This window comes from Conger conger, chromosome 16 (genome assembly GCF_963514075.1).
Source record: "Conger conger chromosome 16, fConCon1.1, whole genome shotgun sequence".
NCBI lineage: Eukaryota > Metazoa > Chordata > Actinopteri > Anguilliformes > Congridae > Conger > Conger conger.
The window spans coordinates 41,591,463-41,663,551 of NC_083775.1; the positions used below are offsets into that span (position 1 = coordinate 41,591,463).

At 42.2% G+C, this 72,089-nt stretch overlaps 2 protein-coding genes across 3 annotated transcripts; one reads left to right on the forward strand and one right to left on the reverse strand.

Annotated features, from left to right (window-relative positions):
- The first annotated feature begins 8,134 nt into the window (after window positions 1-8,134).
- On the forward strand, window positions 8,135-9,041 carry gemin7 (gem (nuclear organelle) associated protein 7). The gene is made up of 2 exons (XM_061225059.1): window positions 8,135-8,246; window positions 8,478-9,041. The coding sequence occupies exon 2, from the start codon at window positions 8,487-8,489 to the stop codon at window positions 8,892-8,894; it is 408 nt and encodes a 135-aa protein (XP_061081043.1). The 5' UTR covers window positions 8,135-8,246; window positions 8,478-8,486; the 3' UTR covers window positions 8,895-9,041.
- Window positions 9,042-11,979: 2,938 nt separating this feature from the next.
- LOC133115454 (beta-1,4 N-acetylgalactosaminyltransferase 2-like) lies at window positions 11,980-34,573 on the reverse strand. 2 transcript variants are annotated; one of them, XM_061225363.1, is made up of 11 exons: window positions 33,933-33,950; window positions 32,991-33,273; window positions 32,265-32,414; window positions 30,418-30,524; window positions 23,701-23,738; window positions 22,966-23,146; window positions 19,756-19,842; window positions 18,652-18,833; window positions 15,820-15,963; window positions 14,398-14,620; window positions 11,980-12,260 (listed from the first exon to the last, which is right to left on the reverse strand). In XM_061225363.1, exons 3-11 carry the CDS (start codon window positions 32,399-32,401, stop codon window positions 12,079-12,081), a joined length of 1,281 nt encoding a protein of 426 aa, XP_061081347.1. In that variant the 5' UTR covers window positions 32,402-32,414; window positions 32,991-33,273; window positions 33,933-33,950; the 3' UTR covers window positions 11,980-12,078. The 2 variants fall into 2 exon arrangements, with proteins under 2 accessions (XP_061081347.1, XP_061081346.1); XM_061225362.1 differs by lacking the exons at window positions 32,991-33,273; window positions 33,933-33,950 and adding an exon at window positions 34,440-34,573.
- Window positions 34,574-72,089: the final 37,516 nt, after the last annotated feature.

Genomic DNA, 72,089 nt, shown 5'->3' on the forward strand with positions numbered 1-72,089 from the left:
AACGGGGGGGATGCCAGGAGACTCCTCTTGAGTTCAGAATGTCTGTTGCTGAAGTCATGTGTGTCAAATCTGACATAGAACCTGTTGAGATCCTCTGCCAGTACTGAGTCAGATTTGTTGTTAAATTCTAACTTTCTCTTTCCCCTTTCCTTAAGCCCTACAATAGTCTTCATACTATCCCAGGCTGAACCCAGGTTGTTCATTCTGAGCTGTATTTCTAATTTATCTTTATACTTAAGTTTGCCTGCCCTGATTTCCCATTTTATATCTTTTTGAAGTTTGTGCGATACCTGCAAGTTACCCTCCTTAAAGGCTCTTTTCTTTTCACGCAAAAGACCCATGAGAGACTTAGAAACCCACGGTTTACTGTTGGGGTATACTTTCAAGGCCTTAGTTGGAATAACAATATCCTCACAGTAAGACACCCAACTACTGGTAACATCAGTCAATTCATCAATATCAGAGCATGAGTCCTTAAACATATCCCAATCTGTGCAGTCCAGACACCCCTGAAGAGACAGGCAAGCATCCTCTGACCAGTCCTTAATATATACAGTCTGTACCTTGCCCCTCTTAAGAGCAGTTTGATATGAGGGGATGAGGTGTACACAATTGTGATCAGATGAGCCTATAGGTGGGAGGGGAATGGACTTGAATGCATTTTTTACTGAACAATAACACAAGTCCAGTGTTTTATTGTGTCTAGTGGGGCACGTAACATACTGGTGGAAGTCTCTGAGTGTATTAGACAAAGAGCAATTGTTCATATCCCCAAGAATAATGATCGGGGCATCAGGGGATCGCATTTGGAGTGAGTGGGCTACTTGACTTGTTACTGTTCGCCTTGGGGTGTATGTACACAAGAGTGACGAACAGCTGGGGAAACTCACGTGGGAGGTAGTGAGGACGTAATTCAACGTCGGCCGTGCAGATTTTCTCTCGAACATTGACCGTTTTGCACCAGCGCTTGTTCACGTAGAGACACACCCCCCCGCCAGTGGACTTGGCGGTAGTTGTTGCGTCCCTGTCCAGCCGGACAGGCGATCCGAAGCCGCATAGTCCCAAGTCACTGTCCGTGTCCCTGTCGGACAGCCACGTCTCCGTAAGCGCCAAGATGCAGGAGTCTCTGAACTCGTGGGAATACCGAGCCTGTGCCTGTAGCTCTTCGGATTTATTCCGAAGTGACTGCACATTCGAGAGGATGATTGATGGCAGAGGGATACGTGAGAGTGACTGTTTTTTCACCCTAAGACAAACACCTCTTCTGCACCCCCGCTTCCTGGTCTTGGTTCTATGGGCCGAACCCGATCCTTGATATTGTTGTCCGACTGGCCGCGCTAAGTCCCATATTGGCGAGTTTGATGACAAATGAGTAACGTGACTCCAGCATAGGAGAAACTCCCTGGAGTACTGGATCCTCGTTAAATGGCGTGAAGACGAGTCACCGAAACTCCAAACCAGCCGAAACACCATCCACAACAGAAGCAATGCCCAAAGTTCCATTATAGTTCACCGATCGACCCCGATATCAGTAGATTAAAGCTTACAGTCGCATGCCGGTACTACTACTTATCCAGCTGATAAGTTACAAAGTTAAAATGACAAAACAAACATCAAACAACGCTCAGCCACAGCCTGCTGCCGGTCGCTGCATGAGTTATGGCCCACCGAGGACTGGAACGGCAACGTGATAATGAGAGACACACAAAACACCCTGTCTCTGATTCCACAGCAGAAATACTGGCCCTAACACTAGAATACAAAAAACAACCTTAACAATCTAATTCACTGACAAAGCAGGATTACTTTAAAAAGAGTTGGTATTCGGAATAGGGGGGTTCGGTTGATGTTGCTACCATCCACACAAAGAATGCACAGGAGTCGAAGGTGTTGGTCAGATGCTTTATCTTAGAAAATAATTGACATAAAAATATTGTATCTGAAAGGAATAACACAGATGGAGAGATGTAAGTATAACATGTACATAAAACATGCATTACAATGGGTATGTAAATCCAATGGGTTGGACAGGCAAGTACTAAAATAAATATGAATGTCTAATAACATGGATATGAATATGCACAAAGCACGTGAATGAACACAGAAGGCAGACTATGGTGGCCACAGAGGGATACAAGGAAGGGAAACGCTAAGGATTTAGACCGTGTAGACCGGGTGGCTGTGGATGAGAAGGTGGTCGGCTAAGCCTGGAGGTGACAAATGGCTTAACCCAGGAGATGTGGAACTCAGGGTGGATGCGGCGTAGGGGAGGTGGGAGGCAAAGTCTAATGGCAGATGGGGTCAGGACAAAGGTGATGGGAAATGGGCCAATAAACCTGGGGGTGAATTTGTGACAAACTGAGCAGAGGGGAATGTCCCAAGAGGAGAGCCATACCTTCTGACCCACAGAGTAGTGTGGTGCCGGGCGACGGCTGTGGTCTGCAAATTTCTTTGTTTCCGTCATGTGATGGTAGTCCTGTTCCAGGCCCTTTGGGGGCAGTGGACCAGAAGTCGGGTTGCAAGGACTTCCACGTCCCTCTCCACCTCAGGAAACAGAGGTGGGTCGTAACCCAGGCAGCTGGCGAAAGGCAACAAGCAGTGATTTGTGGGCATACTCCACCCAGGGGAGTGAGTCGACCCAGGAGAGTGGCGATTTCTCTACCAGGCAGCGAAGAGTCTTTTCCAGCTCCTGAGTCAACCCGGACTAGAGCTGTGCATTGGCGCTGATGAGCATGCAGAACACTCCAGAGGCAACTTCAGAATTGTGGACCACGGTTCGTGGTCACCTCCAGGGGAGGAAAACATGTAGGAACAGGAGTTTCTTTAGAAAAGGGCAGCTTGGGTGAGGACCACGGACAATGGTGAGGACAAGGACATGCCCTTGGACAATGGTGAGGACCACGGACATGTCCTTGGCTGGAGAAGACCCTGGGGCCTTTCCTTGGGAACACTCGGGACAGACGGCTGAGAATTTGACCGCATCTTTCTTCAGAGAAGGCCACCAGAAGCGGCGGCCCAGGAGGGCCAGTTTGTGGCTGACCCCAGGATGGCAGGTGAGGGGAGAGGAATGAGCCCACTCCAGGTGTGTTGTCCAGAACAGGACAGGCCTCAGGGCTTCCTCCACTTTGCCAACGATGTGGAGCTGTGTGGCGGTGACCAGGGTACAGGGAGGCAAGATGGTGGCGGGCTCTTCGTTGACGTGGGCAGGTGAGTACAGACGTGAGAGGGCATTAGGCTTGACATTCTTGGAGCCAGGGTGAAATTGAAATAGTTGAAGAATAAGGACCACCGGACCTGGCAGGGGTTAAGTCTTTTGGCTGACCTCAGATATTCCAGGTTCCAATGATCAGTCCAAACAACAAACGGTATGACAGCCCCCTCCAGCAGGTGGCGCTACTCTTCGAAAGCTTTACTGGCAGGAGCTCGCGATCACCAATGCTGTAATTTCTCTCAGTGGTGGTCAGGCGGTGATAGAAGAAGCTGCACGGGTGGACTTTGTTGTCGGGGGATCTCTGGGATAGGACTGCTCCAACGCCAGTGTTGGAGGCGTCTACCTCGAGAGCGAATTGTTTCTTGGGATTGAGCATGGTAAGGACAGGAGCTGAGAAGAAGCATTTCTTGAGTTCTTGGAAGGCGGAGTTAGCTTCAAGGGTCGAGCGGAACGTGATCTTGCTGGAGGTCAGGCCGGTAAGAAGGGCGGCCATCATACCGTAATTGCCTATGAAGTGGCGGTAGAAATTGGCGAACCCCAGGAAATGCTGTAGTTGTTTTTGAATTGAGGGGGCAGGCCAATTGGCAACAGCAGTGGTTTTCTCAGGGTCCATTTCAATTTGAACATGGGAGACAACAAAGCCCAGGAACTGGATGGAGGAATGGTGAAATTCACACTTATTAGTATATCCAGGTAGAAGAAGGCAAATCTTGGCATCATGTCTCTGAGAATGTTATTAATTAGGTTCTGGAAGATGGCTGGAGCGTTTGTGAGACCAAAAGGCATGACCAAGTACTCGTAGTGGCCCCTCGGGGTGTTGAAAGCTGTCTTGCATTCATGTGGATGAGATGGTAAGCGTTATAGAGGTTGAGTTTTGTGAAGTATTGGCAGTCTTGGATAGAGGAGAAGGCGGGGCAGACCAACGGGATGGGGTAGTGGTTCTTGACAGTGATGTCATTGAGTCCACGGTGGTCGATGGAGGGATGGAGGGACTTGTCCTTCTTCTCCTCAAAGAAGAACCCGGCACCAAGGACAGACAGATCAAACCGGCGGTCAGGGAGTTGTCAATGTACTTCGCCATGGCTTGGTCCTCGGGAGTGGACAGGGAGAAGATGAATCCTCTAGGGGGCGTGGTGTCAGGGAGCAGGTGAATGGAGTAGTTGTAAGACCATTGCAGGGGAGGTCAGAGGAGCAGCCACTGTACTGTAATTGCTCTTCAGCAGGAGGAGTAGGAGCGGGTAATAACATAGGCGACCCTGGAGCGTTCAGTCGGGGCAGTGGAGGGCTGTCGCACGAAGATTAATGCACACTGGGACAGGAAAGATCCGCAGGACTCAGGATCCCCAGTGTAGCACTGTGATGGAGGCAGACAGGGCTCTGGACAGGAACGGACTGGCTCAGGTGCAGGAGCAGCCAAGGGATGAGCTGCTTGGGCGCTGGTCAGAGAGTTAGACAAAGACGGCATCTGGTAATCCAGCAGGTAGTCGAGGTCACAGGCAGAAGGTCAAAAACGAGAAGGCAGTTCAGACAGCCAGATAAACACAGTCTGGCGGGACTGGCGGACAAAAGGAAGGAGGCAATCCCACGTCAGGCCTCCCCAACCAAAATAATGGACCCTGCCATCCAGACCCAGGCTGGTCCCCATGGTCTCCTGTGCTCTCTCCTCCCCACACCGGATGTAGCTGTTGCTCACAATCCAGATGTTTTTTTCATGGCACTATGGTGCATGTTGTGTTACACATTTGAGTAAATTATTTCACTCATTTAACTGTGGGTACTTCTAATAATGCTATTTATTTTAACATGCCATTGCACATAGGGAAAACTAGTCGACAGCTAAAGGTTTGTATTTGTGAACATAAATCAGCCATACATGGGCAAGATAATTAGGCCCTTACCTCTGTCGCTCAGCAAAAATATTCTACAACCTCACTGAGGTGGCAGCATAGACAGAAAATTATGTCAAAGAGAAACTTAGTGGATTTACAGTCTGTGGTGCACATTGTAAGTATTGTGGCATTGGCTGTAATGCATCCTGCTCTTTATGACGGGCCTGGAACTTTGCACAGTTTGTGCCAAACGGTATTTAATCTAGATTAGAATACCATTGACTTTAGGCACCACTTTTTAGCGGTTTAGCATGATGTTAGTTGTTCCTCTAATATGGAGATGAAATTAAATCCGTAAAATCTGTTTTAGTCACCAAGAACACTTAGTGAAAAAGACAAGTTACACCACTCAATCACTTTAGCTTTTGGCATAACCTGCAATAAAGGTTTGTTTAACCTGTGAACCTGTGCTCATATAAATGACAAATTAGCATATTGCAGATCTTTTATATTCTCTGAGTGTGCATGCAGAAAATGAACAGTACAAGTTGAATTATTTTTAGCAAAGGATAATCAACTGCCTTACATAAAAAATCTATTTAGGGGAGAAGTTTTATGCCTCCCAATTATTCAGTTCAGCAGCCGTCACTGCGGCACAGACTGGTTTATAATAGGCACTGGTACGTTACCAAGCTCGCTAGCAAGCTATGTGATCCCTAAGCTAGCCAAGTCAGCATATTAGCTGATGTTTAGTGGAGAAGCATAAACTAAGTATAATTCACTTCACATAATTATATAATTAATTGGATCCAATGCGATTAAATAACACAGTAACTACAGTCATTGATTTTAATGAAAATCTGAAAAGATTACATTACATTACATTTACAGTCAGGTCCATTAATATTGGGACATCGACACAATTCTCATCTTTTTGGCTCTATACACCACCACAATGGATTTGAAATGAAATGCTTTAACTGCAGACTTCCAGCTTTAATTTGAGGGTATACATCCAAATCAGGTGAACAGTGTAGGAATTACAACAGTTTCTATATGTGCCTCCCACTTTTTAAGGGACCAAAAGTAATGGGACAATTGGCTGCTCAGCTGTTCCATGGCCAGGTGTGTGTTATTCCCTCATTATCTCATCTACAAGGAGCAGATAAAAGGTCTAGAGTTCATTTCAAGTGTGCTATTTGCATTTGGAATCTGTTGCTGTCAACTCTCAATATGAGAGCCAAAGAGCTGTCACTATCAGTGAAGCAAGCCATCATTAGGCTGAAAAATCAAAACAAACCCATCAGAGAGATAGCAAAAACATTAGGTGTGGCCAAAGCAACTGTTTGGAACATTCTTAAAAAGAAAGAACGCACCGGTGAGCTCAGCAACACCAAAAGACCCGGAAGACCACGGAAAACAACTGTTCTGGATGACAGAAGAATTATTTCCCTGGTGAAGAAAAACCCCTTCACAACAGTTGGCCAGATCAAGAACACTCTCCAGGAGATAGGTGTATGTGTGTCAAAGTCAACAATCAAGAGAAGACTTCACCAGAATGAATACAGAGGGTTCACCACAAGATGTAAACCATTGGTGAGCCTCAAAAACAGGAAGACCAGATTAGAGTTTGCCAAACAACATCTAAAAAAGCCTTTACAGTTCTGGAACAACATCCTATGGACAGATGAGACAAAGATCAACTTGTACCAGAGTGATGGGAAGAGAAGAGTATGGAGAAGGAAAGGAACTGCTCATGATCCAAAACATACCACCTCATCAGTGAAGCATGGTGGTGGTAGTGTCATGGCGTGGGCATGTATGGCTGCCAATGGAACTGGTTCCCTTGTATTTATTGATGATGTGACTGCTGACAAAAGCAGCAGGATGAATTCTGAAGTGTTTCGGGCAATAGTATCTGCTTATATTCAGCCAAATGCTTCAGAACTCATTGGACGGCGCTTCACAGTGCAGATGGACAATGACCCGAAGCATACTGCGAAGGCAAAGAAGTGGAATGTTATGCAATGGCCAAGTCAATCACCTGACCTGAATCCGATTGAACATGCATTTCACTTGCTGAAGACAAAACCGAAGGGAAAATGCCCCAAGAACAAGCAGGAACTGAAGACAGTTGCAGTAGAGGCCTGGCAGAGCATCACCAGGGATGAAACCCAACGTCTGGTGATGTCTATGGGTTCCAGACTTCAGGCTGTAATTGACTGCAAAGGATTTGCAACCAAGTATTAAAAAGTGAAAGTTTGGTTTATGATTGTTAGTTTGTCCCATTACTTTTGGTCCCTTAAAAAGTGGGAGGCACATATACAAACTGTTGTAATTCCAACACCGTTCACCTGATTTGGATGTAAATACCCTCAACTTAAAGCTGAAAGTCTGCAGTTAAAGCACATCTTCTTCGTTTCATTTAAAAACCATTGTGGTGGTGTATAGAGCCAAAAGGATGAGAATTGTGTTGATGTCCCAATATTTATGGACCTGACTGTATATATATATATATATATATATATATATATATATATATATATATATATATATATATATATTAAGCCTCGTCCTTGACTAAATTACATTTTGAATGGAGATTTGCCAAACAAACTTCAGTTTAACCTTGTCCTACGCTAAGATATACAGATAAGTAATAACCAAATAGATTGGTAGAACGACTCTTACTTGTCTGAAACTGAAACATTTTTTTGGTGCCAAGTAAAAATTTCTGTGTGAATACAATTGATCTTAACCAGTGCCCTTGGACGTCTGGAATTTAAAACAGCCCCTCCGAAATCACTCACCGACCACCATATTTCACCGCATGTATCAGGTTCCTGTTTTATGCATCTCAGTTTTGACGCCAAACATGCCGATGCTTTATCTGGCCAAACTGGCCATAGCACGTAAAATCATCATTTAAATGACCAAATGAGACAAAAATGAAACGCTTTATTCAGATACAGCATCGGCATGTTTGGCATCGATACTTCGTAATGCCAAACATGCCGTTTGTTTTCATTGAACTTATAATCGAGTAATACAATTGTTTTACTATTGGGATCAATAGTATTTACCACTTGAGGGCGCCAAAGACTGCCTAGTGCCTGGGCACATTTTATCTGGGAACTAAAAGCTAAAAGTTCATTTTGGAGGTGGAAGGATTTTGGTGAGACACACCAGCGTACGTTCTGAAATCGGTATGAGTTTTGCTTATGTTGTTAGTTAACGTTAATCCGCATTTTTATTATTATCTTCATGTTAACTGCCACCTTCGGGTCCTGATTGTCTTCTATACGTAGTTGATTATACAGGCAGTTGGTAAAGTTGGAAGTTGATGATTTGTCAGCATTGCTAGTTAGCAAGCAAGCTAACGTTACCGCTCGAACAAGATCGTGGCTATAACTTGGTATAACTTTGTTTGTGCACAGGCGGGAACCATGAGAATGCCAGTATGTATATTGCGCTTGCCAAGAGGACCAGACGCCAACAGCCGCGGATTTGACCCGAACTCCCCAAGATACACCTCCCTGTGTCCGACCACAATTTCTGCCGCTTCTGAAACGCGAACCGACTGTCGTTCCCTACGTAATGAACAACGTACACGCTCCGTTCTGAGGGAACGGTATCTGAGAAGTCTTCTCGCTATGTCCCTAAAACAAACCCGTTTCAGCATGTACGAAAGGGTACTGGTGGAAGCAAAGTTCGGAGCCGCCGACATCGACGTTCTTAACTTCCAGGTGTCTGATTTGCTAACTCCGTTAGGCGTTCAGAAGGAAGCTTTGATTCGATGCCCTGATGTTATTTCATATTCGTTTGAAACCAGTACATTGTCTTTTCTGGTCTAGTCTCTGTGGCTTGTTTTCGTTTTTTCTTCGGTTAAATGTTTAATCCGGTTTCTGATAGTTGGACAGCCCCAGTTTAACATGCTAACGGGCTCATATGCAAACTCATATCTTTGCTGTCGCGCAAATAAACTGAACTGGTGAAATTTGTGATCCGTGAAACATGGCTGTCTAGATTTAGGTTTTTTTCTGTGGTTAAAAAAAAATATATATATGTAGTGGTGATGATGATGATAAACCTGTCTATTACAAAGATGAAAACTAAAATAGTGCTTATTTGTTCAGTCCCTATGGTTCCTATTAATATACACACTGAACTTATTCATGCGATTATCTGATCAGCCAATCATGTGGCAGCAGTGCAATGCTTAAAATCATGCAGATACAGGTCAGAAGTTTCACATCAATGTTCACATCAAGCATTAGATTGGGGAAACGTGATCTAAGTTAATTTAACCATGGAATGATTGTTGGTGCCAGACTAGGGTGGTTTGACTATCTCAGAAACTGCTGATCTCCTGTGATTTTCACAACAGACTCAAGAGTTTGCAGAGAATGGTGTGAAAAACATCCAGTGAGCAGCAGTTTGTGGGCAGAAGTACCTTGTTAATGAGAGAGGTCAGAGGAGAAGGGCCAGACTGGACAAAGCTGACAGGAAGGTGACAGTTACGCAATTAACCACACAGTGGTATGCTGTTGTGATCTCAACACAACACGTCAAGACTTAGTATGTCTGAAATACCTAATAAAGTGCTCACTGTTTGGGGTGACTGACAGCTCGTTCAGCTTTTAACAATACTAATCGCTATATAAGTAGTAGGAATGTAAACATGTTTTGGTGAGTTTTCAGTCTCACTGCGTGTATTTCCTGATGATACAAAACTAATCGGCTGTGACAGGTTCCCCATACTAATTATAGTGTCACCCAGTTGATTTCTCTCCAAAATAGGGTAATTCACGTTCACTGTCCACAGGTTCTATGCATTTCCGTTTTTAGCTGTAGGCTATTCGTATCATAGTAGTTTAACCCCATAAGTTGCACAGGTTTATTTGCATTCATTTCTTTTTTTCCCCACTGTGAAATTTTCAATCAATACGATCACTTATTTAAAAGAGTTCAAACCTGAGAAAGGTCAAATGGTTTCATCTGTATAAATTATTTTACGATGCCTTTGCTTTAATGACAACGGTTCCTAATTTTGTAACGTGGGGTGGCAAAAAAAATGTCAGGGGACCTTACTGTCTCTGCATTTTAAAAATCCACAGACAACATTAATCAGGGTAAATTAGGTAAATATGTGCTCAATAGGAGAAACATCGATATAATATCCATGTTTACTTTCTCTGGAAAACTTTTTTGTCTGTTTCGCCATTGCTTACTTTTAAAAGTACTTTATAGGAAAGCTAACATTATCTTTTGTATCGGCCCTCTGGAACACGACCAGCCCAGCGGCGAGGTTCTCTCAGCAGTCCCGGTAAAACTCCAATTGCCATTAAATAATTTTACAGAGCAATTAATCTTAATGAGGTGCTTTTCATCTTAAAATGGATTACTTACCTTAAACTGCATTATGTCAGAAATAGCTTTGCAATGGCATGAATAGAATTAACATGTTCATATTGTGCTTATTGCACCGGCTTGCACTGTCTTACATAAGGACAGGTCACAAATAAAACACTGAGGTTAACTCGGGTGCACAGCTCTTCAGGATTTTGTGCTAACTTTTGCTCTTAATGATTTAATTAGCTAAATAATTTGTATATGCACCAGTTACAGCTGCAGACTGCAAGTGTATCCTAAACATTTTACTGTGCTCAAGTACAGGAACCAGCATCATTTCTAGAGCTGTCAGAAAAATTAAGGTAATTGGGTGGAACAAAAACTAGCTCGTAGACCTCCAGGACCAGAGTTATGCACCCCTGGGTTAACTAATAGGCTCATAAGTCATTCATTAGGTAGTTAAAATAAAATAAAGTTAATTTCTTTCCTTCAACATATCAACACAATGCAGGTTTGCTTTGCCATTGAATTTTATTTGCCTTTGCCATCATCATCCAAGTGGTTAGTTTTGGCGGCCAGATTCTGCCAAAACTAGGCTTCTAATTGGTGAAAGTCAACACTTTCACTAATTAGAAGCCTACTGATTCACTCCAGTTTTTTTTGATCAGTTAAAAATAATTCACCACTTTTTGTGCATTCTACAAAATGTTTTGAATTTAATTAATTTAAAATTAAATCTACAACACAATGAGTGTAAAAAGTGAAGGGGTCTGCTTTCTGAAGGGCGGTTCTATTGCATTTTTGTTTCTCCATCATCTGTCCTCCCCTGCAGAGCACCTGTTAAGCTTACTTGTTGTACTTCATGAAATTAGTCAAGAAATTCCTCTCTCTAGGGAAGACGGCAAGAGAAGGAAATGTGTTCAATGTGGAATCAAACTCTTACTTGTCTCTGTTCAGATGGACTTCACACAGACAGAAAAAATATGCATCAAAGACAGGACAACATGCACAATTAAAGGTGGTGTCTATTTATCTAGCCAACTTTTTTTTGTGAGAGAACTCAAATATCTGAACATAATATTTCCATCACCACAACAATGTCTGTCCCAAAGTCATTTTACAGGCTGATCACATGGGTAGAATCCTGAGTCCCAGTAACAATGTATGCAAGCAACATGAAGGTGGGTGACATGGCTCAGGCAGTAAGAGCAGTCGTCTGATTGGCTCAGGCAGTAAGAGCAGTCGTCTCATTGGCTCATGCAGTAAGAGCAGTCGTCTCATTGGCTCAGGCAGTAAGAGCAGTCGTCTGGCAGTCGGAGGGTTGCCGGTTCGATCCCCCGCCCGGGCTGTGTCGAAGTGTCCCTGAGCAAGACACCTAACCCCCAAATGCTCCTGACGAGCTGGTCAGCACCTTGCATGGCAGCCAATCGCCGTTGGTGTGTGTGTGTGTATGAATGGGTGAATGAGAAGCATCAATTGTACAGCGCTTTGGATAAAGGTGCTATATAAATGCCAACCATTTACCATTTACAAGTAAAAAAGCATTGCAGCTGCAAGCCAAAATAGCACAAAGCAGTCCTACATTCATAATTTTTACATTTTATTTCAATAATCTATTTCATTTCTACCAATTTAATACTTCCATAGTACACTTATGTATGTATGTCAATTTTTGAATCAATGTTTTCACCACTTCATACATTTAAGATGATTCTTGAAGAAGTGTTGATAGAGTTTGCCATTGGTATCAGTCTTAGGTGGCTTCCGAAATTTTTTATATTTGTCATTTCTTTTCTTAGACTGGTGCCCAATATTGATCTCAGGACAAATGGCCGCCAATAACTCTCCCAGCCCATCCATGAAGAACTCTGTAGAAAAGAGACAGTGAGAGAAAGCAGAATGTCACATCCATTTTCTCTCCTAGTTTGTGAATCATGCAGCCACCAAAAGACAGAAAAATCTCTGAACAGTGTGATGCACATGCAGCAGGGTTAGCTTGGCTAGGTCGCAAGTTACATATAATCAGAGAAATGAGCATGTGTGTTTGTGTGCACAGCGTGTGTGTTAGTGCGCACAGTGCGTGAATGTAATGTAATGATGGATAGTAATGGAGTACAGGAGTAATATAGTCTCTACTGGATGAAAACTCTGTAACCATCAGATCCAGGCCTCAAGGTCTGGGCACTTGGATTCAAGGGCCAGATTTAATGATCCCTGCTCTCAAAGATGCATTCTGGACCAATAAAGTGTCAGAACCTAGATCACGGGTGTCAAACTCCAGTCCTGGAGGGCCGCAGTGTCTGCAGGTTTACCTCCAGTCCTGAAGGGCCGCAGTGTCTGCTGGTTTACCTCCAGTCCTGGAGGGCCGCAGTGTCTGCTGGTTTACCTCCAGTCCTGGAGGGCCGCAGTGTCTGCTGGTTTACCTCCAGTCCTGGAGGGCCGCAGTGTCTGCTGGTTTAACTCCAGTCCTGGAGGGCCGCAGTGTCTGCAGGTTTAACTCCAGTCCTGGAGGGCCGCAGTGTCTGCTGGTTTAACTCCAGTCCTGGAGGGCCACAGTGTCTGCAGGTTTAACTCCAGTCCTGGAGGGCCGCAGTGTCTGCTGGTTTACGGGTTGTTCTCAGGAAGCTGCGGTTCATTTAAGTCATTGATTGGCTAAAGAATCGACACACCTTGCAAGTCCTTGAGGCCTTAATTGACAGCTGATTGAAAGGAAACCACAAAAACCAGCAGACACTGTGGCCCCTTGGGAATTCAGTTTGACACCTCTGATCTAGATGAACTCCTGCCAGCAGATAATTATGGGTGAAATGTCACTGATACAGACTCACTTTGCCATAATGAATAAAAACATTACAGCTGATCATAACTTAGAGCAGCACCAAGGCTTCAAAAGCTGTTCACTGGAAAACAGGACAGCTGTCACGTTTAATGTTTGTCACGTCATGTTTCATGTTTAGTTATTGTCTTAGTTACGTTATTGTCATGTCACGTATTATGTTAATCTAGTCTCGCCATGTTTCTATGTTTTATTTCTTGTTACATTTAATTGTCATGTCATGTTATGTTTCATGTTTAGTTCTTGTTACAATTTATTTATTAGTCTTGCCATGTCACGTTATATAATTTATTCATGTCACAGTTCGCAAACATGTCACGATTTGTGTTGTTTCATGTTATGTTGTTCTGTTCATTGTTTAACATACATTTTTTGTCTTTCTGCAAACCTTGCATTCATGCTTTCTCTCTCTCCCTTTCTGTCACTCGCGCTTCCCTAATTATTTCAATTTCCCTTGTCTTCTTACTAATCTACTAACTTTAGATCAGGACTGGGTAATACTGATATTCTAACCATGTGTTCATGTTGCCTTACGTTTCTTGTGCATGTCATTTACTAATTTACTAACGCTAGGGCAGGATAGGTTTATTACTTACGATTACTAATTATCTCGTTAACTTCAATCCTCCACACCTGATTTCCATTCTCATGCTGCTCTCAAGCTAATTGTCTACACCTGCATATGAGCAGTTATGTTATACTGCACAGTGCACCTTTTGAGCGTTATTGTCAAGCCATTGTCTACCTGTTATGATCCAAGCCTGTTTATTGACCAAAGATTATTGTCTTCTGTTTTGTTGACCACTGCCTGCCTGTACCACGACTTTGCCTGCTGTCTTTGTGCTTTTGCCCCACGGAGCAGACTTCGGTCTTGACTCTTGCGCCGTCATCGACCCCGAGCCTGCCTACCGTCCGCCTGTACTTCTGCCCCACTGACAGTTTTCCTGGCTACCGGACTTCCCGCATGGTGTACCGACTACGAGACTGCCTTCTCCCTTGGTACTGTACTTTGGTTTTGGCTGAATTTCATGAGTTTTGACTACGCTCACTGGATATTCCCTGGGACTTTATTACATCCCTTTTGTCTGAGTCGTGCATTTTGGGTACAACCCCCCACGCACCCGTTGCGACCGCTTTGCAGGGACAGCTCACTGTAGTCCAGGCCTTACCTGAGTGACCCACTCTCTTCAGCAGTGGGTCGAAGCCCACCTTCCGCACCGCGTCAGTCCGAGCCAGGAAGAAGTTGATCACCACAGAGGCAAAGAAGCAATTTGGGATTCCTGGAATGGGCTGATAGGTGCCTTTTACTCTGGTCAAACAGCCACCTTCCTCATCGCCCTCTTCATAGATGAGTGTATGAGAAAATTTGTTTGTTCCTACTGACCCAGCCACCTGTCAGCATAGGAAGATATTCAATTTTATTACTGTTCATTACAAAGCCACAGAAACATTATCTGTACATCTACCTGAAGGCAAATGGTTTGTTTTTATCTATTTAATTCATTTATTTATGATTAAACATGTCTAATGCTTTAACCGTTTTGCTAACAATCTCATCTTAGTATATACTTCAATAAAAGTCATATTTACAGTCATTGTGAAATAAACACAATGGACCTTTCATGGAGTTCTGCCCCCCTTCGTTATGGTCAGATATATAGTTTTGATTATATGATCTTTCTCTCCAAGGTGATAATTTATTAGTCTGCTGAAGGCAAAATCTCTGTGAGCAATCTGCCTGAAGGCAAACACAAATGCCACTCAAAAAAGGTTATTTTAATTTTCCTGTTGTGCAATGTATCTGTAGTTCAGGATAGCGATCCTAAAAAACCCTGAAACATGACACATCCACAGCCTCAGTCCATAGTTCAGTAATAGTGAAGTGAAACAATTTTCTCACTTGACTTGACGTAGAGACACATTTATCGTAGTTAAACTGCAGTTCTTCAAGACTACTACAGAATCAACCATAAGTAATCAATAAAATGATGGCTTCCCCTGATTGTACAATGTCCCCTATCCTCTCCTCCCCTCCATCTCACTGTCTCCCCTGCTCTGTATGTAATATGTACAGATATTACATATTACATATTCACTGACACACTATAAACCTGCTCCATCTTCACTGACACACCATAAGCCTGCTCGATCGTCACTGATGCACTGTAAACCTGCTCGATCGTCAGTGATGCACTGTAAACCTGCTCGATCGTCACTGATGCACTGTAAACCTGCTCGATCGTCACTGATGCACTGTAAACCTGCTCGATCGTCACTGATGCACTGTAAACCTGCTCGATCATCACTGATGCACTGTAAACCTGCTCGATCATCACTGATGCACTGTAAACCTGCTCGATCATCACTGATGCACTGTAAATCTGCTCGATCGTCACTGATGCACTGTAAGCTACAGTGCTCCCACTTAGGCACACAACAAGTTTCCAAATTTCCAAATTGCTGCCAAAATCCATGATGAAATTTTCACCAATGTGAAAGCTCCCCACACACTGGAAAATTTAAGAGCCCTTAAAATCTATCTATCACAGTAAGATAGCCAATATACTTTCAACAAGAAAATCAGTGCTTACCACATCCAGTTCAGGCATAGACTCCATAATTTCTACAAATTTCTCAATCTTGGTTTTGTCTGTGAACATGAAGTCGTCGTCCACCCACAGAAAGTACTTGGTGGTGACCTGTGAGACGGCAAGGTTCCTGCCAGCAAACCAACCCTACAGCGTAAAAACAGAGAGTTAGTTGGGCGAAAGGCAGGAATACACCCTGGACAGGTCGCCAGTCCATCGCAGGGCACACACACCATTCACTCACACACTCATACCTATGGGCAATTTAGACTCTCCAATCAGCCTATCCTGCATGTCTTTGGACTGTGGGAGGAAACCCACGCAGACACAGGGAGAACATGCAAACTCCGCACAGAGAGGCCCCGGCCAACAGGGATTCAAACCCAGGACCTCCTTGCTGTAAGGCGGCAGTGCTACCCACTGCACCATCCGTGCCGCCCAAGTGAACAAGCAACACTCAACCCTACAGCGTAAAACAGAGAACTGCTTTAGTGAACAAGCAACACTCAACCCTACAGCGTAAAACAGAGAACTGCATTAGTGAACAAGCAACACTCAATCCTACAGTGTAAAACAGAGAACTGCATTAGTGAACAAGCAACACTCCCGTAAGAATGTAACTGATTCAGAGTTGTGCACTGGTTTGAGCCAAAAACACTATGGGTATTTGCATTACATTTACATTGCATTTGGCAGACGCTCTCATCCGGATGATGATTAGACTAAGCAGGAGACAATCCTCCCCTGGAGCAATGCAGGATTACGGGCCTTGCTCAAGGGCCGTGCGGATCATATTGTGGCTACACTGGAATTAGAACCACCGCCCTTGCGTGTCCCAGTCATTTACCTTAACCAATACGCTACAGGCCGCCCTATTTGTGAATGCATAGAAAAGAAGCACACAGTAAACATGTCGTCCCTGCCAGCAATGTAGTTCCCCTGCCAGCATTACACGGAACTATATTTACATGGCAGGGAATATCTTTACATGTATGTATACAACTGAACAGGACAGTCAGTCATACATGGTTTGCTAGCTGCCCCCTAGCTGCACAAAGTCAACGCTACAGTGAAACTAACAATAACTTTATTATTATTCGGCTAGTAGCAAGCTGTGATATATGAAATTATACCCACTCAGCCCATACTTCCATGTGTTAAAACGCCATATGCAGATTTTATATGCAGGCATGAAAGTTGTCATCAACATGAAAAGAGAATACTTTATGCAAAGGTTACTTTATGCATGTTTAAACTGAATACCTAGCTACGGGCAAAATGCTGAGTTAGGGGTCTGATGGCGGACGCTGGGAGGCCAGCCAAGAGGGAATTACCTACCTCACCTGCCTGCTCACCCTCCTGTTCCCTGCCATCTTCACTGATTCCTGCCTACCTCACCTGCCTGCTCGCCCTCCTGTTCCCTGCTGTCTTCACTGATTCCTGCCTACCTCACCTGCCTGCTCGCACTCCTGTTCCCTGCCATCTTCACTGATTCCTGCCTACCTCATCTGCCTGCTCGCCCTCCTGTTCCCTGCTGTCTTCACTGATTCCTGCCTACCTCACCTGCCTGCTCGCACTCCTGTTCCCTGCTGTCTTCACTGATTCCTGCCTACCTCACCTGCCTGCTCACCCTCCTGTTCCCTGCTGTCTTCACTGAATTCCAGTCCACTCTGTTCATCCTCTAATAAACGCCTCCAGTGACCTTAACTTGAATGTAGTCTGCATCTGCCTTTGGGTCGTTACTAGTAACCCGTTATGACACCTTCACCCCTGCCCTGTGGAGATTGTTTGTGATGTCACTGACTGATGTTTGGGGTTTTCTTCACAGCTCTCACGATGTTTCTGTCATAAACTGCAGTTTTCCTTGGTCCACCTGTCTGTTGCTCAGTACACCAGCGGTTTCTTTCTTTTTCAGGACATTCCAAGTTGTTGTACAAGCTATCCCCAATGCTTGTGTAATGGATTTCCCATCTTTATTTTCTAAGCTTCAAAATGGCTTGCTTTTCTCCAAAAGACATCTCTCTGGTCTTCATGTTGGTTTATCTTTTCTAACAGAAATGCAGTCTTCTCAGGCAAAACCCATAGGATAACCCAAGGATAAAACCCAGCGTAGACAATTATTTATTGTTTAACCAATTATTCTAACAGGACACATTTGGGCAACAGGGAACACCTGTCAGTCAGATGTTTAAATACTTTTGTTCACCTAAAAATTGGGTGGACTGATACAAAAGGTGATGTGTTCCATCGTACTTGCTGGGGCATTGTCAACAGAGGCAAACAGCGTTGAAGTTGAAAACTGATCAAAACAATGGATATTTTGCCCACGAATACTGGTGTGCTTCGGCAGAATTACTTCTGCCTGTGCTAACACAGATGAGTTCTCACAATATAATAGTTCCTGATTAAAATCTGAATTTTTGAGCTCTGTTGATGTTCGCAAGTAACTGTTGCATTATATTGGGAAAGAGATGTTGCTGTTCAGTTTTTAGAATGTAAATTTCCAGCTGATTCATGACCAGAAACAATGATGATTATTTACTCTGGCTAAGTGGAAACATACTTTAATTTCATTTTTGAGTGAACTGCCCCTTTAACCTCATATTAATTGTTTTATTTCAAATCAAGTGTACAGGAGTACACATCCAAAATTACAAAAATTGTGTCACTGGCCAAATCTTTATGGACTGCACCGTACATATATAGCATTAAGGTCTGTTAAAAAAACCCAAAAAAAAAAACTTTTTTGTGCTCTTTTTAGTGGCCCTTTTAGTTGGGTAAAATGTAGTGCCCTATGCACCAAACCACTTCCAGCATCTCTTCTAAAATCTGTACCTGGGCAGGTGGCATGAAGTACTGCTCAATCATGGATCCGTTCAGCTTCTGTTGCTCAAAGCCATCATCCGCAATGATGATTTTGATGTCTTTGTAAAACTTTCTAATACTTCTGATAAGCTCGTTCACTTCAGGGTACCTCAGGAAGGTCTTTGTTGTCACTGTTACCTGGGAGTTGATATCTGGATGATAAAATCAATATGTAAATATGTTATATTTTTTGATATAATGCATGTAATTCCTACTGATACACATCTTTCAAAAAGATTTGACATCAAACAAAGAGGCTCAAGTAGCATAATCGAAACACACTAAATTCCCCAGAACTTGGGGACAGTCAACAGACAGTCAACAGTCAACATCAAAAACCTTTGATGTTTAAATTTCTGTCTTGAATTGTGAGCCTGTGTTAACAGTGCTACTCCTAGGCAGTTTATTGCTAGGGATAAGTGGGATATAGTGTCATGTGTTCTTTTGAAAAAAAAACATTTTATTTGTATTGCACTTTCTAAAGAGGCACTGTCACACAGATGCTTTTAGGAAAAACTGAAAAGAGCACACATTACATTCGACAGAACCAGAACTCACAAAACTCCAGCACGAGCAATTTAAAGTGGGAAGAAGTGAACATAAAAGTTTTGACAGACTCTACTGCCCAAACCTGTTTCTGGAGATCTAACGTCCTGTAGATTTTCACTTCAACCCTAATTTGGCGCACCTACTAAGTAGCTCAATGAGATTTGTAGCTGTTGAGTGAGGTGTGCTTTGTTAGGGTTGGAGTGAAAACCTACAGGACGGTAGATCTCCAGGAACAGGGTTGGGCAGCCCTGCTCTACTATTCTTTAAGGTAAAGGCGATCATATCTTGCTCACACCCACACTAATGTCTCCAGAAGGAACATTTAACGGGTTGGAATGCCCTTAAGGATGGCCAAACTTGATTGATTTATTGGTCAGGAGCAAGGAAAAGAAAAAAGGGGAGAAAAATAAGCGTTTGGAATGAGCCCTTTGTAATGCCGTACAAGGAATCCAGGAACGTTGTGAAAGGTCAGAGTTCAGGAATGGATAGTCACCATGTTTTTGATTGAAAGTTCAATAGACTTACCCTCTCCAGGGTCGTACAGAACTGGTACTGTAGGCTGCCGGATCACCACAGGGAAGATGGCCTCGTGCTGCCCAAATGTGAAGTGTACTGGTAAAGGATTAAAACACACTGAAATATCAAACACTAACCTCAACTTGATGGTGTGTTGGGTGATGGCTATGATGTTCATGTCTTGAGCTGTAGCTCATTAGCTGGTCACAAATGTCAGTTGCTTGATTAGTTAATTCACTGTGAATGCTATGCCATGATTAAACAACTATCAACCATTAACTTAATAAAAATGTACTTGATAATCACAGTACATGGTGGCATTTTATTTTTTTATGTTCAGAAAATTCTCTTTTTCCCAGCTTGTGAAGATTTTCTTTTTATAACGTGCAAAAAATGGTGCTGCCATTGACCATACCCAGTCCTGGGTAGGGACCCAATAAGCACACCTAATCACTCATCAGGACCATTATACTTACACCATTACATTATACTTACACCATTGACCCTATATCGTCGTGCTGTTTGAACGTGTAGCATGTAGAGCCACTGACTGCTGGCTTTATGTCGCCGGGACATTGCTATTCAATGCATTTCACAGTAATGTCGTGGCGACGTAGCGCCAGTGAGCAAACGCTCTAAATACAATGTAGCCCCCATTAATGGTATTACATTGTGCATTTCGGGGCGATGTGATACGTACTGGGGATGGGGATCATTACTATTTTATCAATTCAATGCCATTATTGATTCAGCTTATTAATTTGATTCTTTAGCGAAAATGAATGAAAGTGGAATACACAGAAATATTGAACACTGGAAGAGGCTCAAAGCCAAAAATTAAAAAAGTGGTTCTGACCCAGCCAATTTTCAGTTTAATGAACATACGGATTAATTTATTGGAGACTGTGGTAAAGCTGCTCTTGCTGGCTAGTGTGCTTATATGGGCTATTAGTTCTTAATTGAATTTACTGTACTAGTTATATGAATAGATAAAAAAGTGCTTTTTTGCAGTCTTGTGATTTCATGAAATCATCCTGAATTGACGTTGATGAGGTGATGAGCAGAGGTAGTTATGTTCAAGAAAATAGCAGTACAACATCAGTAACCTGATGAACCACTGTTATTAGTAGTAGTGATATTTCTGCATTTCTGCATATTCTGCAAATACTTTACTTGTAGATGTAGTAGTGTAATAGAAAAACAACAGACCCAACTGTCTTGACATGGGAGTGACATGGCTCAGGCAGTAAGAGCAGTTGTCTGGCAGTCAGAGGGTTGCCGGTTCGATCCCCCGCCTGGGCTGTGTCGAAGTGTCCTTGAGCAAAACACCTAACCCCCAAATGCTCCTGACGAGCTGGTCGGTGCCTTGCATGGCAGCCAATCGCCGTTGGTGTGTGTGTATGAATTGGTGAATGAGAAGCATCAATTGTACAGCGCTTTGGATAAAGGTGCTATATAAATGCCAACCATTTACATGCTGAGTAATTGACTCATTTATTGAAAGGGGAGTGTTCAAAATAATAGCAGTGTGGACTTATTAATTCTGTGAAAAAACAGGTGTCATTAATTGTCCTTTATTAAGGAAGAAGGGAAGCAAATGTTTCACACATTGTGGAACAACGTCATTTGATTAAAAAGCTGATTGGAAAACATATAAAGAACTGCAGCAAATATAGGATGCTCAGCTAAAATGAGCTCAAATGCTTTAAAATGGCATCAAAAACCCGAAAAACAAGCTGAAGAAAATGAGCAACTACTGTTAAAATGGATCAAAGAATAGTGAGAATGGCAAAGATTCAGCCATTCATCATCTCCAGAAAGATCAAAGATGCATAACATTCAGTGGACTGATAAAAGTAAAATAGTTATTTTCAGGTCTAGTGGTTGTCGACAGTCAGAAGACCCCCGGGTACTGAATTCAAGCCACAGTACACTGTGAAGACAGTGAAGCATGGTGGTGCAAAAATCATGGTATAGGAATGTTTTTCATCCTACGGTGTTGGGTTCGTATACCAGGGATCATGGATCAGTTTGAATACATCAAAATAATTGAAGAGATTATGTTGCCATATGCTGAAGAGGAAATGCCCCTGAAATGGGTGTTTCAACAAGACAATGACCCCAAGCACACAAGTAAGCAAGCAACATCATGGTTCCAGACAACAAGGATTGAGGTAATGGAGTGGCCAGCTCAATCCCTCGACCTCAGCCCCAATTAAAACTTACATTAAAAATGCAGTTTCTGAAGCCAAACCCAAAAATGTGGAATATAGTTCATCATCCTGGGCTGAAATACCTGTTTCTAGATGCCAGAAGTTGGTTGACTCGATGCAACGCAGATGCGCAGCAGTTACAAAACAATGGCTATGCAACTAAATATTAGTTCAGTAATTTAAAGTGAAGTTAAATCTTGAAAAATGTATTCAGTTTGTATAGTTTGAATAGAGTTTGAAGAGAAAAATATTGACACTGCGACAATGTGTAATGTCTCCACTACATTTGAAATATGGAACTAAAAGCTATTAAACGTATTAAGCTTTATTCACGTTTCTTAACGCACTGCTATTTATTTTAACACAACAGTAGGTAGCCATTTGCTTAACTTTGGTGGTAGCTAGCCAACTAAGCTCACGTCACCCCATTTAAGTGAGAAGGCTGTAGCTACCCAGCTAACATGGAATACAAACTACAAAACTATTGGAGATAATGATTAGTTGACGTTATGCCATCTTAAATGATTTCTCAGATAAAACCGAATAATGTTTGCAACAGCAAACTCAATAGGTGGAAAATATTTCCAATTTTATATGTTACTGAGCTACCTATGACCTACAGCTTTTCATGAAGAGAAGCATTCTTTTGTACTTAAAATAATTGTATTTATTTTTTATTTAACTGAGAGGCGGTTGTGTTTTACTGCAATCTCCAGTATTGTGTGAATTGCTCACTTTCTCCGAGCTAGCATAGATTTGAGTTAGCCGACTGGACATAGCTGTTGGCTCTGCAATCTTTTTACAGCTGTCTGTATCTTTGTACTGTGCCACAAAGCCATCTTGCGCATGCGTATTTTAACAAGGTATGCCAGTCACTCGATAATAGAAACATGATTCTTGCCCGGTCACTACAGGTCCAGCAAGAGTGTAGACCAATGCATATTGCCAAACATAAATAATAATAAAATAAAATAAATAATTCTGTGATGAAAGGAGAGTTGCTTACCCAGGTCTCCAGATTTGATGCTGTACACAGTGCTTCTGTAGGAGACCTGACCCAGCAGGGCATTGAGAGACTGCAGGCTGGAGGCAGAAATGGAGAGCACCTTCTCACCCTGCCCCTTCACTTTGCCCTTTTCCTGAAGACTTTCCACTGCCAGGACCCCACTGCTCACACTCAGTGTCACCTGCACGTAGAGTCAGGAGTCCACAGTTACACAAAACAAGTAACTTGCAGCTTTTCCTCATGTTAATAACTATGAGCCTTCTGATCCTCAATTAGGTAAAGTAAGTACAGTACCTCAATTTGGTGAAGGCAGTACAGTACTTTTGCAGGTTGTTGATAAACAACCTAGGAGTAGTTTATAGAATCTATTTTATTCTTATGATGGATCACAGTATTGGACGTGCAGTTAAAGCAACTAGTAGTTATCGGATGCCATCTCAACAAAATTGATTCCAGTCAGTTGATTTGGATGGGCACAAATCTTGGGCCTCAGCAGCAAGACATAATGGGAAGGTGAGTTGAAAAGTCCCAAAGTGTTTTGATTGTTTAGCTTGCCAAATTATGCTCCAACAAAAGTCACTGCATTTTCTCATATTTTAATTTACAATCATGAAAGGCACAATAAACACATGGAATGCGTATGTTCAAAACAAAATTTGAGAAATTGTAATGTTAACTGTCCCTCTACCATACTTCTCCAAAAATGTAAAAAGGCAGTGTTGGTTTTCTACTCACAGAATAATTTTGGCTTTGCACACCATTCACACCCAAACCTGCAACACAGTAAAATTCAGAACAATACTGTAATTAGTTGTAAGTGTGTGCTGTAGAGGAAGATCACACTGACAATGGCTCCGCATCCAACTCGTAGTTATTCTTGTAGTTTTGTTTTTATTTTTGTACGTACTGCACTCTACTACAGTATGATAATTTTTAGTCACTGGACACTGACTTTTTCTCAACTTACCAGAGTACGTGTTGCGATCCCTTTGCCAGCTGGATAGAAACGCAGAGGCGGCGGGGTCTGCATTATGGTTAACTCTTGCTGGGGTTCGGATATAGCAGTACTTACAAAACACTGCTCACCGAACCTGGAGCTCTTAAGTATAAAAGTCCGTCCCTTCTACCTCCCCAGAGAATTCAGTTCCGCGATAATCTCAGCGGTCTACATCCTCCCGCAGGCAGATAAAATGCGTGCGCTAGAGGACCTTTACGGGGGGATTAATGGACTGGAGAACGCTCACCCAGAGGCAGCTTCTATTGTTGTTGACGACTTCAATAGGGCTAATATGAGGAACGTTTTACCTAAATATCACCAGCATATTAACTTCCCTACCCCTGGTGATCAGACTCTTGACCATTGTTATTCTCAACTACGGGACAGCTATAAACCCCTCCCCCACCCTGCCTTTGGTAAGGCGGATCACATCTCCATTCTTCTTTTCCCAACCTACAGACAACGTCCAAAACAGGAAAAAACCTTTTTTCGGACCGTTCAACGCTGGAGTAAGGAATCCATTGCCATTCTCCAAGACTGTTTTGAAACCACAGACTGGCAAATGTTCTGTGTTGCAGTTGATGGGGACATTGATGAATACACTAACTCTGTCTCAGCCTACATCTCCAAGTGCATTGATGATGTCGTCCCGAGAGTCAATGTTAGGACTTTCCCCAACCAATAGCCGTGGGTTAATGCCTTTAGCTCTGGGGCCCTTGAGGAAGTCCCCATATGACCTACGGAAGGCCATCAGAGATGCCAAAAGAGCCTACAGGGACAAGTTGGAGTCTGACTACCACAGCTCTGACCCCAGATTATGTGGAGTGGACTGAGCTCCATCACTCACTACAAAGGGAGAAATTGCAATGATGCCCAGCCTGCTGCCTCTCTTCCCGACCAGCTCAATACCGTTACGCTCGGTTTGAGGTGAGCAACACCATCCCTACTGTAAGGCTCGCTGAGGACCAGGATGACTGCACTCTGTCCCTATCTACGGCTGACGTGAGGAGAGCCTTTAAAAGAGTAAACCCTCGGAAGTCACCTGGGCCAGATGGCATTCCAGGCCACGTCCTCAGAGCATGCGCTGACCAGCTAGCAGAGGTATTCACCCCCTGAACCAGTCTGCAGTCGCCACCTGCTTCAAACAGACGACCATCGTCCCTGTACCTAAGAAACATCCCATCACCTGCCTGAATGACTATCGCCCTGTCGCTCTGACCTCTACCATCATGAAGTGCTTCGAGTGGATAGTCAGAACCTACACCTGCTCCTCGCTTCCTGACACCTTGGACCCCCTTCAATTCGCTTACCGACCAAACAGACCTACGGACGACCCCATCGCCCTGACAGTGCACACCGCTGTCTCCCACCTAGATAAGGGTAACACATATGTGAGGACGCTGTTTATAGATTATAGCTCAGCATTCAACACAATTGTACCTGCTCAGCTCGTTCCCAAGCGCAGGATCCTGGGTCTTAACACCTCCCTTTGCAACTGGATCCTGGACTTTCTGAAGAGCAGACCCCAGGTGATGAAAATGGGTATGCACTGAGCCTGAGCACCAGACGCCCTCAGGGCTGCGTACTCAGGCCCCTCCTGTACGCCCTGTTCACGCATGACTGTGTGGCCCCTCCTGTACGCCCTGTTCATGCATGACTGTGTGGCCCCTCCTGTATGCCCTGTTCACGCATGACTGTGTGGCCCCTCCTGTATGCCCTGTTCACGCATGACTGTGTGGCCCCTCCTGTATGCCCTGTTCACGCATGACTGTGTGGCACCTCCTGTATGCCCTGTTCATGCATGACTGTGTGGCCCCTCCTGTACGCCCTGTTCACGCATGACTGTGTGGCCCCTCCTTTACACCCTGTTCACGCATGACTGTGTGGCCCCTCCTGTATGCCCTGTTCACGCATGACTGTGTGGCCCCTCCTGTATGCCCTGTTCACGCATGACTGTGTGGCCCCTCCTGTATGCCCTGTTCATGCATGACTGTGTGGCCCCTCCTTTACACCCTGTTCACGCATGACTGTGTGGCCCCTCCTGTACGCCCTGTTCATGCATGACTGTGTGGCCCCTCCTGTACACCCTGTTCACGCATGACTGTGTGGCCACGCACAGTTCCAACACCATCCTTAAGTTTGCAGATGACACCACCATCCTAGGTCTCATCTCCAACAATGATGAGACCACCTACAGAGAGGAGGTCAGCGCCTTGGCAACATGGTGCCAGGACAATAACCTCTTTCGCAACATCTGTAAGACTAAGGAGATGATCATGGACTTCAGGAAGCAACAGGGGGGGGGGGGTCACGCCCCCATTCACATTGACAGAGCTGAAGTGGCAAGAGTCTCCTGCTTCAAGTTCCTCAGTGTGTTTTTCAATGATGACCTCTCCTGGTCCAGGCAATCGGACGCGGCAGTAAAAACTGCCCAAAAAGCGCCTATACTTCCTGAAGAGACTCAAGTTTGGCATGTCTGTCAAAACACAAAACACTCTCAAAGGTGCTCCATTGAGAGCACTCTCACTGGCTGCATTACGACCGGGTACGGCCTCTGCTCCGCTGCTGATGGCTACTGACCGCAAGGCCCTCCAAAGGGTGGTGAAGACTGCGGAGCACATCATTGGCTGCCACCTCCCCTCCGTGCAAGGCAGAGAGCACGGAAAAGCAGCACTGGCAGACGCGACCGGAGCCCACCCAGGCTATGGACAGTTCTCACTGTTGCTGTCTGGCAGACGCTGCCGGAGCACGGACTGACAGACTCACAAACAGTTTTTTCCCCCAGGCCATCAGGCTGCTTAACCAGCACATGTAGGCTTCCTATGTACATTTAATATACACCACTACAATTTAATGTACATATCCATCGGCACTTCTTCACTTTATATTCGTAATATTTAATACTCTTATTCTTACTGTCCCCATTCCCCATCTGCTATTTTAGCTATTCTTGCCCTGATTTTATTTATTTATTATATATATATATTATATATATATATTTGTTGTTAATATCTTTTTTCATTATGATTATTATTATTATTTTTTTATGTCTACTACGTAGCTGTTGCCTGCCATGTCCCAAGAATTACATTTTTCAGAACGACCTTGTGTTATACTGTGCACTTGATAAATAAAACACTTTGACTTCGACTATGTTTTAACCAAATTTTTATGTCAATGGATACTCCCACCTCTTGACCACAAAGGCCTGTGATCTCTGTTCAGAGCTTGCTGTGCCAGTGTTATGAAACACTCACTCTTTATCTCTCATTCACACGTCCAAGCTCACATCTCAGTGTCGGCCAGAGGGGTCCTGGACAACACACTGTCCTACACATAGAACATAGTGGCATAGAACCTGTTGGGTGTGCTGATTCTTCTTATACAACATCCAGAAAATCTGCCCTTTCCTCTCCCCCTCCTTCAGAGCTGCTGCTCCAGGCTGCTTCCTGAAAGGACCTCTCCCCTCCCCGGTAAGAGACCGCACACACAGTCTCAGGGTACCAGGGTGCCATTCCCCACTAATGTGCCTACACTTCCTGGCCAGGGCCCCTGTCCATTCTGCCTGTGCTGTAATTACCTCCCGACCATGCTGAAATCAGCAGAGGACTAAAGACCCACCATGCTGCAATCAGTAGAGGACTAAAGACCCACCATGCTGAAATCAGCAGAGGACTAAAGACCCACCATGCTGCAATCAGTAGAGGACTAAAGACCCACCATGCTGAAATCAGTAGAGGACTAAAGTCCCACCATGCTGAAATCAGCAGAGGACTAAAGACCCACCATGCTGCAATCAGTAGAGGACTAAAGACCCACAATGCTGAAATCAGCAGAGGACTAAAGACCCACCATGCTGCAATCAGTAGAGGACTGAAGATCCACAATGCTGAAATCAGCAGAGGACTAAAGACCCACCATGCTGAAATCAGTAGAGGACTAAAGACCCACCATGCTGAAATCAGCAGAGGACTAAAGGCCCACCATGCTGAAATCAGTAGAGGACTAAAGACCCACCATGCTGAAATCAGCAGAGGACTAAAGACCCACCATGCTGCAATCAGTAGAGGACTGAAGACCCACAATGCTGAAATCAGCAGAGGACTAAAGACCCACCATGCTGAAATCAGTAGAGGACTAAAGACCCACCATGCTGAAATCAGCAGAGGACTAAAGGCCCACCATGCTGAAATCAGTAGAGGACTAAAGACCCACCATGCTGAAATCAGTAGAGGCATTCTCCAATGCAGACTAAAGACCCACCATGCTGAAATCAGTAGAGGACTAAAGACCCACCATGCTGAAATCAGCAGAGGACTGAAGACCCACCATGCTGAAATCAGCAGAGGACTAAATACCCACCATGCTGAAATCAGTAGAGGCATTCTCCAATGCAGACTAAAGACCCACCATGCTGAAATCAGTAGAGGCATTCTCCAATGCAGACTAAAGACCCACCATACTGAAATCAGTAGAGGCATTCTCCAATGCAGACTAAAGACCCACCATGCTGAAATCAGTAGAGGCATTTTCCAATGCAGACTAAAGACCCACCTTTTCAGACTGCAAATGGGCACCCCTAAACACTACTAACTTTAGCATCCAACTGAATTTATTCCATTATTTATTTATAGGTCTGTTATTACAGTAATTGTAGTACATTCATTTCATTACATTAATGGCATTTGGCAGACGCTCTTATCCAGAGCGACGTACAGTTGATTAGCAGGAGACAATCCTCCCCTGGAGCAATGCAGGGTTAAGAGCCTTGCTCAAGGAAAGATGAAAACATGCCTTTCAAAAATGCTTTTCATTCCGAAATGAAATCCAGTGGAGGCTGGTGACTTCCAGAATTGAGGAGGCCATTTTTTTCCGCTTGCTCACTTCACTCGCGATGGAATGTTCCCTGTTCTCTTATCTGTCTTTGTGCTGGCCAAAGGCATACTATTTGGAGTGTAAGCTACAGTCAGAAAGTTCTGGCTGATGAAATTCATTGTGCAGAGCTTAGCCTTGTGCCTTCCTGAAGAAATGACATTGCTGTAAGTCTATGAGCCTGCCTGATAATTAAGCTGAGAAATGACATTTGGATGTAATATAAATGCCAAGTGAACATGTGTAAAAGGCAGGAATTTTAATAATGTAGTTAAAAACAATTTTGTTTAGCTTACATTTTTCATTCTTCTACAGCTTCAACATGTAATCGCCAATTTAATCAAGTTTAGCATATAAAAAAGATAAGAACACTTTCTTTATCATATGTAGTTTTATTCAATATATTTAATATAAAATATGTAAAAATATGGTTCCAGTTGGCTTTATCTAACGTTAACGTTATCCACTAGAGGGCAGCACTCTATTCGTATTTAGAGTGAATTTCCTCACAGAGCAACAATTCAGTAATTTGATATGGAAGATTATTAAATTGACTTGTAATAAAACGAAATGGACTACATTAAAAATAAAACTGTTCAATAAATCCCAAATGGTGTCTAACATGACCTACTGAATGTCATTCTCACTCCCTAGTATCTGGAATCTGCATATCTCCAGCCCAAGATCTCAAATTGCGCTAGAATCCAGGGATGATAGCCAGGGGTGTTCTCTAAATTTCCTGAAAAGCACAAGTTGATAGGACACTCGTAGCCACTATGGCGAGTGTTTGTTTGACTGAAGTGACTAGCGAATTCTCAAAATGGCTTCTGTGTTGAATAGGAAAGGAAAGGATAGTTGATTCCAAATGAACCAGTAGCATGTGATTGGACGAACAAAATGTCAATCTTTCAGCCCTGGACACAATGCATGGTGAGGCCAGGCCTCCGTTGCCCACCCATTTTCAGTGATCTGGCCAATCACATATTGGCATGAAAAAAAATGCATTACATTGACTTCTATGAAAAGCTAATTTCCTAGGGGAGGCCTGGCCTCCCTTAATACAAACTGATAGGGAAATCTGGCCTGTTGCTTTACAATTGCAATATTGGGTTTTAGCCATGGGAAAATTTAGATTTATGAACAAAACTAAAATAATATGAATATAAAAAATAAAAAATATGTTTTTTGTTAAAATAAATAAATAAAATAAATATATTTATTGTTTTTTTAAAATCTCTCTCTTCTCTCAAATTATTGGGGAGGCCAGGCCTAGTTTAAATGGTAGCCTAACTTCAATTTTATGATTTCATCAGTGGAGGCTCCTCCATAGAGGTGGAGCCTCCACTGATGAAATCATAAAATTGAAGTTAGGCTACCATTTAAACTAGTAGCCCCACAACAAATATATACTTTGCGGTACCTCATAAAGGATAGCTGTTATATCAGAAACAAAAACGTTTCATAAATGAGCTTTGAGTGAGGGTCTCCTCTCCTTTGTGATCCTGTCTTTCTGTATTTCACAGTTTTGAATCATTTGCCATTGTTTCTGTTAGCTTTTTATCAGAATAAAAAAATTACATTACCTGGTATGAGGCTCTTCTGGAGAGGAATAACAATGAATCCTTGGATTGGATATTGCAGAGGGGAGTTTGATGGTGCGAACAAAAGTTGATTTAGTACTGACTTTTTCCTGTAAGAGAAAAACTATAAATTTACTTAGCTCTCATTTTAGTCTAGATTTTGAATTTACTCATTTTCAAAGTGTTCCACTATAATTAAGGGAATTCACAATTCCCATCCAAACCAACAGGCAAAAGTCTGCAGACTAATTATCTTTCCCACACACATGCACACACACACACACACACACACACACACACACACACACACACACACACACACACTCACAAATTAAAGGTAACATTTAAGTAGTTAATAACTATGTGCTGTTGATGTTTTTGAAGATTCCAATTAAGAAACATGACTAGTAACAGCCAACATAAAGGCATTCTATGTAAGATATTTTTCTTTTGTATTGAAAACGGACCTTGCAACAAAATGGCCAGTGGGCAAATCCCATTTAAGTACATAGTCAAGGGCATATGGTATCAGGGATTAACTCAATTATAGTGGGCTCCAGAATTATGGGCACCCTTAATAAAAATTGAGAAAAAAGGCTGCATATAATAAAGAACATGGATCTATATGAGCAGGGGATCGTAGGTTTTTATTTTCAATTATTTTTTGAAAAGATTATCTATTTGTTTTTCACTTGAATTGAAGGTCACATTTAAAGGCGGAAAAAGTCTGACCTGATTTATCCTGATTTGACATTTTGCATTGCAAAAACCTGCTATTTAAATTTGGGCGTGTCGATTTTTTAATGATAAATGGTTGGCATTTATATAGCGCCTTCATCCAAAGCGCTGTACAATTGATGCTTTCTCATTCACCCATTCATACACACACTCACGGCGATTGGCTGCCATGCAAGGTGCTGACCAGCTCGTCAGGAGCATTTGGGGGTTAGGTGTCTTGCTCAGGGACACTTTGACACAGCCCGGGTGGGGGATCAATCCGGCAACCCTCCGACTGCCAGACGACTGCTCTTACGGCCTGAGCCATGTCGCCCCATAATATCCACAGTATGCTTAAAATGGTTTTCTAATGTTAAAAAATATTGGTCTTTTGAACACAATTGCCCCTCTGATATGACGTGTAGTCCATGAAGATGTTTTATGACAGATGACTCAATGTCATATGATTCAATGTCACATCTGTTACTTTATAATAAAGTTGACATTGACAAAAGCATCATTCTCATTTTCACTCTCAATCTCAATCTTCACTTGCAATCTTTCAATCAAACATTGAGGTCCTTACAATGTATGTGCCCACTGGCCACACATTCAAATCATTGTTAATTGAAAAATACAATAAAAAATTACAAAGAAAATAGAAAGTTGTGTAAATGATTATATGTCAGAAATCTCTGGGGAAAATATGGGCATTCATAGGCTAACTGAATCTTCAATGAACTGACAGTGTGATATTGCTCTCACGTTCTACTTAGAGGCAACTACAAGAAAAACTACAGGTCACCTATTATAACTGCAGATCTTGTGTGTGTACGTGACATGTATAACATTAACACAGTGGAGAAACTTTCGTGCCAGGAGTGGCAAAACGGCTTGAGAGAGCACTTACTTTTCTCTTTATGTAATCTACAACAGTGTTTCTTAACTCCAGTCCTCAACCAACTTGTAACCAGGAACTCACATACCTGATTTAATGACTGAACCAATCAAACCACCAAAAATGCCCTTGATTTGGTAAATTAGGTGTGAGTGCTCCTGGTTACAACAAAAGCCTACTGGCAAGTGGGTCCTGAGGACTGGAGTTGTTCTACCAACTGTGAAATGCCACTCACCTTTTCAGATACTTTTCATACTCTTCAGCCCTCCGCATAGCAATGGCACTGAACTTATCCTTGTTCACAAAGCTGATTAAATTTAAAGATCTGCTTGGACAGGAGCATGATTTTTGCTGATAGCTGACATTAGGCATGTGGTTGTAGGTCCTGCAAAAACACAGCATGCATCAGAATATCAGTCATTGCATTGCATTCTCGACACTCAAAGCTTTATACTGTTAAGGGCGAAACTCGTCTCCCCCACCACTGATGTGTAGCACCGACCTGGGCGATGCACGGCTGCCATTTTGCACTAAAATGCTCAGCATACACTCAGGGGAAGATTAGGAGGCAGGTTGAAAGAGCCAGGCTAGGAATTTAGCCAGGACACCAGGGAACCCCCTACTCTTTGTGATGAGTGCCATGGGATCTTCAATGACCACAGTGAGTCAGGACAGCATATTTTTATTCATTTTGATTTCATCATGTAATAATTACAGCACTTTTTAAGCCCATTTCTATGTTTCAATGACAAGATTTAACATTAAGTGAAATTAAATAGTCATGTTTTGTATTTGGTTGCATATCATTTGGGGCGGCACGGATGGTGCAGTGGTTAGCACTGCCGCCTCACAGCAAGGAGGGCCCAGGTTCTTTTCCTTTTCCTTTTATTTTATTCGTCTGGAAGGACAAATGCTATCTAACCCTCGCTCCAACTCCATGTGGGTGTGTGCCGGTACCTACAACGGCTTTGAGGAAGCCCCTGAGCCATGCTGCAGGCTGGTCAGGAGGAGGATGGCAGTGGCCCTCCCCAAGGCTGGTTTATGGACCGGGCCTCCAGACCCCACAGTGCTGACAGTGTGAGCTCATCACTAGGGCCTCTCATCACTAGGGCCTCCAGACCCCACAGTGCTGACAGTGTGAGCTCATCACTAGGGCCTCCAGACCCCACAGTGCTGACAGTGTGAGCTCACCACTAGGGCCTCCAGACCCCACAGTGCTGACAGTGTGAGCTCATCACTAGGGCCTAGTTTAAAATATAAAATTAAAATAATGAACAACTACTTACAACTACTTCTACTAATGGATGAAATTAATAAAATAATCAACACCATTATCTCCAAATTATACAAACTAATATCAACCACAGACCTAACAATATCCCTCCCCATCCAAGCCTGGGAAAAAAACTTAAGCTCAGGTACAATTCAGACTTCTGGACTCAAATCTGTAGGAACACCTTCACGATGACCACCAATACTAACCTGCAACTAATACAATACAAGGTCATTCACAGAACTCATATCACCCACCAAAAGATGTTTAAAATGGGATTTGTGGACACTTGCACTCACTGCTCTTTGAATACCCCCGATAATTACTTCCACTCAACCCGGCTCTGCCCACCAACTCACACAAGTCACAGACCAAATACGGTGGAGGCAGGAATTTAAAAAATGAAGAAAATAAAATTTAAAAAAATAAATTAAAAATAATAATAATAATAATAATAATAATAATAATAATAATAATAATAATAATAAATTAAAAATAAATAAAGAATTGCTACTACTAGAAAAAAACTTTAAATGCCTCTAAAATGTGTTTTTACATAGTAATTGCACAGCACAACTCTTCAATAAAAAATATAAATTGGATATTGTCTTTGCTTTTATTCTACTTTACCTGATTTATATAGGTGTGGTTCAACTTGAAATCAAACCAACTCATTTTTTTGAATTGTTCCAACCATTCCAACCATTGTAACATTCTAGAATAGTAACTATTCCGGCAGGCAGATCCGGCTCTGAATCCTCACTTCTTGCCTCTAGCAAACAGCAGCTCACAAGAAAATAAGATAAAAGCAGCTTTACAGAAAAAAAGGATTTAACATGGCACACGCAAAACTTGGAATCTCACGACTAGTCCCACCCAGATAGCAAGCGACTCCGGGCCAGATATTTCCCGATTCTGGCCCGAAGTGAGCCAGTACCGGCACAGATCCGGTCCGGAGTCACTTGCTGTTTGGGCAGGATGTCATGGGGAAAATAAAAAGTTTCACGTCCTAATTGAGTAGCGACATGTTTCGGGAAACACTCGTAAAATGAGCAGGTGTCAGAGTTACATAAAATACAAATTTAGTAGCCACAACGGCTACTAAAAAGCGGGTAATAAATATAAACACAATCCTACCTTTGAAGAGCTGGTAGAGGACAATTAATTGTTTTCTGGTAAAATAAAGCAAACAATACTATTGGAGATACAATGAGTAGCAATTTAAACAGGCAGCTCATGAACTTAAAACAAGACATAACTGTGGTCCCTGACATACGGGAGTAATGTGTGTTTTTTGAAATTTGATTACAATATATACCTGATACTTGAGAATGAGGGAGTGGTCCTGGAGGTTTATGCTTAGTGTTGTCATTACTAAATCACGCCCCCCCGTGCTCTGGGGTGAGCTTTCTCATAGCGACAGCTATGTAATATAGTCCCATCAGGGCTTTATTCAGGGAATGTCCAGTGAGCGTAGTCAAAAAAGAAGCAATGTTCATACACGGAAAATCCAGCCAAAACCAAAGTACAGTACCGAGGGAGAAGGCAGTCTCGTAATCGGTACACCATGCAAAACGTCCCGTAGCCAGGAAAGCCGTCATAACATGAAACAAACATAAATCATGACATAACAAGTTAGCAAAACTATGACAATAAACTATATTACATGACATGACAAGACTAACAATAAAACCGTAACAACAACTAAACATGAAACATAACATGACATGAAAATTAAATGTAACAAGAAATAAAGCATAACAACATGGCGAAACAAGAGTAACTAAGACTAATACGTGACATGACAATAACGTAACTAAGAAAATAAATAAACATAATAACTAATTTCTAAACATGAAACGTGACACTATCCTTTAGACACAACCGTCTGCCCCCAGGGTGATGTTGATGGAAAAAATATCGCTAATCGCATCATGCTCATTGTCAGGTGACAGGTGTGTCTGGCAATAAAGAACACAGTTAAACAAGTCAAACGAGTATGCAAAACATCAAGAAGCTCAGCTTTCTGATGCATGAGATTGTCTGAGCCTGGGCAGGCAGAGTGGTTCAGTCCCCCATCCCCCGCCTCATCCTTAATTTCTCCCTCTGCAATTCCCCAGCCTAGCACGGGCTATAAAATCAGCAGCAATAGGTGGTAATGTAAGTTCACAATATTAACAAACAAACTTTACAACTTAACTGAACTGTAAACTCGCTCAGCTGTCACCAACCAGGCCACATACCACAACGGTGGCATCAGCAAATTGCTGTTTCGTTCTTTACATTAGTCACAGTCACCTATCCACGCCCTGGCTCGACACGCTCTTGTTCAGAGCATTACATTACATTTTACATTACACTACAGGCATTTAGCAGACGGTCTTATCCAGAGCGACGTACAACGAAGTCCAGATCAAACACAGGGACAAGTGTGAAGAGGACCCTAGAGGACAGTACGGTTCAGTCCTAGCGTTCCCATGCAGATACAATTGGATTATTATTTATTATTTTCTTTCACAAAAGAGAGGGGAGCAAGAGAACAGAACACTCCTTAAATTTGTACAGATCTCCCAGAGTTCTTTCACAACTGGTTTTAATACTGAATATTGTTTTTTAATTAACTTAATAGAAGTTTTTAATTAGCCTAACTTAATATCCGTTTTAATTAACTTAATGTCCCAGCTGGCCTAGGTTCATACATATGAAAATAGATTTCAGTTTACTTGAGATGAAAACAAATAATTGAAAGTTATTGCAGTAGAATGTTGAATTCAAGGATGTAGGGACCACATTTCCCAAAATTCCACAGGACAATTCCGCGACGTCCACCCTGCATGACGTCTAGCTCGGTTCAGCAAATCCCGTAATACATTTTCCCTGTATAAGAGCAAGGCATGTTCTCAGGATTGCCCCCTTCTTCTCATTTCTTTTTCGACGCACCCTCTTTGGCCATTCTCTTCAGCTCATCTGCCCCGAGACTCGGACAGAGGCTGAATTCTGGACAGTGCACCACCAGGCCTGCGGACACACCTAGTTTACCTCACGGTAACTTAGTGGCCTATAGCGAGTGGAAACTGGTGTACACGGAACGCTGCATCAGCTCACCAATGAACGACACCAACAAACTTTTCCACCCGGAAAAAGAACCAGCGGACAGAACCGAATGGACCAGATGACAATCCCACGGGAAGATCCCAGCTCTGCGCATCTGCCTAGGACAACGGCCAACAAGCCAGTGTTTAGTTTAGTCTTAACTGATATTGTAAATCTGTGTTTCTATATTTGCTGTCTTATCATTTGAATGTATTTTGTTAGCTATATATATATACACATGAATTGATTCGCCGTCTTGTGTATATAATTATATATATGTAACTAGAAAAAATTCCAGGGAAATTTTAAGTGTGCTGCTGCTGGTGCCCATCCCTCACACAAACACAGATGTAACCCACAATTTGGTCCTCACAAAAATGGAGAACCTCATCTATACACTTGTGTGTGTGTGTGTGTGTATTTGCCCTTAAGTTCATAGGCCACACACACACACACACACACACACACACACACAGATCTAAAACAAAATTTGGTCCTCACAAAAATAGACATCCTCATCTATACACATGTTCTGGGCAGTTGCTAGGGTGTTCTGGGCGGTTGCTAAGGTGTTCTGGGCAGTTGCTAGGGTGTTCTGGGTGGTTGCTAGGGTGGTCTGGGCAGTATAAGGGTACAATTCCGAAGGTGGCGTTGTCTGGCTAAGTATGGGTTGCTCAACCACACCTACCCTCCTGTTACAGTTAGCACAACCATTAAGACATGGACATAGAAATAAAACAGTTAAAAACCTCGGTATTTTCAGATAATGTGGACAGGATGTAGTCAGTCAGCTAGCTAGTTAGTTAGTCAGTCAGCTAACTAGCTAGTTAGTTAGCCAGTCAGCTAACTAGTTAGCCAGTCAGCTAGTTAGTTAGCCAGTCAGCTAGCTAGCTAGTTAGTTAGTCAGTCAGTCAGTAAGTCAGCTAACTAGTTAGTTAGTTAGTTAGTCAACCAGTCAGCTAACTAGTTAGTTAGTTAGCCAGTCAGCTAACTAGTTAGTTAGTCAGTCGGCTAACTAGCTAGTTAGTTAGCCAGTCAGCTAATTAGTTAGCCAGTCAGCTAGTTAGTTAGTCAGTCAGCTAACTAGTTAGCCAGTCAGCTAGCTAGCTAGTTAGTCTGTCAGTAAGTCAGCTAACTAGCTAGTTAGTTAGTCAGCTAGCTAGTTAGCCAGTCAGCTAACTAGTTAGCCAGTCAGCTAGCTAGTTAGTTAGTCAGTTAGTAACAGTCACTTAGTTAATCAGTTAGTCAGACCGTCAGTTAGTTAGTTAAGCTAGCTAGCGCCGAAGCTAATGTTAACTAGCGCGACGAAGCTAACGCAAGCTAGCGCCGAAGCTAACGCACGCTAGCGCAACGAAGCTAACGAAAGCTAGCACCGAAGCTAACGTCAAATAAATCGCTGTATCTTGAAAACTATAACTCACATTTTTAAAAAAATCATTTTGAGTGAACCGAGACTTCAGTGGCGAGATCGATCTAAGAGATGTGTCGGTAGGATTTAGAATGCAGGAGTTGTGGCAGTTTAAAAATCGCCATATTTTATTGTGTGCTGCGCATTGCAATACAAAGCTCTGTAGAGCTTTGTAGTGCAAAAGCACACACCTTAATATTCTCAGCCATACTTCATAATTTTATTTATTTAATTTTCTTCCTTCAAAAGTTCGGCATGCTACTCCTCCCACAGCTTTGAGAAATCCCAGGCAAGATATATATCAAAACGACCGGAATAGACGGGAATCGATGGGAAAGACTTTTCTCAATTCTGTGACATCTCGTTTTCTTACGAAATGCGAAAAACCGACTGATTTTTGCCCATAGGAATGAATGAGAATTCGTAAAAAAAAATCTCACAAATGGATCAAACCCACCCCTCTTTGGAGCCACATCACTTCGTCATACTTTGTGACAGAAACGTGATTAAAGGTTTAAACGGGTCACAAGACTTTGAACTGTGTTGGTCTAAAGACACTTTTTGATATCTTCTACGGTTTTTACAAAATCACAGTTTATGTTTTATGAAATTTTTGAGATTTTCAGTTTTTATAATGGGTGTGTATTGCGTGGCTTTAGAGTGCGGTGACATCACCCACTCTGTGACATCACCCACTCTAGCATTCAGCCCTTCTAAATTTTATCAAAAATATTCAAGACATTCTCATCTGACTCCCACAGCTTCTACTCTACAACAACAATTTATATATCAAAATGTAGAGAAACTTGTCCTCTCTCATTCAATGTTACTTCCATTGAGATAGGACTCACGGTTTTTTAATAAATCGCCCAAAAGTGCAGAGAGTGCCGGATCCAGCTCTCATTGACTCCAATGTTATCTGAAGCGTCAACTGTAGGCACAATATGGTGATTTATAAACTGTCACCGCCTACAGACACATCTCATAGATCGGAATCGCCATTGAAGTCTTGGGTCGCTCAAAATACAAAAATAAATTAGATCTGACTTATACTTTTGAAGATACATGGATTTGTTTGGCACCAGCGCCAGTTAGCTTCACCACTAGCATTCAGGCCGTAAGCAGTTAAACATTTACACAAAGTTGTACGCAGTTAAACATTTACACAAAGTTGTAAACACAAACTGCCGCTACTCCTTCAATTTTCACAGTACCTTGACATATTATATATCAAACTGTTCATATTTTCACATTCAAATATCTAAGAGATATGACGTATAGTTGTGGAAAGAGAAGCGTTTAAACCCGAGCATGTCAGAAAAAAAAGTTAGTTCCTAGATCTCTAACAGACAGAGACTCTCACACACACAGAACATGCACGAGCCCCTGGCAACCAGCACACTCAGCTCACTCAACCGCCCTGAGTGACAGGGTCCTGAGTGACAGGGTGAAAATATGAACAGTTTGATATATAATATGTCAAGGTACTGTGAAAAAGGAGTAGCGGCAGTTTGTGTGTACAACTTTGTGTAAATGTTTAACTGCTTACGGCCTGAATGCTAGTGGTGAAGCTAACTGGCGCTGGTGCCGAACAAATCCATGTATCTTCAAAAGTATAAGTCAGATCTAATTTATTTTTTGTATAATAATTGTAATTGTATTTTGAGAGACCCAAGACTTCAATGGCGATTCCGATCTATGAGATGTGTCTATAGGATTTAAAATGCAGGAGTGGTGACAGTTTATAAATCACCATATTGTGCCTACTTTACGCGGCAGTTGACGCTTCAGATAACATTGGAGTCAATGAGAGCTGGATCCGGCACTCTCTGCACTTTTGGGCGATTTCTTAAAAAACCGTGAGTCCTATCTCAATGGAAGTAACATTGAATTTGATGTATAAATTGTTGTTGTAGAGTAGAAGCTGTGGGAGTTAAGATGAGAATGTCTTGAATATTTTTGATAAAATTTAGAAAGGCTGAATGCTAGAGTGGGTGATGTCACCGCACTCTAAAGCTACGCAATACAGACCCATTATAAAAACTGAAAATCTCAAAAATTTCATAAAACATAAACTGTGATTTTGTAAAAACCGTAGAAGATATCAAAAAGTGTCTTTAGACCAACACAGTTCAAAGTCTTGTGACCCGTTTAAACCTTTAATCACGTTTCTGCGACAAAGTATGACGAAGTGGTGTGGCTCCAAAGAGGATTTGTGAGATTTTTTTTCATTCCTATGGGCAAAAATCGGTCGGTTTTTCGTATTTCGTAAGAAAACGAGATGTCGCAGAATTGAGAAAAGTCTTTCCCATCGATTCCCATCTATTCCGGTCGTTTTGATATATATCTTGCCTGGGATTTCTCAAAGCTGTGGGAGGAGTAGCATGCCGAACTTTTGAAGGAAGAAAATTAAATAAAATTATGAAGTATGCCTGAGAATATTAAGGTGTGTGCTTTTGCACTACAAAGCTCTGCTTTGTATTGCAATGCGCAGCACACAATTATAGAGGTAAACTATGCAAGTAGTCTCTCTTTCCCCAGCTAACACTCTAACACTCCCACTTTTACCTTTCCTTTGTTCAAGGGTCACACACACACACACACACACACACCCTACTACCTGACCCTACTAACCTCCCGTTAGTACAACCCTATATCTGTTCTGTATTTGTACGTTTGTTTAATAAATATATTTTATTAAACCCGGTGTCTGTTTTGGTGTCACAGACATGAGAGCCGAGTTAAAGCAATCTTTCAAAGAACCTTCAGGTTATCGGTATGTTAAATCATGAATATTTGTTATTTTAATTATTAATTAAAATACTAAATTTGTGGTTACATATTTCTGATAACAGTCATTTTATGATACTGATTACTTTTTGCAGTTATACTGCTACACTACATTAATTGGCGCCCCGGTTTCGTAGAGAGTAAAATCCCTACGTTATTTGGCGGCCCGTGCGAGGACCCTACAAGGAAATGTTTAAAAATTAAGAAATCCCATTCAACTCTGTTTATTATTCAACTTGGCTTACGCAAAACATACCTAGATTCAAATGTTTCCAAAAAAATACACTGCACAGAAAAAAAATGGCACAAAATATAAATAACACGGAGTGAGATGGAAACTGCATGTGTATACTATCATCAAGATGGATGTTCGGACATAATGTTCGGACATACTGCTTGGTGACAGAATGCATTAAACAGTGTGCGCTGATGATGGTGGATAGTTAGACCCAGGGACTTGCTTGGGTGTCCAGCTGCTATGGGCACCTTGTACTGCAGGCAGGGTAGCAGTCTGCCTCCCAGAACTCATTTTGGATGTTTCTCCAGAAGTCAGATTTAACATCGCAAAAAATCCCCAAAATGTGATCAGAGGTAAGGAAATGCTCCGAAAAGCCCAGTTTATCGCAGTTTACCCTTGCCCTGAACAGGACAGGCTTGGCGACTCGTGTCCTCTGTGGATTTCCAAAAATGCAGAGAAGGGACTTCCCCCCAAGCTTGTTTTTCCACATTACATAATAAAGGTGCTGTTGTCCTACAAGGTTTACATCAGAGCAGGGGTGTCAAACACCAGTCCTAGAGGGCAGAGTGTCTGCTGGTATTTGTGGTTTCCTTTACATTAGCACTGAATTAAGGCCTTGAGAACAAAGCATGTGGACCCTTTAGCCAATGAAAGTCTTAAATTCTCTCTGAAACACAGCCAAAAACCAGCAGACACTGTGACCCTCCAGGACTGGAGTCTGACACTCCTGCACTACAGTGAAAGCAAAGGCTGTGTCCAAAATCGCTAACCATCTTTAGGATTTAGGATGTCAAAATAGTATTAGTTGTAAGGGAGTGGGGGAGGAGGACCAGGAGCAACCTTGTAGGCGTTCAATAAGTCATCCACGAACTGTGGGATAACCACGAGGGGAGAAAAGAGAAGGAAGAGCACTCCCTGGCTAAACTTGCCAAACAAAAACAAACCCCCATAAAAGCGGGTGAAAAGTGACTACCAACTACATACCGTATTCTCCACAAGAAAATAAAACGAGAATTAGAATTCCGGAGAAATGAAGGAGAAATAAAAATAAATAAAGAAAAGACACTCAACCTCCGAGAACCTCAAATACCAGGAGGAGTAGAGGGAGAGGTGAGCTAGACACCAAGTATACAGGACTGCACATCTTGGTAAATGGTTGGCATTTGTATAGCACCTTTATCCAAAGTGCTGTACAATTGATGCTTCTCATTCACCCATTCACACACTCACACACTCACACACTCACACACCAACGGCGATTGGCTGCCATGCAAGGCACCGACTAGCTCGTCAGGAGCAAATGGGGGTTAGGTGTTTTGCTCAGGGACACATCAACACAGCCCGGGCAGGGGATCGAACCAGCAACCCTCTGACTGCCAGACGACTGCTCTTATGGCCTGAGCCATGTCACCCCTGTGAGAATCTTAGAGTGAGAAATCTTAGAGTGAGAAATTAGACAAGGGCAAGGACAATAAGGCAGGTCAGGGATACCAATGCCTCACTCTAGCCCTAAACAACAGTTTAAAAAACGGATTCGTTTTCTAGTTTCTATCTTTTAAAAGACCAGTCTTCAGACGACCTCTTTACCGGCTTGTAACCATGTCAGAATGAGACAACAAAACCCTGAGCACAGAGCACACCAACCTTAAATGTAATGTATTAACCATAGTTCTTTCTTTGTTTTGTTGGACACCATAGTCCTAAAACTGGAAAATAAAATTTCCACGCCTCGTCCTCTAACAATATCTCCATTTTGTTTGCTGTGAAGCTGTGGGACTGCTTCTTTCTTTGTTTTAGTTTTTTATGTTGTTGTTTTTGTGTTGGTGCGTTTTGCTTGTTGGTGCACTTTTATTGAAAACATCAGCTAATCAGGGAAAATAGTGAATTACACCAGTAATTTCATGGTGCTTCTGGCAAATAAACCCTGATTGCAAAGTTATTTAAGGCACCATGACAAAGATATTGAAATAATGTAAATAAAACATGACATGCCAAAGAAGGTGTATTGCTAGGTGGCATAGCTGGGCCAAGGTGGGATACCACAATCTTATATCACAAACCGTATATATATATACTAATATAAAGGCGAAAATTATATATACGGTTGGATAATTTACTTTGTACATTTTTACAGTTTTTTACAATCGTTTTCACACACGCACCTTAGTACATCAGTTAACCTTTGGTGCAAAATGCACTTAAAACACTATATTTCAACCAAAAATGACTCATGCTGCCATAACGATAGCATATGCTTTCCCCCATAAGACTACTTTGTCACTCAATGTTCAATGAACTACAAAACACAAACAACTTGGAGCATTGCTAAATACATAAATTATGTGTTTCCCTTTCCTCTATTTTTGCATCTACAAATATTTCAAGCCAAGCAGCTAAAGAAACTTCTGATCTGTTGGTTTGCCTCTCACAACAGATGTCATGACTGAGTGTGGTAAATTTACTGGAAACTGTAAATTAATGAATGTTTTACTGTATTGGAAACCCAGAATAATATTTTTAACTGCGTAATGTAAGACAATATATGATAAAGAAACAAATCACAAAGGTAACAGTATTCTTCAGGGGGTTTACAGTATTTTGCCATTTGTTCTCACAGTGCAATATACTGTAATTCAGAAAAATACAATACAATCAATTACTCAAAATACATTACAAACAATAACAAATACATACCAAAGAGCAATATTTTCACTATCTACAGTAATTTGCACATATATTGTCTGCCTATCAGTATCAGAAGTCTGGCCTGGCCCATCCATCCTGTCCTCTGCATTTGGCCATAGATTTTCATCAACATCACTCCGAATGTTATCTCTTGCTATACACAGAGGAAAACATCTATTTGCGTACCTTACCTGGATGTGTTCCACTGTTATGTCCATACACCCTGCAGCCATTGCATCTAGAAGTGACATCTGTTCATGTGGGTGGTGGTCCTAAACCTTCTCATAAACTTCATATTGGTACCTGAGTTCCTTGACACCCTCAGAGTTCCTGTCAAAGGGGACAGTGTACAACTGTTTCATCCTGATCTGATGTTTCTGTAGCACTCTTGAAATGGTTGTAGTGCTTACACTGTCAATGTTTGGAAATATGTTGTTGTCTGCGATTATGTTGTTGCATATTTCTCTTAGCCTGATGCTGTTGTTGACAATGACCATTCCAACTATTGTATCCTCCTGTTGAGGTGTAAATATTATTCCCCTTCCCCCTGTAAGACTGTGTGAGGTAACCACTGGGTCCTGTAGTGAGTAAAAGACAAATGTGCACTGATACATCTGCTTTTTCTGTAGACTTCTCAAATCACAGTACTGCTGTAATATACACATCAATTGAACTCCTTCAGTCAGAATGCTGTAAATACTGTATAGTACCTGTTGGTTTGCCTGAAAATCCTAACTACTGAAGTCACTGTGGATCTAGGCAAGTTTGGTTGAACCCTCAACCTGCTTCCCTCAGGGACAGACCATGACTTACCACATGATCAATGACTGTGGCTCTGATTTCATCAGACACAACTGTTCTTTCTGCAACGTCTTCTTCCTCTGCCTCTGGCTGCATCCATTGCTGTATTTGTACAAACTTTTGCTGGTAGTGAACACTGACTGAGAGAGGTATTCATGAATTTTGGAAGAAGTGGTGATTGAATGCTTTTAGTATGAAAGCAATGCAAAAATATCCACAGTTTAGTTCACATAGTCTAATGATATGGTGAATGTGTTAAGTGTTTTGAAAAAGTGGACATGGTATTGAGACAAGTGTGAAAACGATTGTAAAAAACTGTAAATGAACTTTTGCACGATATTCTAATTTTTCGAGTTTCACTTGTATGTGGTAATGGGGCACAAACAAAAAAGGCCTGGGTAGGTTGTTCGCTGAAATGACAGCCAGGTGTTTCAGCAGTACATATACAACAGTAATTGTGGAAAAATCTCTTCAGTGACAACTACATCTATAGTTTTCCTATATACATGCACATTTCAATGCAAGTATGACCAAGGTAACAGGTAACAAGGCTGCAAACAAAAAAACCCAGAATAAACTGAATGAACTTTCTGCTAAAATCAGAATCATCTGTCTTACGTATTTCAAGCATATAGTTTCATTTGTCTGTCAAAATGCAACATTTCCATCCACAGTGATCAGAATTTTGTTCGGTTTTGAACTAAAAGTTAACTGTTTTGAACAGAGTATCTAAATGTTTGCAAAATATGCTGTAGTTGTACAGACTCTTGCTGGTAGTGAACACTGATTGAATGCCTTTAGTATCAAAGCAATCCAAAAATATCCACAGTTTAGTTCACATCGTCTATTGATATGGTGAATGTGTTAAGTGTTTTGAAAAAGTGGACATGGTATTGAGACAAGTGTGAAAACGATTGTAAAAAATGGTAATCGGTAGGTTGAAACACAATCATTAACTGAAACAGAAACAGCTGTGCCCCCTTCTGGAGCCAGACCCGGGAGGGGAGCTCGTCGGCGAGCGTCTGGTGGCCGGGCCTTATCTCATGGGGCACGGCCAGGCACAGCCCGAATTGGTAATGTGGGGTCGCCGCCCTGTGGGCTCACCATCTGCAGGAGTCGGCATCGGAGTCGGGTGCTTTGCCCAATGGGCAGTGGGCAAAGGCGGGGATCCGGGCGTGCTGATCCTCAGCATTCTGGGGATGTGGAACGTCACCTCTCCGGTGGGGAAGGAACCGGAGCTAGTGCAGGAGGCGGAGCGGTACCAACTAGATATAGTTGGGCTCACCTCCGTGCACAGCACTGGTTCCGGAACCAAACTCCTGGAGAGGGGCGGGACTCTGTTCTTTTCTCCGTAGGGTGGCTGGGCTCAGCCTTAGAGATAGGGTGAGGAGTTCGGACATCCGGATGGAGCTCAGAGTAGAGCCACTGCTCCTTCGCGTCGAAAGGAACCAATTGAGGTGCTTCGGGCATCTGATCAGGATGCCTCCCGGACACCTCCCTTTGGAGGTTTTCCGGGCTCGTCCAACTGGGTGGAGACCCCGAGGTAGACCCAGAATCTGTTGGAGAGATTATATATCTCTCCTGGCCTGGGAACGCCTCGGGATCCCCCAGGAGGAGCTGGAATGCGTTGCTAGGGAGAGGGACGCCTGGAATACCCAGCTTAGCCTACTGCCACCGCGACCTGACTCCGGATAAAATGGATGAATGGATGGATGAAAGATAAAAACAAAAACAAAAAAATTAACTAATTTTCATGCACAAATTCATCTTTTATTGTAAAAAACGCATTCAATGAATTAGGCATAAAAACAGTACATTAGTGAATTTATTGTCTTGTGCTTTTCCTCTGATACTGACACATGAGCCCCAGACCCGCCTGGCCACGGAGCACTCCCAGAACAGGTGGTGTACATTAAGTTATCACTTTATTAGGTAGACCTGTACACCAGCATGTTAATGCAAATATTTAATTAGCCAATCATGTGGCAGCAACTAAATGCATACAAGCATGCAGACATAGTCAAGAGGTTCAGCTGTTTTTTGGACCAAATGTCTGGGGAAGAAAAGTGAATGAAAATGGACATTTTCAGCATGCTATCAGCAGCCTTCCTCATTATTGTAAGAGCTGTTGATATGACAAATGCTGCCTGGTTGTCATGCATACTGGATATTAAAGTGGTAAATTGTCATGCTTCCTGTTGGTTGGTATCTTCTTTAGGTCAGCATTCCAGGTGTGGCACAGTTGGTAACCTCCCTTTACTTGGTATACTACTCACCCATTCTTGGTCCCACTTTCAGATATCTGTGCCCTGCCTAAAACATCCTTGGTATCTGTTGTTCAGTGTTGATACTCTCCCCATCCATCTTAAGGTTTCTTGGCCTCCCATTTTTTATGAGCATTTACAAACGTTACAAACATTTATAACTGCTAGAAGAAAGCCTTTGTCAGGCTTCAGAACAATGAACCCAATCGTGAAACCACAGAAGTTTCACTCAAAGTCTTTATTAACTTTGGGGCAGGTAAAGCAGGAGGTTGATAGCAGGCAAACAGGTTTCGTAAATGTTAATCCAAGCAGGGGTTTGGTAGCCAGGCAAACAAATACAACAGAGGAAATCCAAAACATAGTTGTGGTCACCTGCAAAGGTTGATAACAATAAGGCAGTCGAAACAGGATAAACAGAAACAAAATCCAAAGACACTAACCAGTAATCCAAACAGAGTCCAAGAGCAGCGGGTCAATCATGAACAGAAGGAGAATCCAAAAAGCGATGGTCGGAAAAATGCTGGAGACGATGGTGGGAGAACATTATAATCTGCCACTGAACATAGGAAACAGACAGATATAGGACAGATAACAAGGGTAAAACGAGAAGCAGGTATGTGCAATAATCAGGAAGTAACAACAGGTGAAAAGAATGAATGGGAATGAATGAACAGAAAACAGACTGCGGAAAGCACAGAAGGTAACAAAAGGTGAAATGCTGGGGACTTACACAGAAAATGGAGAACATAGCCTTATTGTAAAGTGTGAAACACATCACCCTTTGTTAATGAATTACTTCCCAAATAACACATGCACAAAATGCACAGTGAGACCACAGAAATAAGGCTTGTCAGGGATTGAGTCTCTTAGCTGACTTCAGACAATCCAGGTTACGATGATCAGTCCAGATGATGAATGAGACAGACAAGTCTTCCAATAGATGGCACCATTCCCCAAAAGCTAGTTTTATGGCCAGAAGCTCCAATACTGTAATTTCTATTGGAGGGGGTAAGCTGGCGAGAAAAAAAAGGTGCAGGGGTGCATCTTGTTGTTCAGGGACAAAGTAACGCTCTGACACCTGTGTCAGAGGCATCCACCTCAAGGGTGAACTGTTTTTCAGGGTCTGGCATGGAGAGAAGAGAGGCAGTGGATAAGTGTCTCTTGAGTTAAAGGCGTACTCGGCATTGGGAGACCAGCGGAAAGTGATCTTGGAAGTTAGAGCTGTCAGAGGGGTGGCAACCAGGCTGTAGTTTTTAGTAAAGCAGCGGTAGAAATTTGCAAAGCTCAGGAACCAGTCAGCAACAGCCCTTGTTTATTCCAGATCTATTTCAATGCACCCTCAGGAGACCACGAAGCTGAGGAACTGGACCGCAGGTAGAGAAACACAAACTTAGAAATCATGTCTCTGAGCACATCGTTAATCAGGTTCTGGAATACGGCTGGAGTGTTAGTGAGCCCGAACGGCATCACCAGGTACTCATATTGGCCGCTCGGGGTGTTAAAGGCAGTCTTCCACTTATCACCCGCTCTTACACACAGTGATAGGATCACTGGTTCCATCCTCGGCTAGATTGTTCTGTCAAGGAACCAATCACTAACAGGGAGGTATCACAGGTAACCAGGTTTGTGGTGATTAACACAGACAAGGGTTCAAAACCGGGGGTACCAGACACAGCAGAGTTAATCCAAGATGTCAGAGTCACAGGCAAGAGGTCATAAACAGGCAGGCAGTCAGATCTGGCAGTGGTACAAGACAAAACCTGAAAGACAATAAAAACAAGTCCAAACAAAGTCCGAAAACAGCAGTTCCAACACAGACAGAAGAGTTATCCTGAAGATGGTGGTCGGAACAGGTCGGTAGACAGGTAAGTCAGACCAATAAAATTCTGGAAGGAATAGTAGAAGTACATTACAATCTGGCAACGACCAGCTTTGACCAGTATGCCCAAATGTGCCGCTGATGTGGCTTGGGCATTTATCTCCACTTGGGTTGCCCGGTTTGATGTACCATCAGATGTGTCTTCGGACAGAGGGCCCCAGTTCACGTCACAGATTTGGAATGCGGTTGCCCTGAACCTGGGGATGAAGTTACACCGTACTACTGCTTATCATCCTCAAGCTAATGGCTTGTGTGAACGATTTTGTGTGATCGACAGGCTTCCAGGGGTCATGCTGGGGTTGAGGACCGCCCCTAAGGAGGACCTACAGGGTTCTGCGGCGGAGTTAGTTTACGGTCAGCCACTGCGGGTGCCAGGGGATTTCGTTCCTGATCCCACAAGCCCTTGGTCTGCAGCACTACAGCGGGCCACCCTCCTGGACAGCGCCAGGACATTCGCACCAGTGCCTACATCGCAGCATGGCCTCCCACAGGCCTACGTTCCTTCCGACCTGAAGGCGGCCAAGTACGTTTTCATTCGTCATGATGCACATCGAGGACCATTTCAACCCCCCTACGATGGTCCGTTTCGTGTTTTGGAGGCCAGCTTTCCTTGTGGACGTTGGTGGTAAGCCGGACTACATTTCACTAGACCGCCTCAAACCGGCTCATCTGGATCTGGACCAACCTGTCAAGTTGGCACAACCCCCACACCGGGGTCGCCCTCCAGCTGGCATGCCTACAGATCGGCCCTATCGTATTGCACATTAGTGCAGTCGTTCTCAAATAGTGGCGCTGTTTTTTCAGAAAAAACGTGCCGAATATTGCCAACAATCATCCCGCTTTGTGAATGCTACTTCAGTAAACCATCGAGCACTGTTAGCATCATATAAGGTGGCGTACCAAACCCTACACCATAGCAGAGGAGCTGATACTGCCTGCAGCATTAGACATGGTCTCTGTCTTGCTGGATGACGCAAGTGCTGCAAAACTAAAAACTATCCCTCTGTCCAATGACACTGTCGCCAGACGTATAGATGACATTGCTAACGATCTTCAAGAACAGCTGGTAGATAAACTCAAAGACAAACGTTTTGCCTTACACAGCATTCTGCTTCCTTTTTGCAACATCTTACCTCTGTGAGACTGGCTTCTCTGCTGTTGCTGCACTGAAGACCAAGTACAGGTCCCAGCTAAACATTGAGCAGGAGCTGAGAGTTGCAGTATCATGCTTCAAACCTCGCTTCAAAAAGCTGTGCACTGCAAAACGTGCTCATTGTAGCCATTAATCCTGACTTCCTCATTTTGATAAAAAAAGAAAGAAAAAATCAGCACAAATTGTTTTATTCATTTTTGTTTTGTAGGTTAAAGTGTTTTATATATTGTGCTCCTGAGTTAATGGTGCTGAACTGAATTTAAATTTGTTTTCAGGCAAATTGATGCACTTAAAATCTTTTCTGTTACAGACTAAAAAACAATGTTAATTCTTTGTTGTAAGTTGAACTATATTTCTTTCTTTTATGTTAATAAGGATACAATGTTATGCAGAGGTGTACTTATAACAATTGTATAGACAAATGATATTATCTATAGTCGCGGCGGAGAGTGGGGGGCGCAAATTGTTTTCTTCTTGCTAGGGGGGGGCGTAACAGAAAATAATTGAGAAGCACTGCATTAGTGTAACACACAGACGGTGCTAAAGATGGCGGGGCAACGTTTGATACAGAGATTGGTGAAGAAAAAGGCATGATGAGTGCCCTGACATGCTAAGTTTTAGCTTTCAATGAGAAGGTTGATATATGAATAAGAATCAAATGAACATATAGAAGTAAGGTTTCATGATCTTTGGTCTCTTTCAGAAAAATATAAATATATATTATTTTGCTCAGTAAACTGTGTAAAAACATAATTATTAAATGCATTTCTAGTTACGGGCCCATTTTAGCTTAATGTGTTTGATAAAAAAGGCAGTAATTTTAGTTATTAGGTAAATGGGCCACCTTCTGCATTGACTTTCAGCAGATATTTTCATGGTTCATCTTATTGAAACCTATTGAAATATTACTGAATCAATTCAAGCCTGGATATGGCATAGTTGTATTTCATAGACATAGCACCTTTATAAATAAATGTACAGACACAAATCACACAAAGCATGCACACACATACACACATGCATACAACCACATAGCCTAGATGCATATACACACACAAACATACATATGCACACATGCCCAGATGTACACACAAATTCACTCCTCACACAATGGGTCTCATTCATGAAACGTTAGTAAGTCTATGTGCAGATTTGCACATAAACGTCCACGCTACTAAAAACCTACTCCGGATTCATGAACGCCGCGGGAAACCCAGATCTGATCGTAAACACATGTGTATGATCATGAATGCCAATCCATCGTAAAGTGAAAGCGCGCTCCCGGTAATCAGCAATTAGCATAAATCCCCGCCCATGAATAGACAATGATTGCCATATAAGGAGGTGTAGACGCATCCAGTCGACCTGTCAGTCATCATGGTGCAAACAAGGAAAGAGAGAAAAAAAAAAATATATAAAAATCCTTTTCCGAAGCGGAGATCGAAATCATCTTGGGTGAAATATATTTTATTGGGTAAAAAATATTTCATTTTCTTCTATCAGTAGTGGTGTTGTGACAGGGACAGGCGAAGCGAAGGCCTGGAAGGAGGTGACAGATGCTGTTAATATTGCCTCTGTAGACAATAGAACCATATCCGAGGTTAAACGTAAATGGTTTGACATGAAACTGGAGGCAAAGAAACGCATAAGCGCACAAAAAAAATATGCATCAGCCACAGGAGGAGGAGGCTCACAGGCACAAATATCACCTGCTGACGAGCGCATCGCTGGCATTATTGGGGAGACCTCTCTATTAGGAATTATACCTGACGGAGACACCGACATGCCATCAAACCCAGATGGTAAGGTGATAATTGTTGTATCATAATACATTCTGAAATCCATCACTGATAGCTTAGTGGTTAGTGTAGTTTAATCTAGGTCGTACAGTCCCACCAAACAAACAGAACATTTGTGGGGGTTTCTCTTCGGATTGAATGAAGTGGAAACGGGAAACCAGTAATGTTATATTGTGCAATATGGTGCGTAATGGATATCAGTGTCGGAATGTAGAGCTATTTAACATTAATTTCAAGAAAGGATACGGATAGCATATAGCCCACTGCAGTTTTGTATGCATCGTCTTCAAATTATTTGAATCTTAATAGCCTAAAGCTCTGTTTTATACTGTACAGCTCCAAACAACTCTTCAAGGGTTCTGAATTTCTGTATGTTTACACTAGGACTCGGAACTGTACTGTCCTCTCAGGTCCACTTTTGCACGTGTTCTTGTGTTTGATTTGCACTTTGTTGTACGTCGCTCTGGATAAGAGCGTCTGCTAAATGCCACGTAATGTAACGTAATGTAATGTAAAAATAAGTCAGTCTGCAGCCAACGTAAATGAAACATTTTTCAAATAAGATTTATTTAATGTTTCTTTCAAATGAAAAAAGAGCCACACATAAAATGAAAAAAACAAACGTTGTGTCATATTTCTAGCTGGCGAGTGCTCCTCCCATGATGTGGCTCCACCACCTGCTGCCGCCGCTGCTGCTCCTGCTGCACCCAGGTACCGAGGCCGAAGAGGTGATCCGGCTGTCCTTACGGATGAGGTCCTGAGGAATCAAGAAAGTCTACTAACACCAGCTTGAAGGAAATCTGCAAGGCACTTTTGCGTCCTCAACAATAAAGTGTTATGTTGTCAGTATTGTGTGATGTCTGTGTTTATCCTGGGAAAACAGTTATTTACTACAAGATAATCAAGCTACTCTCTTTTACTCTGATAATTAAATATAGCCTATTTGTATACATTTTAAAGAGCATGACCTGAAAATGAACTGAGGTAGCCTACTGAAACAGGATGTTGTATATAAATATAAAACAAAATACAAATGAAACTAACTTTTTGCAAAGCTTGTCGGCCTAAAATGTGCACAGCTTATTCAGTCTTAGCAACACTTACCTTAAAATTGCTCTACAAGTCGCTGGCGTGTCTGTATAGCAGCCGCATTTCGAGGCCCAAGAGCTGGTTCCGGAGGCAGTCGTTCCTCTGCATTGGGGACTTCAGGCAGGGGAAGGCCCAGTTTAATGGCCACATTGTGCAGGACACAGCAGGCTAATATTATTTTGCACACCTTCACGGGTGCATAAAGAAGGGTACCACCTTTATTGTCCAGGCAGATCCATCTTGCCTTCAAGACCCCGTTTGTGCGCTCCACAACGGCCTGAGTAGCAGCGTGTGCCTCACAGATCAGTTGCACATTAACGGAATGAAAGTTTTTCCGGTTTATGTAAGCCAATGCATCACAAAGAATGTGTAATCTATTGAGTTGATTTTCATAGATAATTCACAATCATGAACCTAATCTGGATCTTAAACCTGCTAATTGCCAACTAATTTAACTAAATGTATTATATTTTTAATTGTCATGTTCATATCACGTGTTTCAAAGGCATCTGCGTATTGTTTACATAACAGCGCAATATGAATAAAAACGTAAATTTCCAATAGTGACAAGCATTATTTATGTGCATTCATGAATTTACACAAGCACTACGCGTGGTCAGCAGCAGGTGTAGATTTTGTTAGTAGCTACGAAAAGATCGGAGCTACTAAGATATTGATGAATGCCAAAAACCCGTAAATTTCCCTCTAATCGCATTTTACACACAAATTCGTTCAGCTCACGTTTCATGAATGAGACCCAATGAGTTTAGTTTTTTAATGTAATTTGTGCGTATTCATATAATTGCCATTGTGTTTTAATGTTATTTCAATATTTTCTATTGTTAAACACCCACAGATCCACCTCCGCACGTATGCACCACACACCCCCCCACACACAGATACATTTTTTTTTTCATGTTATGATGCCTTGTTCAACAAAAAATTTATATTTATGGTTTTTGCTGTCCAGTTTCTCTACATCCCTGCTAAGACCTCTCTGACAATCGACCCCTCACTGATTGTTGAGGACTTTGTAGTATCCTCCTCCCATACGGCCAAGAATCTTGGGGTGACTCTTGATAACCGCCTCACCCTGGCTCCACAAGTATCCTCCACTGCTAGAACCTGCAGATTCTTCCTCTACAACATACGCCGCATCCGTCATCTCCTGACAGAGAAAGCCACCCAGCTCCTATTACTGCAACTCCCTCCTAGCCGGTCTCCCAGCTTGTGCCATCAAGCCCCTCCAGCTGGTCCAGAATACTGCAGCCTGCCTGATCACCAGTCAGCCCAGGTCGGCTCATGTCACCCCACTCCTCATTGACTTTCTGGCTATTGGGATGCACCCAGGGAGTTTTTCCTTGCCACCGTTGCCCTCGGCGACGGTTCTCTGTAAGGCTGCTTTGTGAAAAAGCCATTGTGTTAAAAGTGCTATACAAATAAAACATATTTGTTTACATTTCCTTGTGAGCTGCTTTTTGCTAGAGGCAAGAAGTGAGGTTGCAGAGCCAGTTCTGCCACCCAGTCTGCCACCCATTACTATTCTATCAGTAAATGACGTACAAACTTTGTTGTACGTCGCTCTGGATAAGAGCGTCTGCTAAATGCCACATAATGTAATGTAATAATGTAAATGTTACTAGGGAAGGAATGGTAGGAACAATTCCCCAAAAATGAGTATGTTTGGTTTTGAGTTGAACCACACCTATACAAATCAGGTAAAGAAAATTAAAACAAAGACAGTATCCAATATATATTTTTATTGAAGAGTTAATGTGCAGTTTCAAGTGCAATTATACATTTTCTAAGCGCAAATACTATTTAAAAACAAATTTTACAAGGGCACTTTCACGCTTGTTTCAGTTGAGATTATTTGGATTAAATATATATATTTGTGTGACGTGTGACATCACTGGATATGTTTGGCTCGAATCTCCAGCCTGTGTTTCCTAGAAGGTCACAGGCGCTCAAATTCCACCCTTAAACTCAAGAGACTGCTTTATGGGCAGCCACCATCCAGGCAATCACATGACACCAGACATGTTCACAAGTCACAAGTCTCAACTTTCCAGAATGGTGCAGCCTAAACAACAGTATTACGATAGAAATTCATCACGATTGCTATGCTAGTTGAAGATATAGAAACCAGAAGAGGCGATGACATTTTGTATATGGCATCACTTGTGTGACAACTGAAGAAACAGTATTATCAGGGGCACATTCATATATGAATGAACTACCACACCTGAGCCAACATTTTAGCAAAGCCTTTCTCAAGATGGCCGGGGAAAGGCTTTGCCAAAATCTCAGGTCTGGTGTGGTAGTTCATTAAATAAGATGAATAAATAACCATTCTATTTTTCAAGAAACCTGCATGATTCATGTGACATAATGTAAACAATACCATAGGCCTGTAATATAAGATGAGGATCAATGCCAAACTAGGGGCCTGTTACATGGACACAGATTAAGCTCAATCCTGGACTAAATGCAGCTTCGTATGGAGAATCTTCAATTGAATTTAGCCTCGGACTAGGCTTAATCTGCATCTGCGACTTAATTATAACTTTATTTGTATAGTGTTGAAACCTAATTATTTTAGTTTATTAATATAGTCATACTTTTACATTTTTTAATGAAAAGTGTTAAGCATTTACTTTAATCATTCAAAAAATGTAGTTATAGATATTCTTATGCAAGAAATCGGTACGATTGTGACCACATCATTATGCTATCAGAAAACCTAGCTAGAATCGTAAGGAATGCCATTAATCAATGCATAGTGAAATTATACAACTACAGTACAGCCAAACTCAGGTTCTACAGCTTTTAATGCCAACGCCTATTACAAACAAGCTAAAGTACATACTGTTCATATTTGCATTACAATGGAATAATCCATTTTCACGCAACAACTACATACAGTGCATCCGGAAAGTATTCACAGCGTTTCACTTTTCCCACATTTTGTTATGTTACAGCCTTATTCCAAAATGGAATAAATTCATTTTTTTCCTCCAAATTTTACACACAACACCCCATAATGACAACATGGAAGAAGTCTTTTTGAAATTTTTGCAAATTTACTAAAAATAAAAAACTAAGAAATCACATGTACATAAGTATTCACAGCCATGAAGCTTAAAATTGAGCTCAGGTGCACCCTATTCCCACTGATCAACCTTGAGATGTTTATACAGCTTAATTGGAATACAGTTGATTGGACATGATTTGGAAAGGCACACTCCTGTCTATATAAGGTCCCACAGCTTGGTTTGTGCGCATGTTGGAGCACAAACCAAGCATGAGCTCAAAGGAATTGTCTGTAGACCTCCGAGACAGGATTGTCTCGAGGCACAAATCTGGGGAAGGGTACAGAAAAATTTCTGCTGCTTTGAAGGTCCCAATGAGCACAGTGGCCTCCATCATCCGTAAATGGAAGAAGTTTGGAGCCACCAGGACTCTTCCTAGAGCTGGCTGCCCGTCTAAACTGAGCAATCGGGGGAGAAGGGCCTTAGTCATGGAGGTGACCAAGAACCCGATGGTCACTCTGTCAGAGCTCCAGCGTTCCTCTGTGGAGAGAGGAGAACCTTCCAGAAGGACAACCATCTCTGCAGCAATGCAGTATGGCCTGACGGAAGCCACTCCTAGTAAAAGGCACATGGCAGCCCACCTGGAGTTTGCCAAAAGGCACCTGGAGGACTCTTAGACCATGAGAAACAAAATTCTCTGGTCTGATGAGACAAAGATTGAACTTTTGGCGTGAATGCCAGGCGTCATGTTTGGAGGAAACCAGGCACTGCTCATCACCTGGCCAATACCATCCCTACAGTGAAGCATGGTGGTGACAGCATCATACTGTGGGGATGTTTTTCAGTGGCAGGAACTGGGAGACTAGTCAGGATTGAGGGAAAGATGAATGCAGCAATGTACAGAGACATCCTGGATGAAAAGCTGCTCCAGAGCGCTCTTGACCTCAGACTGGGGCGACGGTTCATCTTTCAGCAGGACAACGACCCTAAGCACACAGCCAAGATATCAAAGGAGTGGCTTCAGGACAACTCTGTGAATGTCCTTGAGTGGCCCAGCCAGAGCCCAGACTGGAAACCAATTGAACATCTCTGGAGAGATCTGAAAATGGCTGTGCACCGACGCTCCCCATCCAACCTGATGGAGCTTGAGAGGTGCTGCAAAGAGGAATGGGTGAAACTGCCCAAAGATAGGTGTTCCAAGCTTGTGGCATCATATTCAAAAAGGCTTGAGGCTGTAACTGCTGCCAAAGGTGCATCAACAAAGTATTGAGCAAAGGCTGTGAATACTCATGTACATGTGATTTCTTCGTTTTTTATTTTTAATAAATTTGCAAAAATTTCAAAAAAACTTCTTTCATGTTGCCATTATGGGGTGTTGTGTGTAGAATTTGGAGAAAAAAAAAAAGAATTTATTCCATTTTGGAATAAGGCTGTAACATAAAATGTGGGAAAAGTGAAGCGCTGTGAATACTTTCCGGATGCGCTGTAACGTCACCGAACAGGACATTCAATTACAACAACACATTAGCTTTTTTAAAATAGTGCAATCACGATGGAATTTGGCAATTATTGTTCATGAGTCATTATTGACGGGTCCAAGTCGAGTCATGAGTCATCTTTGGAGTCTTTATTGAGTCTGGAGTCGAAGACCTTAGACCTAAATAGTGATGAATTTCTATCGTCATACTGTTGTTTAGGCTGCACCATTCTGGAGATTTGAGACTTGGATTTGGACTTGTGAACGTTTGATGTCATGTGATCGCCTGGATGTTGTATTAAAAATGTGTTGGTGGCAAATTAAATGGAATTAATTTAGAATTGTTTAACAGTGACTATGTTTGCTGCAGACATAGTTTGTCACATATGTTCACTGTCTTGAACCATTAGTCTTCATTTCCGACTTGTTGCAAAACTTGCTAGCTAGCAGAAGCAGCAAAATGAAAAGAACAAGACGTTTGGTTTGGGATCACTTTACGAGAATAGACAACCTATGCTATACAGTCCTGAAATACAGCAGCAGCATCAGCAAACATGTTGCAGCACATAAAAAACAGCCCACCAGGCCAAGCCGGACAACACTTAATTTATACCATGCCCAGCAAGGGGTGATGCACGGCAGGAAGTCACAGAGTGTCTGTAGGATGACTGACTAGGACATGTTGCCAATCAGCATTGTTGAAGGTGATGGCTTCTGTCAGCTTATTAACTGCCTAGAACCAGAGTACCGCATACCAGCAAGACGGACAGCAAGTTCCAGAATGGAAAAACACTACGAGGAGCGCTTGTGTGTGCTAAAAGTAGAGCTGGCTACTGTCAGGAAAGTTGCGCTCGCCTGTTGGACGGCTCTTTCCACCGAGAGCTACATTGCAATAACATGCCATTATTTCGACAAAGATTTGCAGTTGGGCGTGCTGCTAACACAGCATCTATCAGACAGACACAGCTGAAAACCTTGCTGAAAAGTTGTCCTCGCCTTCCAGACTTGAGGACTTACTGGCTGTGTGACAGCAACTCCTCTGACAGGGTGTCGTGGGAGTCTGTTCCCTGTTATACACGCTGCAACTAGCTATGAATGACGGATTTGATGTTTATGTGCGCCGCATCATCATTGCTGCTGGCAGGCTGGTTAAACACTGAAACCACAGAACTGTAGCCACCAAAGAACTGCAGAAAAACAGGAACAGCAACTGCCCAAACACAAACTAATACAGTCCTGCAAGACACAATGGAACTCCATATGTGACATGCGACGCCCTGCTGAGGTGGGCAGTGTCAGCAGTGCTATCTGATCGCAGCATCTCAAAATTGTCGGATGCAGAAGTCCTTGAACTGCAGGATTCATTCATTCACTCATTAACCTGCTTATCCTGAAGAGGGTTGCAGGGGGGCTGGAGCCTATCCCAGCATACATTGGGCGAAAGGCAGGAATACACCCTGGACAGGTCGCCAGTCCATCGCAGGGCACATACGCCATTCACTCACACACTCACCATTCACTCATACTGTCATACCCATGGGGAATTTAGACTCTCCAATCAGCCTATCCTGCATGTCTTTGGACTGTGGGAGGAAACCGGAGTACCCTGAGGAAACCCATGCAAACTTGAACCCAGGACCTCCTTGCTGTGAGGCGGCAGTGCTACCCGCTGCACCATCCGTGCCGCCCCTGAACTGCAGGATGAGCACTGGAATTTTACGGAGAGCTACGAGAGAGACATTTCCCCACCACTGGACACTGGAGTGGTTGACAGTCAGTCTGATTTCCCCGGCTATCAGCTTTGGCGTGACACTACCTCATGCTCTCAGAGCAGGTGTTCTCAGGGGCCCTAGTGTTCAGCTCAGGCTTTGAGCACCAAGGGGCCCAGGGGCCCTAGTGTTCAGCTCAGGCTTTGAGCACCAAGGGGCCCAGGGGCCCTAGTGTTCAGCTTTGGAACTTAGATTCACTTATATTTTACCATACAGATGCAACAAACATATTGATAAAAACCTTAAAGTCTTGACTTCGCAATGCACCTATTGACACATACTATTCATAGTTTTAAAACTATTAGATGGATAAGACCACTGTGATTTCTTAATCTTTATTCATTAGTATGTGAGTTTCGCTCAGCACGAATTCCGGCCCATTTCATTCAAATTGAAACAAGGTGATACCTATTCTCTGGCAGGGAAGGGGTGATGCCATGTGTGAGAACACCAACTGTAAAGCATGATACAATGACATACAGAAGCATAAGCTATTCACTTCTTTTCAGGTAAACATTTTTCATCACGGAACACATTTCATGACTGGATTTCTTCCATGTTTATTGCAACTTCTCCAACTTAGTTTCAATATTCAGCAATATGCCCATTTGTAAATCCCCACACTCTAACCATTGCATATCAAAATAATAATGATGTGTAATGGCATAGCCAGGATTCTAAAACTGGGTGTCCTCACACAATCGATATTGGCATACTGTATCTACGTTGGAGAAAAAAGCAGAAATAACTTTGCTAAATAGACCAACTCTAAGAGCAAGTGTATTTCTTATGATCACATTGTGTGCTGTATTGCAACTTCTCTCTGTGTTCATCTGAATATTCAGTATATGAGCTCCTCAAAATAATACCTCTGTGTTTTTGCAAGATGTGCATGCTCTGCAGGATGGACATTGGGAAAAAACAGAACACTGTGGACACAGAGTGTGATGTCCCCCTGTCCTTTGTGGGAGAAAAATATAATGTAGTACAATGTAACCTAGGATATATGTATCCAGATATGTACAATGCATATAGTTAGAAAACTGCTTAAATTGTGCTTGTGACATATAACCAGCAAAAATGTAAGGGAGGGGTGAGTGCTTCAGGAGATAAAGCAGAACACCCTCCCATCGTTGGGTGCTCTCAGGTGCTTGTTATGATAGAAAAGAATTAGGAGGAAGCGCATCCAAGGTCGGTTCCTCCTTAACCAGCCTAGGAGGAATCACGGATGATAAATATAACCTTTGAAGATACTGTAGCAGTGGATTAATTACAAAACAAATGTTATATGACTTAAGGAGCAGATGTGGGCCTAGGAGTACAACGTGTGGGAAAAATACTGAGACACTGTCTGAAGATGATTGGCTTTCACCGTAATGTATTCATGTGATAACTTAAGATGTGTAATGGTATAAGAATAGACACCCTGTCTGCTAAAATCTAGAGTGTTTTCTCACATTGTTGTGAGGCATTCTCCGTGCTTTGTTATAGGGTTAACAATGTATTGCTGGGTCATTCCAGGAACTGTTTTGAAAAATGGCACGCAAAACTTTGAGGTGTTTGTGAACTCATTGTATGTACAGTACTGTGCAAAAGTCTTAGGCACCTGTATAACATCCTGTACAGATAAGATTCTTTCAAAAATAATTCAATGAAAGGTCCTAAATAAACATACTATACATTGTACATTACATTTTGGTAATTTGGCAGAATAGTTGAAAACGGAATAAAACCTATATTTTTTGTGACCACTCTAGTTAAAACTGCATCACTGCTCTGAGATACTAGAACTGCAGGACAGCGTTGGCTAAGACAATCAGCAGGGAGGGTGTTCCAGGCATGTTGGAGAACAGTTCTTCTGCAGACTTTGTTTGGCTCCTTGCTTCTGATCTCAGACAGCCTTTTTATGTAAAAAGTAGTCAATTGCTTACAGTAATATATTACTTTTTTAAATTAAATACAAAAATGTCTCTGTGAAATTAACTCTTTTGGAAAATGAATATTTGGAATTCTCAAATGTTTTCTTTTATCCTAACACACACAAAAAAATAAACATATGTAAGCCAGTAATAATTAACATTTGGTGTCATGCGCTGGTCAGCTTGCTGACTTCCCCCCCTGGAGCATACATCGTTAGCCCCCACCTTTTGGCACCCATGCCTGTGGGGGAGAGCTAGAGAAGGGTTCCTGGGCCCCCCTTCTCTCACATTCCTTACAGGGTTTGAGCACAGGAATACTGGAGATGGCATAAAGATGTTTCATGATAATCCCAGGTCAGAATATAGTAATGTTTGGTGTTATTCTGATTGGTTCAGTGCGACTGGTGCAATGGTCTAGTTTTCGTAACAGTACCAGTCTCTGTAGAAGCCATTAGCTTTAGCCCCCTGACCAAGGTCTCACTGCCTGGTGGGGGTTTGGCTCTAAATTCCAGATGGCTAAATTCCAAATTCAAGAACAAAGGCCTGGATTTTGGAGATAAGGAGAAGAAACCAAGCAATCTGGGGTTTTGTCTCCTTTCCTTTAATTCACCCAAATCAGGTTTATCCAAAAGGTATATTACCATGAGAGGCACAACACATATTTATTACATAATACGATTGTCACGAAAACTCTCAAATACATCTCTCTCCAGGCATCTCCAGTAAACTCTATGATTCGGACTTCCTTTGGGGGATTCAGACCATTGGCTCCCAAGAATGTCCACATCTAGAAAGACTGAGATAAAGGGAAGGTGGGTTGTGGTTGGGTGTGTTCTGGGGGCTTTTAGGTCGTAGGAGGTAATTCAGCCCTGGGCAAAAACCATGGGAAAAGAATGTCTCCGTGACCCACCACCTGGTCATTTCCTAGGGGAAAGACTCAGGACACTCTCACAGTGCCCCATTTGGACATTTCTGTCATAACACCCAAAACTTCTCCCCTGGGTTAATGGTGGACATTCCGTGACAACTACATCATAATAAAACATAAGGATAATCTGTTTGGTATGGATGTGACCCGGTAAAATCAAGGAATCGGATGAGATACATTTAATACCAAATTGAGTTTAATAAACCATAGTTTCAGTAACTCAAGGGAAAACCTACATGTCCTCTCTGGTAATCATCTCATTTTCCCTACTTAACAACCCCCAAGGGTGGGGGTCTAAATTCCAGATTTATTTCAATAAATTCCTGAATCAAAAAATGTATTGGTTTCTGTCTTCAAAATGGCTCACTGAGTATTGCTTTGTGGAAAGGCTTTGTCTTAGAGGTAGGAAGGGGTCAGGTCAGGTGTGAAAAGCCTACTTACCTGGCAGGACCGCATACCAAATGGTAAATGGTAAATGGTTGGCATTTATATAGCGCCTTTATCCAAAGCGCTGTACAATTGATGCTTCTCATTCACCCATTCATAAAACACTCTCACACCCGACGGCGATTGGCTGCCATGCAAGGCGCCGACCAGCTCGTCAGGAGCATTTGGGGGTTAGGTGTCTTGCTCAGGGACGCTTCGACATAGCCTGGGCGGGGGATCAAACCGGCAACCCTCCGACTGCCAGACGACTGCTCTTACTGCCTGAGCCATGTCGCCCCCACATACATATTCATTGAAGAAAGGTCAGAAGCCCTCCCATTGTCAACTGGTGCTGAAAAATTGTAGTGACAACACTAGGGTTTTGTCATTTATTTTATATTTCTAATTGGATTTGCTACACTATTTTGTCATGTCATTAACAAATTTCAGTGACCCAAACATTTTGTTATAATAGATTAGCATGTGTTTTTACAACAGATTCTGACCTACTTACTGTTGCCTTATTATTGTAGCTGAGTTTGTGCTGAAAATAAAGATATGAGAGACTTTGGAATCACTGTATATAACGTTTGTTAAAATGACACAAATGTGACAGCATGGCACAGTCACCAGTTTTCCTCATTTTGCCCTCAGACCCTGTACAGGATGTTAACCCAGAGGGTTAAACGCCAAGGGGCCCAGGGGCCCTCACACTATAAGCATTGAGCGGTTTGGGGCCCTCACACTGTAAGTGCTGGTCTGGGGGCCCTAGTGCTTAGCTCAGGGTATAAGCACTCAGGGCCCTAGGGGTCAGCTGTGTGCACCGAGGACCCTGACAGTTTTGGGCCACGCCCCGCACGGCCTGGGGCTTAGAGGCCCCCTGGCAGTCCGAGGCCCTGAGGCACTGGCCCCAGTGGCCCGGTCCCTAATCCAGCCTTGGGGAGGGCCACTGCCATCCTCCTCCTGACCAGCCTGCAGCATGGCTCAGGGGCTTCCTCAAAGCCGTTGTAGGTACCGGCACACACCCACATGGAGTTGGAGCGAGGGTTAGATAGCATTCGTCCTTCCAGATGAAGAGGATCCCGTAGGCCTTTCCCAGTAAAAGGAAAACACTAAATAATATCAATAATATTAATATATGGGGAATGGTACCCTGGTATGAATGAATGAAATGATGAATGAAAAGGCTTTTGATTCACAAAAGCAAATTTGTTTTTTGCCCTTATTGCAATATGAGAGCAGTTGACCGCGCCGATCACATTTGGGAAAGCGGACGTCACTGCAAATTGTTGGCCTGTTCACCGAGCAATGTTCTGATTTATAGAATTCACACTTTCATGATAATGCTTTACCTTGATCATCTTACTTCAAAAAAACATCATGAACAACATGTTCACAATGACATCTAAATGAAATTATAGCCTGAAATAGTGATTACAGGGGCCAGAAAATGCACAGAAGTGTATCTGAAGGGCTTCAATGCAGCAACTTTGTGCTCAAAAGTCAGTAACTAAAGCATTGTCCCATCAGACAGACTGTCCTGAGTTTGTGCAGTAACTAAAGCACTGTCCCATCAGACAGACTGTCCTGAGTTTGTGCAGTAACTAAAGCACTATCCCATTAGACTGTCCTGAGTTTGTGCAGTAACTAAAGCACTGTCCCATCAGACAGACTGTCCTGAGTTTGTGCAGTAACTAAAGCACTATCCCATTAGACTGCCCTGAGTTTGTGCAGTAACTAAAGCACTGTCCCATCAGACAGACTGCCCTGAGTTCCTATTCAGGGCAGAATAGATTTTAAAATTACCATGTGACCTTTGAAGGACAATTGAAACCATTATCAGTATTCATGTTTTTAAGATTGTTTTTCCTTAATGCTTATTGTACAAGTAGAACAGTATATACTTTTTGCTAACTTGTTTTATTTGGGATCGATTATCATTGTGAGGTCTGTAATACTGTGAGAAAGGTGTGTTACACTGTTATGTGTGTAAAATAATGTAAAACTGACTGCATAAGCTTTTTCTTCTTAATTTGTTATTGAATGGGAAATATTAATATTATTTTAAACATCATTATTTATCATATTTCCTCTCTTCAGAATCCAGTAAAAGAGCCCAGCTGGCACTGAAAACTCATCTGAAGAAGAAATTTGAATAAATATTAGAAGGTTTAGCAGTGCAGGGCCACACAACTCTCCTCAATGAGATCTATACAGAGCTGTATATCACAGAGGGGGGAAGTGGGGGGGTCAATAATGAGCACAAGGTCAGACAGATTGAGACAGCATCCAAGAGACAAACCACCCAGGAGACTCCAATCCTCTGCAATGACATCTTTAAGCCCTTACCTGGACAAGAGAAACGCATCAGAACTGTCCTTACAAAGGGCATCGCTGGCATTGGGAAAACTGTCTCTGTGCAGAAGTTCATTCTGGACTGGGCAGAAGGAAAAGGAAGGAAAAGAGCAACTTCTGCAGCACTACTTTCCACAACTGAAAGAGATCAAAAGTATTGATGGTGATGAAGTCAAAGTTGAGTTTATCTTTGATGGTCTGGATGAGTGTCGACTTCCTCTACATTTCCAAAGCAATGAGATCTGCTGTGATATAACAGAGTCATCATCAGTGGATATGCTGCTGACCAACCTCATTAAGGGGAATCTGCTTCCCTCTGCTCTCCTCTGGATCACCTCCCGACCTGCAGCAGCCAATCAGATCCCTCCTGAGTGCATCCACCAGGTGACAGAGGTACGAGGGTTCAATGACCCACAGAAGAAGGAGTACTTCAGAAAGAGAATCAGAGATCAGAAGCAGGCCACCAGAATCATCTCACACATCCAGTCTCTACATTATTTGTCACATACCAGTTTTCTGCTGGATTTCTGCTACTGTTCTGGAGACAATGTTGGGTAAAGTAGAGAGTGGAGATCTGCCCAAAACTCTGTCTGTGCTCTGCGTATGAGTATGTGCGCGTGAGTGCATTTATGTGCGTGTTTGTGTGTGTGCGTCTGTGTGTGTATTTCTGCGTCCTCTGTATGTATGAGAGTGTGTCTGTGTGAGTGTGTGTGTGTATTTGTACTGTCTGTGTGTGTATTAGTGTGTGAGTGTGTGTCCGTGAGTGTATTTGTGTGTGTGTGCTCTCTGTGTGTGCTTTGTGTGTGCTTTGTGTGTGTGTGCGTGTATGGCTGGGGGCTGGCAGACTGTGTGTTAATGTACTCTGAGTATCTTCAGTGCATCTCCCAGAATATTTCTGTGAAATGGCACCTCCATCCTCATGCTAAATAGATTTAAAAAAAACTAAACCATGCACCACACCAGAAGCTGGAAATAGTCAAAAGTACCACTGTCAGATCTGTGGGTCCTGTTGGAAAACCCAAAGTGGATGCATTCCGCCATCTGGTGGCCTTTAGGCGCTATTGCAAGTGACTGAGATTCATGGCAGAAGCTGAGGTATAGATCAGTTGCTGTATTGAGTTATAGATTTGTTGCTTTATTGAGTAATAGATTAGTTGTTGTATTGAGTTATAGATTAGTTGATTTATTGAACTATAGATTAGTTGATGTATTGAGTTATAGATTTGTTGCTTTATTGAGTAATAGATTAGTTGATGTACACTGTAAAAACTGAGATTGGGGTTAATTAATATTTAATGAATAAATTATAGTGAGCTATACATAATAAAAAAGGGTATGTGCAGTTTGGAATCACATTGAGTGGAATTCAACCATTTTTTATAATTTATGAATTGCATTTTACTCAGTTTTGTGTGAATAAAATTAGCTGTCAATCAATGAGTAACATTTAATTGTATTTCATCAGGAAAGTGTTGACGTTTGATCAAAATGCCCTTATTGAAAATCAGGAATGATGAAGTTTGATTTAAATACTTTCAGAATCATGTGCAAAAATACCCTTTCCTAAATGTTACTATATATCTCTATACTATATTTCAAATGCTGTTTAGTACTACAATGATAAGTCATACTGTTTGAAGAATTATTATTAATTATGTTAAAATGAATAAGTCAGTCATCTTGAGCAATTAGAACTGTGTGTCTGTTAAAACACATTGAGCTGCAAAGTACAGTCTGTTTAATGAAAGTGCAGAGAACACTTAATCAGGTGTTTACAAACCATGGCATTGGATGCGGCCTGTTTTGACTCTGTGATGCAGCCCAAGAGATGTGGGTCTTTGCAAAGAGATGTTTTGAGTTAGTGATCACCAGCTCAATTTGCCTGCATCATTATATAGGCGAAAGGTTAAGACAGCTCAGCTTTCATAGAGTGACAGAAAATATTAAGGCGGGTTAAGAGAGACAACGTGATGATTTATGACAAATGATTGGTTAGCTATAATGTATAAAGACTAGGATACTTCCTACTGTTACTTTGGAATTCTCTGATCTCTGGAAGTTCTCTGGAGCGCACAGACTCCCCAGATTAATCTGTTTTATTTTTAATTAAAGATTTATAATGAGCAACTAATGAGTCTGAATATTTTTTCAACATCATTGCTGCCAAAACAACTTCACCTACGTAAAAGGGACGAGGAGGAAAAGAGACAAAAAATATTTCCTCAACAAAAGTCAAAGATGCAGAAAATTGGTCAATTTTACTCATTGGGAGATTCTTGTTTTTAATCACCTAGTTACACTTCCGCCCAAAGCCTTTCGCGCCACATGGATGGACATCATCATACCGCACACATTTCATGGAGTGTTTTCCCGAAGGTAAGACCCGTTTCATTATTGTTGGTTAACGAACAAATTAAGTTGCAATTATAGCCTATGCAGTCAAACATTATTTTGATCTAGCCAACTGCAAGTTCTTAAGCCAAATAGGCATATGCCAATTTTACTGATTCAGTTAGTCTGTTTAAGTTTAAGTCAGTTTAAGTCAGATTTATTTGGATTTACTAAATAGTTTTGGGCTATATAATCATTTGGCATGCATTTACTTAATCTTACTTATTTTTTTGTGTAAATTTAGTTGACTTATTCAATTAATTTTAATCAAAGTTGTAGTACTTCAAATCTATTCAATTATATCACGTGTCACTTTGTTGCCACAATTCTTTCAAGTAACCATTGGACACATTTTTTACAGTGTATAGAGTTCACCAAAACAGGTCAAGTTCAAATTTGGCCATAAACGCCCTACCCCAGCATTTCCCCCACAGCTACTTCACATCTGGGTGTGGAGTGGCAGGCTTTAGACAGGGAGCCTGATGGGTATTAGCCCCAGGTGTGCATCTTTACAGGTGAATTCCTCATTTGAAATCTTTCATGGCTCCATCTGTTGGAGCCATTTTGCCACCACATATCTCCCTCTAACACCTGGGCCCATAAGACATGCCAACATGCCATACAGTAACAACCTACCAGCATCCATAAGACATGCTAACATGCCATACAGTAACAACTTACCAACATCCATAAGACATGCTAACATGCCATAGAGCAGCCAAATAATCTACACAATGATAGCAAGGTACATGAAGTAGACAGGAAAACATGCCAGACGACAATCTTCCATTGTAACAGATTTTAAAGGGCCACTATATAATATAATGCTCATGGCTTACAATGAGCAAAAAGTCAAAGTTATGGTATAATCGTAGAGAATTACTCCCCTAAAAAAATAAACATAAAGATCCTTGTAAAAATCATTTGAAAAGGAAAAATAAATATTTCAAATAAGTACTGTCGCTAGTTCTGTGTTCATCTTCGTCTCCCGTATTTCATTCTTATTCTTGTTACCTGTTACCAAGACGCCAGTGCAAGACATTAAATACTATGAGTACCATGATCCACTGAGGTACTTAGTTGCCATCCATAAAAAACAACTGAATGTGCCGTGGAAATTACATAGTGGGTCTTTATCGTCAAGTCAAATTTATTATCCCACAATGGGGAAATTAATTTGCCTCAACACTCCAATACAAAATGAAACCAAAAGCATTAACATACAGAACACAAAGAGGAAATACATTCAGCTCCAGCACACAACACAAACTAATATAATACACCATACCTGGGATATAAGAAAGCATTACAGGGCTGTGATTAATGTTGCTCTGTGTGAGAGCTCATTACACAGACGGACCCCGCTGGGATAAAGGAGACCGCAGAGCGTTTAGTCCTTCTCCTGTGCTGCAGGAGCCCCCGCTGTCCCTATGGCTGTGCCTGCTCAGCTGGCTCCAGTCACCAGCAATCTGTGTGACCTTATTTTCCATGAGTTTAACATCCAACTCCTCAACAGAGATCTGCTCTACGCCAACAACCCGACTAGCCAGTCGCACGACTCACTCCGGTTTGGTCTGGTCTTGTGCTCTCATGTTTCAAAACAAAACAAATGAGTCAGTTGTGTGTATTGTCTGAGTGTTTTGTTGCATTATCGGAGTGTATTGTTTTTACTGGGGGGTATCTAAGGCGGCACCAAAGTATTTTATGAATAACTTATGATATGTCACTGCCACGGACACCAAATATGCGTCATTTAAATCACTGTCTTGTGGGTTATAAGACTGTATAGATTTGATACATTTCACAAGCAGAAACTGTGCGCCTGTGTTAATCACCACAAACTTGGTTACCTGTAATAGTCCCGTCTGCCATTGCCTGACCTGCTGCAATCTGAATAAAGACATTGGGATACCTCCCTGTTGGCAGTTGGAAGCAACAAATGCTGTTGTCCAGGTTTAATCCTCAGACAAACAGACAGACCGAGCACAGGAAGCAGGAAGTTGAGAAGACACTGTGCTGCCTGGTGGAAAAGTCTCCTGCCTCTGTGGATTGAGTCTGCACATAAGTCCCTCCCTGTCTCCTCCACTGGATAGTCTCCTTTACCTGTTGTCTGGGGTAGGAGGAGAGGGAGGTGGCGGTTCTGTAAAGGAGCATGCACCTCCCTTCTCCAGCACGTTACCCAAATGAAGAAGTTTGCAGACCGCCGTCCTGCTCCTCGATGCACTGTGGGACAAAGGGTCTGCTGGTCCTACAGGGACATTCCCCCCAGCGCCGTCTGCGCTCGCCCCGAGGTTCTTGGGCCCCTTCACCATTACCCGAGACCTCACGCCCTCTGCCATCCGTCATCAAATCTGAAAAAAAAAAAAAAAAAAGATTCTTATTTTCTGATGGTCTAAGGCAGAGGTGGCCAACCCTGGTCCTGGAGAGCCACAGGGTGTGCTGGCTTTCGTTGTTACTCAGCAGTTAATTGATCAAAATAAAGGTCCTCATTTTTCAGCTATTTTTTTCAGCCAACAAGGCCTTCAGTGTCAGTTCTTTATTTATTCTCCTAGTAATTCACAGTTAATAAGAGATGCTAAATTCAATATTTAATTTAAGTCATTGTTTGCATTTGAGTTGGCAAAGCTACAGTATATCCCAATAGTGATATGCATTATTTTGACAATTATATAAATGTATTCAAAGCTGTTTAATATTTAATGTTGACACCAGATAATCAAGTAGTTGGGATATTTCCTTTCTATAGATTCTGTGTTTGTAATGGTTCAACGGTTAAACGAAACTGATTTGTAAAGGCAAAAACGGAGGGCAAAAGAATGTTCGAGAAAACAGGCAAAAAAGTCAAAAATCCAGTAAATCAGAAGGCATAAGTACAAAAGGGCGAAGGCAAAAACCGAAGTCACTAAAACAAAGCAGAATATCAAAAACCAGAAAATCAGAAGGGCAAACAAAACAAGAGGGCAAGGCAAGCTCGGAAATCAAAGGCGAAGGGGTGCCTTTTGGAATCTCAAGAAATAGGTTTACAGGTAATTCGGCACTATGACTGATCAACGTTCTGACACGGGTTGAAACAGAGACTGAGGTTTAAATACATGAGGGAAGGTGACAATCTAGGCGGGGCTGGGAAAAAGGTGGGCTAAACAAATAGACAACAGGTGGGGAAACATAATAGGGTAATAACATAATAACGGGAGGGAGACGAAAACGCGGACTGAATGCACGTAACCAAACATGTAAAACATATGGCTCCGGATTAGGGAGTAGACATTTGCATAGATTGAAGACGTAGTGATAGTCAGAGACAGGTGCGAACACTTAGGGATAGCATAGGGAAGCGGAGTTATAGAACAGTGCAGAAAAACTAAGAGATTTGCGTTAGTGAATTAGTTACGTGAACTACCCAATAAAAGTGACTGTTAGTTAGTTAGACAGACAGTAAGTGTATTAATCGGATTAGTGCTGTACAATATCTAGATTTGTAGTAGTTAGTAAGAATAGTGCTTTACAACATTTAACTACCAAGAGAAGCAGGAAGTAAGAATCGCGAGTTTGGAAGGAATGTTGAAAACCGAAACTACCGTAAACACCCGAATAGTGGGACGCGCAGACAGGGGAGTGACTAGGCTGGTAAACATTCAGACGTAGACATAACAGGGGATGACAAATGAGAACTGTAATAGAAAAAAATAACCAAGGATGTATGAAAAATGAATAAATAACAAGAATAAAGATAAATACACACAGGACAGATACAGAAACATTACATATAGCTGTTGGTTGACATATGGCTTATTGTAACGTTATGCCATTTGTTAAGGTTCACAGAAAATCTGTGTTTATTCGTTGACACACAAATTCAACCAGCAAACTGAACATAGCTGTGGAGGGCAACACAGTGCCCAAGTCACAAGGAAAACAATGCATTAAATAAAAAATACCATGCCCAGAAGAGGCCCAAGCAAGTTTTAGAGAACAAGTTGACAGGAAAGGTATTTGGCAGAAGTGAACACAGACAGAGGTGGCAGTGTATCATAGACTGAGCATGTTTGTTTTGGAATATTTTCAAGGTGAAAATCCTGCATAGTATGCCTTTAAATAAATAAATAAATAAATAAATGTGTGCATAAAGAAAGAGGACTATTGTAGAGGCGTCTTAACGAATCCAAAAATCGCCTCTACTTGGGTGAGTCGGAGGTCCCAACAAACAGTTCCATACAAAAACGGAGTCATGCGCATTTTAAATAAGCGTTCTTTTATTGACTCCAAAATATATTTGCAATCAGCATTAGCCATTGCTACTGCCTTTGAAAACCTATTTGCTCCCAGAAAGCACCCCGTTTCCTGTTCTTATATATTCTGCATATCAATTTGAACACAAGGGGGCAATGACAACATAAATAAGTCAAAATAAAGCAAATATCAGAAGCAAATATCATCGTTGAATAAATCAAACCAATCAATATTATTGAGAATTCAAAATTAATATTAGGGAATAAACAAAACTAACATGTAGGCCTAAATGGATCCTACAACTATAAGGAATATTCCAAAATCAGGTTTTAAAAGACTCATCATAACCCTTGAAACACTTTTGGCAGATGTTATGCAAGGAAGACGCTATAGAAAAACATGCCTTTTCTTTATCGGTGGTACCACAAACTACTACACTTAAACAAATTAATCTGTTAAATGCATATACCAAGTTACCAAGGGTTTCACAATATGGGATAGGGATATTCTGTTGCACCATGACACCCCTACCACCATGTGTCACAGATGAGGGGGGTGATTTGGTTCTTGGGCCGTTCCTTTTAGTCTCCACAGTTTGCTCTACTTATCACTCTGATACAAGTCAACCTTGGTCTCATCTGTCCACAAGACCTTTTTCTAGAACATGCCCTTTTATTTTCTGCTGTAAGATAATGACTGCCTGGACTCTAACTGGCACAATTCTGGGCACCATGTTGACAAATGGCAATAACAGACTTTAAAGGCAATGGATATTGAACATTTTCTGATAACTGCACTACAGAAGTGACTGAACACACTTGACTAATCAGATACAGCTGAAAAGGCAAATGTCCAATTACTTCCCAGAAAAAGAGGGTGACTATGTATAAAAATTGCAGCAATTCCTACACTTAAGGTAGATATGGATCTACCTTAAAGGTGACAGTCTGCCCTTTCAGCTTGATTTTAAATCCAATGTACTGGAGTAGAGAGCCGAAATAACAGAAATTGTATTGCTGTCCAAATACTTGCAGACTGCACTGTATGTACATATATATGTA

What these genes read in the sequence shown, in the direction of transcription:
- gemin7 (XM_061225059.1), top strand. Translation starts at nt 8,487, where the DNA reads ATGAGAATGCCAGTATGTATATTGCGCTTGCCAAGAGGACCAGACGCC.
- LOC133115454 (XM_061225362.1), bottom strand. Translation starts at nt 34,558, where the DNA reads ATGTCTTGTTTTAAGTTCATGAGCTGCCTGTTTAAATTGCTACTCATT. An exon ending in CCAGAAGAGCCTCATACCAG is followed by an intron (nt 23,739 to 30,417) that starts GTAATGTAATTT and finishes ACTGTGTTGCAG; the next exon opens with GTTTGGGTGTGAATGGTGTG. An exon ending in TCTGTACGACCCTGGAGAGG is followed by an intron (nt 18,834 to 19,755) that starts GTAAGTCTATTG and finishes TTTATCATCCAG; the next exon opens with ATATCAACTCCCAGGTAACA.